The sequence below is a fragment of the Populus alba genome, chromosome 11, assembly GCF_005239225.2.
Source record: "Populus alba chromosome 11, ASM523922v2, whole genome shotgun sequence".
Taxonomy (NCBI): domain Eukaryota; kingdom Viridiplantae; phylum Streptophyta; class Magnoliopsida; order Malpighiales; family Salicaceae; genus Populus; species Populus alba.
This window is the reverse complement of record NC_133294.1, coordinates 9,187,305-9,259,154: the sequence shown is the minus strand read 5'-3', so window position 1 is coordinate 9,259,154 and position 71,850 is coordinate 9,187,305. Positions and strand designations below refer to the sequence as shown.

The 71,850-nt window shown below is 31.6% G+C and overlaps 6 protein-coding genes across 17 annotated transcripts in view; 3 read left to right on the top strand and 3 right to left on the bottom strand.

Moving 5' to 3' along the window:
- Positions 1-2,712: 2,712 nt before the first annotated feature.
- On the top strand, positions 2,713-5,630 carry LOC118054806 (uncharacterized). The gene has a single exon (XM_035066523.2). It carries the CDS (start codon positions 3,069-3,071, stop codon positions 5,505-5,507), a length of 2,439 nt encoding a protein of 812 aa, XP_034922414.1. The 5' UTR covers positions 2,713-3,068; the 3' UTR covers positions 5,508-5,630.
- Positions 5,631-14,037: 8,407 nt separating this feature from the next.
- LOC118054804 (putative ALA-interacting subunit 2) lies at positions 14,038-17,985 on the top strand. 8 transcript variants are annotated; one of them, XM_035066516.2, is made up of 9 exons: positions 14,040-14,402; positions 14,489-14,556; positions 14,654-14,728; positions 14,815-14,931; positions 15,448-15,518; positions 15,892-16,189; positions 16,826-17,115; positions 17,762-17,820; positions 17,915-17,985. In XM_035066516.2, the coding sequence occupies exons 1-8, from the start codon at positions 14,327-14,329 to the stop codon at positions 17,814-17,816; spliced, it is 1,050 nt and encodes a 349-aa protein (XP_034922407.1). In that variant the 5' UTR covers positions 14,040-14,326; the 3' UTR covers positions 17,817-17,820; positions 17,915-17,985. The 8 variants fall into 8 exon arrangements, 7 of the variants coding, with proteins under 7 accessions (XP_034922412.1, XP_034922408.1, XP_034922411.1 ...); XR_004688557.2 differs by having other exon boundaries at positions 14,042-14,402; positions 17,720-17,820; XM_035066521.2 differs by having other exon boundaries at positions 14,038-14,399; positions 14,654-14,674; positions 17,762-17,985.
- An 8,502-nt stretch (positions 17,986-26,487) lies between these two features.
- On the bottom strand, positions 26,488-31,991 carry LOC118054803 (protein HOMOLOG OF MAMMALIAN LYST-INTERACTING PROTEIN 5). 3 transcript variants are annotated; one of them, XM_073412739.1, is made up of 7 exons: positions 31,833-31,991; positions 31,632-31,732; positions 29,817-29,926; positions 28,751-28,826; positions 28,485-28,625; positions 27,246-28,003; positions 26,488-26,539 (listed from the first exon to the last, which is right to left on the bottom strand). In XM_073412739.1, exons 1-7 carry the CDS (start codon positions 31,924-31,926, stop codon positions 26,503-26,505), a joined length of 1,317 nt encoding a protein of 438 aa, XP_073268840.1. In that variant the 5' UTR covers positions 31,927-31,991; the 3' UTR covers positions 26,488-26,502. The 3 variants fall into 3 exon arrangements, with proteins under 3 accessions (XP_073268840.1, XP_073268841.1, XP_034922405.2); XM_073412740.1 differs by lacking the exon at positions 26,488-26,539 and adding an exon at positions 26,633-26,755; XM_035066514.2 differs by lacking the exon at positions 26,488-26,539 and adding an exon at positions 26,672-26,780.
- A 4,554-nt stretch (positions 31,992-36,545) lies between these two features.
- On the bottom strand, positions 36,546-40,603 carry LOC118054802 (uncharacterized). 2 transcript variants are annotated; one of them, XM_035066511.2, is made up of 4 exons: positions 40,082-40,603; positions 39,474-39,889; positions 38,965-39,030; positions 36,546-37,072 (listed from the first exon to the last, which is right to left on the bottom strand). In XM_035066511.2, the coding sequence occupies exons 2-4, from the start codon at positions 39,645-39,647 to the stop codon at positions 36,641-36,643; spliced, it is 672 nt and encodes a 223-aa protein (XP_034922402.1). In that variant the 5' UTR covers positions 39,648-39,889; positions 40,082-40,603; the 3' UTR covers positions 36,546-36,640. The 2 variants fall into 2 exon arrangements, with proteins under 2 accessions (XP_034922402.1, XP_034922404.1); XM_035066513.2 differs by having other exon boundaries at positions 39,474-39,705.
- Positions 40,604-59,722: 19,119 nt separating this feature from the next.
- The window catches only part of LOC118054801 (putative hydrolase C777.06c), a 12,450-nt gene continuing 322 nt past the window's right edge, over positions 59,723-71,850 (bottom strand). The window contains exons 1-9 of one of the 2 annotated variants that reach the window (XR_004688556.2): positions 71,073-71,850; positions 70,824-70,962; positions 70,610-70,737; positions 70,011-70,158; positions 69,802-69,907; positions 69,516-69,580; positions 60,192-60,271; positions 60,001-60,110; positions 59,723-59,904 (exon numbers count right to left, since the gene is read on the bottom strand). The exon at positions 71,073-71,850 is cut by the window's right edge and continues 322 nt beyond it. Coding sequence is in view for 1 of the 2 variants with exons in the window: in XM_035066510.2 (XP_034922401.1) it covers positions 59,844-59,904; positions 60,001-60,110; positions 60,192-60,227; positions 69,516-69,580; positions 69,802-69,907; positions 70,011-70,158; positions 70,610-70,737; positions 70,824-70,962; positions 71,073-71,269 (990 nt within the window). In the remaining variant the exon portion in view is untranslated. The remainder of the gene's footprint in view (positions 59,905-60,000; positions 60,111-60,191; positions 60,272-69,515; positions 69,581-69,801; positions 69,908-70,010; positions 70,159-70,609; positions 70,738-70,823; positions 70,963-71,072) is intronic. The other variant, XM_035066510.2, reaches the window with a different exon arrangement.
- Positions 61,915-63,068, top strand: LOC140956143 (uncharacterized). The gene is made up of 2 exons (XM_073412612.1): positions 61,915-62,058; positions 62,209-63,068. Exons 1-2 carry the CDS (start codon positions 61,920-61,922, stop codon positions 63,066-63,068), a joined length of 999 nt encoding a protein of 332 aa, XP_073268713.1. The 5' UTR covers positions 61,915-61,919.

Genomic DNA, 71,850 nt, shown 5'->3' with positions numbered 1-71,850 from the left:
TCTTTATTTCTTCCTTCCAGTTAAAAGAAACTACAATTAAAAACTTAATCTAGAGTGGAGGCAAGTAGTAGCCTCACAAATCAAATAGAGTGTAAGTGTCCAATATTTCATTACCTAAGACTTTATCGTTTTAATTGTTTTCTAAGTAAATAAGTAATTCTTGTGAATACATATGATCCGTATACTTTTTTTAGAAGGGAAACACACCAATGAATTCTTGGTGCAGTGGTTTTGTGAGTAAAATATATGCTCATGTAGGTGTGTTATATGCAAGAAACAACTACAAAAATAAAGGCATATCATAAACACAAAAAAACACATAATCTTATTAATAAAGGGCTCATTTGACAAAGAAAGTCTTATGGCATTATGAGCTAAGTTGCCAACAAAACTAAAATAGGTTGAAATATAAAAACAACTTTGTGGTCATGATGAGACAAAGATTGTTATTTTTTTTTGACACAATGAGAACATGCTCCATTTTTCAACTCTAGTACATTTCCCCTTCAGCAACCTCCCTATAAAAGCTCTTGTAGGAATTTCATTAACGGTGTGGACAGAAAACTACAGTAAAAATTTGTCTTTTAAGGATACCCCTTTAAATCCAAGTCCGTTAAGAATTCACGATGCCTTCTTCGCACCCTGCTCTTACCATCAATGCTTTTAAATTTTCTGGGCATTCTGTGTTAAGTGCATTTGCTGATTACTTCTTGAAGTATGATTGAGTAGAGGGTTCATACTTGCATTTCGAGTTTCTTCAAATGTTATCCACCCAACTTCAATCAACCGCATAAGTCTTTTCTTGAAGGTATTGTAAATATGAATGTTATATCCTACATCATCAGCATGGTATTCGTAGGTGTGGTCGAGTTTGCACCAATTAAGGTAAGGTGACTGTAGAGGCACGGTGGGGTTCAGAAGCTACATGTTCAATGCCCGGTAGCTTTTAGTACGTCTTTTGTAGAGGTAGTGGTAATGGAACTGGTTGTTTCTAGATCATTTGAAAATTCTTAGTTTGGTTTTTTATTTGAGGCTCAAGTTTTCTAGCATGAATTAAAGCGTTGAAATTTATGTTATCAATTTAGGGTGAAATGTGCTAGTTTTGAAATTGGTTTTCCCTACCCCTATAGCCACTTTCAACATGGTCGACTTCCTTTTTTTTTTTTTTTTTTTCTCTTTGAAGCCTTTTTTCTCGGTGGACATGGAAACTTTACCACTCCTAACTCTTTATTTTATGCGCTCAACTGCTACTACAACGTTAGTGAATTGCTAGGTTGAACTACCCATTATATGCTCGTAGTATGATGTTTTGAGTGTGTTGGAAAATAGAGTGACCATTTCTTTGTCCATAAATGAGAAATGCACCTATGCAGCTAGATCTCTCCATCTTTGAGTGTACTCTCTTATGCTTTCTTTATCCTTTTTTTTCCAAATTGGATAAGCTAGTTTTATCAGGAGCGATATCCATGGTGTACTTGTATTGCTTGACAAAAGTATCCACCAGATCTTTCCATTTTTGGATCTTGGTGTTGTTCAACCTCATACACCAATTCAACGTTGTCCCACTTAAACTATCCTGAAAAAATATATAAGTAGTTTTTCATCATTTACTACTTTTTTTTATTTTATTACAATAGGATTTAAAATGAGTCATGTGGCATTGTATTATAGTGTATTAGATGAATTCAGGAACATAAAATTTCTTCGGCACCACCATATTTGAAACCAGACACATCTCTACAACTTGTACTAGGTCATACAAGTTTACCTCTTTAATAGCCCTAATTTTAGCTTTCAGCTCTACCATTTTATCTTGATTAATGTCATCTGATGACTTTGTTTTATGGAACTCATTAGCAAATGCCTCTAAACTATATGGGTTGGTGCTGGTGTCGTTCACTATATAAATACTAGATTTTATTGAGGCTCCTAACAATGTTCACCCAGGTTATATGCATGTCATGCTAACTTGAGTTGATTTAAACTATACCTATTTTCATTATTTCATAATTAGTTTGTTAAAAATTAAACTGCATTGTTTTTTCCCTTTTAAACAAATAGTTTTTTTTTTCAAGTTATTATGATTATTTTTTAAATTTTTTTTGATTGATTTACAATTATTATTGATTTTTTTTCATCTAACTAAAATAAAATCAATTTATCTGACTTAGTAGGAACTATAACTTGAATTGTAGATTTTTTTTTATACTTTAAAATGTGCTTCCGATGCATAAACATTATTGTTTATGAAAAAAAAAAAATACAGCTACAAGACATAGCATAAGCGTATGTCTAGTTAAAATTATTATCTCATTGAATTAGCTTTCGATCAAGTTTTAATCTAATAAAAATATTTAAATGATTTATAACACATGGATGTAAGAAATTGCCTGCTAACAAAACACCCAAATCATCTTATAAAAGGAAACAATACAAAAAAATTATCAACTAAAATAAAAAACACAACTATTATAATTCATAGTATAAATGAAATGAATATTCATTGTAACTATGAATTCAATTGTACTTATAATTGTAAAAATAATAAGTAAACTATTTCCAAATTATTTTTTTATGAGAGGATTATAATTTTTTTTTATTAATTATTAAATTATTAAAATAGATATTTATGTAAAGTAAATTTCTTATTTTATGTTAAGGATATTTATATCATTTAACAATTTTAAATCCTTAAAAAATCCCAATTTGAAGTTTGATGAATTTTCAAGTACTTGAGAGGTTTGAGATCGAGGGTTTTTTAACCATACTTTCTTTCTCTTCCACCCTCTCAAAACCTCCTTTAAACAAACATGGTGTTAGAAGTCCCTCCTCAGTCCTCTCTAACTGATTAACGCTGTCCCTTTCAATGTCCGAAGCGAAGCCACAAAGCAATCTCCAGTTTTAGTGTTATGTTTTTGGATTAGATTAGGTCAGATATTGAAGGAAGCTTTTCATTGGATGGATCCTCAGGGGCAGATGCAGAGGCAGAGAAGCTGATTACTCTTTCACTCCTTGTGTTAATCTTATCCTTTTACTTTTATTCATTGAAACTCAAAAAAAAAAAAAAAATGCTATATAATTTCATTCCTTACTCCAAATTCCCAAAACTTGTAGCCAATATTCCTTTCTTTCACTTTGTTCATACTGCCAAAAAGCATTACCGCACCACCCCATTTCCCTATATTCATATGTTTCTTTCACTTTTTTCTTCAACAAATCATGGTCCTCGTTCTTATCTTGATTCTGATTCTTCAACTACCAATTCCACTTCCCATCTTGTTGAAACTGAGAATTCTTATGATGCAAATGATGGGTTTGGCAAAATGGGTTTTAATTTTAGCAATGCTCACTGTCAAGTTTATTCTGATGGTTTTAGTGACGAGGTTGAAGAATCTGATGAAGAACGCGGCCAAGGCAACAGTTCATTTACTGACAGGAATCAAGGCACCAAAATGGATGAGGATTGGAGGAGAATTGAGATACACGAAGATGAATTTCGACATCCTTTGGTCAGAGAAATTTGTAGGTTGATTGAATGCAGGTCGGCTTGGAACCATAAGCATGAAGGGAAAATGAGGCACTTGCTAAGAGGCCTCAAGCCTCGACTTGTTTGTGCTGTTTTGCTGTCTCAATCTGATGAAAGGGTTGCTTTGGATTTCTTCTATTGGTCCGACAGGCAATGGCGGTATCGGCATTACCCAATTGTGTACTGTGTGATGCTTGATGTTCTTAGCAAAACTAAACTGTGTCAAGGTGCTAGGAGGGTTCTCCGGCTCATGGCACGTAGGGGAATTCAGCGTGGGCCTCAAGATTTTTGTTGTGTGATGGTGTCTTATAGTCGGGCTGGTAAGTTGAGGAATGCGATGCAGGTCTTGACCATGATGCAGAAAGCAGGTATTGAACCTAATTTGTTGGTTTGTAACACTGCTATTCATGTTTTGGTGATGGCAAATAGGTTGGAAAAGGCTTTGAGATTTCTAGAGAGAATGCAACTTCTTGGAATCATGCCAAATGTTGTCACTTATAACTGTTTGATCAAGGGATATTGTGATCTTCATAGGGTTGAAGATGCCATGGAGCTAATTTCTGAAATGCCATTGAAAGGATGCTCCCCAGATAAAGTTAGTTACTATACTGTAATGGGCTTCCTTTGCAAAAACAGAAGGATCAGAGAAGTGAGGGACGTAATAGAGAAAATGGAGGATACTAAGTTGTTAGCGGATCAGGTTACTTATAATACATTAATACATATGCTTTCTAAGCATCAGCATGCAGATGAGGCACTTCAGTTTTTAAGAGAAGCACAAAAAAGGGGTTTTCAGGTTGATAAGGTTGGGTATAGTGCGATAGTTGATTCATATTGTAAGGAGGGAAGGATGGACCAGGCGAAAGAAATTGTGAATGAAATGTTCACAAGGGGCTGCATCCCTGATGTTGTGACTTACACAGCCATTATTAATGGATTTTCTCAGGCTGGGGAGGTTGGTCAAGCTAGGAAGATGCTTCAGCAAATGTACAAGCATGGCTGCAAACCAAACACTGTATCATATACAGCCTTCTTAAAAGGGCTTTGTCAAAAGGGGAACTCGTCAGAGGCAAGGGAGATGATGAAGGCGAGTGAGGAACAGTGGTGGACCCCGAATGCTATTACCTATAGTGTTGTGATGCATGGGTTTCGGAGGGAAGGAAAGCTGTCTGATGCTTGTGATGTGGTGAGGGAGATGATTGGCAAGGGCTTTTTCCCAACTCCAGTTGAAATTAACTTACTAATTCAGTCTCTCTGCCGGATCGGCAGAGTGGATGAGGCAAAAAAGTTTATGGAGGAGTGTCTTAACATGGGGTGTGCTGTCAATGCTGTAAACTTTACTACTGTAATTCACAGATTTTGTCAGCAGGATGACATAGAAGCAGCTTTATCTTTGCTTGATGACATGTATCTAAGCAACAAACACCCTGATGCAGTCACTTATACGACGATAATTGATGCATTAGGAAAGAAAGGTAGAATAGAAGAGGCCACTGAGCTTACGTTGAAGATGCTGAAGAAGGGTATAGATCCTACACCAGTAACATATAGAACAGTGATTCATCGATATGGTCAAATAGGTAGGGTGGAAGATTTATTAAATTTATTAGATAAAATGCTTACAAGGCAAGAGTGTAGAACTGCATTTAATCAAGTTATCGAGAAGCTATGTACTTTTGGAAACCCAGAGGCGGCTGATAAACTCTTAGGTAAGGTTTTGAGAACAGCCTCGAGAATTGATGCTAACACTTGCCATGTGCTAATGGAGAGTTATTTGAGAAAAGGGATCCCTCTGTCAGCATATAAAGTGGCTTGTCGTATGTTTAGTCGAGGTCTGATTCCTGATTTGAAGTTGTGTGAGAAGGTGTGCAAGAAACTAATGCAGGAAGGAAAGTCTGAGGAGGCAGACAATCTGTTATTACGGTTTGTTGAGCGTGGGAATATTTCATCGCACTGTCTACAGCATTCTCAAACCGAGTGAGCATCAGTTTTCGCTTGAGATTAATTTTGTCCTGTTACTGTGGCAATTGGAAGTCTGGTTTCTAAAATGTTAAATACCTTTTCCATTCTTTTCTTATTTGTTAAGTATTCTCATCTTCCTCTCCATGAGATTTTGACAAGCATTTGTTAGAATGTTTCTTTTCCAAGTTTTCTAGAATCGTATCTTTAAATTCTGCTTGGTTTCTTGCTCTGTTGTTGATTTGGTTCCTCTTGGTATCGAACAAATTTTGTGGGGCCAAGGTTGATAGCAAATTTTTATTTTTAAGTTTTTAGGGGTGTTTGACATTGTAGTGGAAAAGTGCTTTTTAAAAAATTCAATTTTTTTTTTTTTTTGCTTTAAGTTAATATGTTTTTGATGTTTTCAAATTATTTTGATGTGCTGATCTCAAAAATAATTTTTAAAAAATAAAAAAAAAATATATTATTGACATGCTTTTCTAAGTGAAAAGCACTTTAAAAAGCAACATCAACCACACTTCCAAACACGTACTTAAGTCTTTGTTTATTTGCTGGAAAATGGTTTTTTTGGAAAATAAATTTTTAAAAAGTGAATTATTTTATGATATTTTGTAGTGTTATAAAAAATAATTGAAAAACACTTTCTAGTGTTTGGTTAAGTTATGGAAAATGAACTGGAAAATAATTTATTAATGAATTTTTTTTTCAAGTTTATCTAAATATATATAAAATATTTAATATAAATATTTAATCACTTACAATAAAAAAATGAAATCTAAAAAGTATAATAATGAATTTTTTTTATTATATTCTATATTCATATATATCTTATTTTATAAAATATAACTATATATTATTTTTTTAAAAAAATTATTTTCATTTTATATTTTATATTCTCGTTTTCCTCATAGTCATTTATTCTCCGTGTGAATAAAATTTTCACTATTCTATTTGTTATTACCAAAGCACTAGGAAATAACAAAGCACTAGGAAATAAAAATAATGAAAATGAAATACCAATAAAAAAAGGTTGTAAGACTTCAAGAGATAGAGTGTGTGAATGAGGTGCATGTGATACTATGATTGGTGACAAAATCCTTGTTTTGCTTGTCACAAGAGAAGGAGACAACATGTTTTTTTTATTTATATATATATATATATATATATATATATATATATATAAAGGAAAGTGTTTTCCTTATGATAAGAAAATGAAAACACTTTCTTGTGACACAACATTATTCTTTTCTTTGATTGGAATTTAGTTTTTCTAAACCAACTTTCCTTAAGTTTATCAAATATAAAAAAGTGAGGAAAATGGTTTCCAAGAAAATAAATTCTTGGAAACAAACAAGGCCTAAGTCATTGTTTTTTCTTATGACTGATTTTGTTTTCCCTCTAAACTCTCTTTCTATAGACCTTATTTTTTATATAAAAAAAGTTCTTAATTGGGTTATGATGTGATCATGATGTTGATATATAAGTAACATATTAAAATTTATAATATCTTATATTTTAACTATAATAATTAAATAAAAAATAAAGTAATAATATGCTTGAATGAAATTAAATTTAAATAGATTTTGTATGAAAATCATATCAATAAGTATATGAAATTGAATGAAAAAATTTATCAATAAGTCCAAAATACAAACTAGGTGAAGACTTAGCTATTAAGAATTTATTTTAGAGCTTATTGATTCATTTTAGAGTTTATTTTTAAATCTTTATATTTTACTCGATAGCAAATTAAAATGAATTCACACACTTTATATTGCATGCATAAATATGATTGATATACATTTAATTGATTCAAGTTTCACTAGGTTTGAAACTACAAAAACTGATTTTTAAGCTTAATTAGTCGAGTGCTTAGGCATATCAAGTAATCCGGTTAACCACTGTTTATTCATGATAAACACTTAAGAATTTTGCAGGAACTGGTCGATTGAATTATATGGTCATTTGAATCGGTTGATCGTTTTAGGCGTCAGAGGCATTGTCACGGGGTAATTTTTCGCTCTCAAATAAACCTGTGCGGCAGCCTAGTGCCTCATTAAACTCAGCCTTCCCTTGCCAGTCTCACTTGTGTTTGCCTAGTAACTAAGTAAGCGGAATACACAAGTAGAATAAGATAATCAAAGTACACAACAAGCTTTACAGGAACTCTTTCCCAACCTTTATTAATCGCGTACACAAAGGAAACTATACACAAATCCGTATGTGTGCTATGCACAAAGATTGCATGTTATACCAAGCTATCTCTAACTCGTACCATTATAAAAAACTAGTTTATATATATATATATATATATATATATATAAAGGTCTCTTTTATGCAAAATTAAGTATATATTTTGAACATACATGATATAGAAGTTATTCTAAAAGAAAAAATCAACTAAAAATCATCAATACTAACACTTTAAGTTGCTCTAAAGTAAATCTTTATATTCTAGCATAAGACTATAAAATCTCACACTCATTACATTTACACACCTTTGATCACCCTAAATGCTATTGAATGAATTATAGATATTAAAGTTTTCAATTGAATAATCTACTCTTTGAGAGAGTGAATCTTATTGTAAACAAATCATAATTGTAAACAATTGAGAGTTTGAATAAACTTTTGATATTGATGAGGTATTGCTACCAAGAAAAAAAATCTTGAAGATGAGATATCTTTAAGTGGTGTAATTGCTTGATGTGGATACTCTTAGTAGGACTTATACTAATACTGATATTATGAGCAAAACTCTTATTTCTTTGCTAAAGTCTCAAGAAGCAAAGCTGACGACAATCCAAGAAGGTAAGGATCTCACCAAACTTCCATTAAAAGAGCTCATCGATTCACTAATGACTCATGAATCACAATGAAAAAACAAGAATTAGATAAGAAGCCAAATAAGAATTTGACATTCAAAACCATACATCATGTTGATAGTGATGATGATGATGAAATGGAGGAAGACATTGCACCGATAACAAGTCAATCATGGAATTTCTTAAGAAATAAGCAAGGGAATAAAAAGTTCTTAAACTTTAAGATGGATGAAAAGAAGGAAGAATCTAACAAGGTGGCACTTAGAAGCTACAAGTGCAACAAGACGGGACATATTATGGTTGATTGCCTTCTCTTTTAAAATAAAAAGAACCATCATCATAAACAAGCAATAAAAGCAACATGGAGTGATGACTCAGACTCTAGCTCAAGTGACAATGAACAACATGTTGCAAACATATGTTTCATGGCAATTGAAAGCGATAATAATGTACTTTTTTGGATGATGAGAGTCTGACCTTTCTTATGATGAACTATATGATGCCTTTGAATCATTATATGATGAATTTAAAAAGCTAAGTCATAAATATAGTTTATTGAAAAAAAAGTCGCACATGTTTACTTGTTGAAAAATATGCATTAGAAAAGAAAGCATGTATTGTTATTAATAGTGACAAGTTTAACTAACTTGAAGAGAAAAATAAGGCTTTAAAAGGAAAAATGGACAAATTGAATACCACACTAGAAAAGTTCACTCAAGGTTCTAAGATTTTAGATATCATGCTTGCTAGTAAAAAAATATCTTCAACAAAAGAGGTATAGGGTATCAACCTAAAAAAACAAAATATTTGAAGAACTACTTTGTTAAAGCCAAACAATCATATGATCAAAACTAAACATGTCATTATTGTAGAAGTATCGGTCATTTGATTTATGCATGTCTTATGAAGAAGGACAAAGTTGGTAACATGACTTAGGTTACAAAAGGACCCAAGAAGGTATGAGTATTAAAAATCTCATCTTGATTTTGTGTGTGTAGAAATCAAGAGCATATAAGGAATAATTCTTTGATAATGCTTGCTCAAGACACATGACCGGAGATGATTCATTGTTCTCAAGTATAACCAAGATCAATGCTGGAAAAGTCAAATTTAAAGACAACTGACACGACTAAAAGATTGATGTCTTCTCCCAAGTGCAAAAGTGTCGAAGTAATAAATAACTTGACAAGACTGGGGTCGAACTACAAGGAGGTGAACTATATATATATATATATATATATAATTTAACAAAGATTTAAAGAGATATTTGAGATGTGAGGATTAAACAATGATAAAAACAGTTGTCAAGGTTAGATGATACACTAATGGTATTTGAAGTAAATATAATATAAACTTTTTTTATTACAATAGAGGTTCCAATCGGATGATTTATCCTTAATAGTTCATTATAAAATTTTAACATGATCATATTAATTATCTTATTTTAGTAACATCATACTTTTAAATATTGACAGGAATTCATGATGCTAACTTATGTTAATAACAAATCAAGCTCCTCTCATAACAACGATATCGGCCGAAGACTATGAAGGATCAAACATTTATTGTACCAAGTGTTATACAACACAAATCTAGATTAATCATTTAACAAGCAAGGTATTAAAAATTAGTAAGATAAAAAGATAAGACATGTTAATAGCAATCTTGATGTAGAGATTTGTTTAAATAAGTGTTAGGTTGTTGAATGAAAAGCCAACCCTATGAGTAGGGCTTAGTTAATTAAAATTGAATTTTTAGAAATAAATGCATATTGTTTTTGTGCAAAAAAGACAACCATATATATAGGGGCTAAGGTCAAAGCCTCTTCGAGGACAAGATGGATGCATTCTTATGCGTGGAAGTTGGTTACAAAAGTGGAGACTCAAAGTTGTTATCATCAAGTCAGTTAAGAGAAAATGAAGACTTGATCATAAAATTAATGTATTGACTACAAGTGTGGGGATAATATGGAATTTATGGTTAGTCACATCTGCAAAGATTAAGAAGGTGTTGGACATACGTTTCAGGAATAAAAGCTAATTGAAAGAAAGTAACGATCATTGATTATATCAAACATTATTTAGCTATAGGACTTTATTAGTTTCCAATTAGTTGTAGGATTTTTATATTTTATGTTAAGCATAATACTTCTTAGAAAATTATAATAAACTTATTTGTTGAATTATAGGGATTGTTAAGTTATTATAGTAAAGATTTATTAATGTCAATGCATTTCATCCTTTTATTTCAATTATAAGATTATGATATTTTACTGAAAATTTTATGTGCTTGGTTATAGATAGTACAGGTGGAAAAGAGTACACTCGAGATCTTAATATATATATGATTTTTATATGACATATTATTGGTTATTTTATGTACCCACATATTAAGTGGGTGTTTGGTTTTGTGGTTGCGGGTGAGGTTCACCCGCAACCACATATTTTAATGTTTGGTAATCGGAAAAGAAGTGATTTTCACTGGTGGGCTCCATAAATTTTAACGGCTGCGCCACAGGTTCGGAGAAGCAGCATTTTGCTGCTTCTCATGCTGAGAATAACGTAACAGTATGGCTCCACTGTGAACAGTGGAGCCATGCTCCACTGCGCACTGTTCACTAAGTGAACAGTGCGAGTGAATTTTAATTCACTCGCACTGTTCGCTAAGGGAACAGTTTTAAGTTTTTTTTTTTTTTTTAAAAAAAAAAACCATGAAAATGAGTTTTAATTTTTTTTTGTTTTTTAAAAAATTATAATAAATGATCACAATTTCAATTATGTTATTGCCGGGTCCAACCCAGTTAAAAAAAATTCAGTTTTTATTTTTATGTTAATTGTGTTCTATTTAAAAAATTAAAAGGAGATCGTTTGATGACGTAACAAAAGATTCAGTTTTTGTTGTTGCGCGCTTAAGAAACCATGAAAAATATAGTCCTTGTTTGATAGATTTCACATGTGATGACATTGCACATAGTGTAATGGAATAATAAAAAATATTTGATATCAATATTATTTATTTCATGATGTAATAACAGTAATTAAATTTACAATATTTAAATTAAAAATCATTAATATAAATATATATATATATATATATATATATATTTTAATTATTTTATAACCTCAATTTGAAAAGCATTTTTATTAACCAAACACATTAAACTACTTTTTTTTCCACCTCAATTTCAACCACAGTTTTAACCAAACACCTATTTTTTCAAACCAACCTCAATTAAAAGTACTTTTTATAAAACAACTTTTTTTAAACCACAACCACAAAAGCTACCGCAATACCAAACACACCCTAAGTATGTGGGTGGTGTTATAATAACCCTAACTCAAATTCATAAAATCAAGCATCAATGCCATTAGTTTTCACTTAAACTTGTATAATCAAGTTTAGAACTCCTTTCCTGATAATAAAATGAGCTTCAAATTGTAATTAGTCAAAAAAATTTCCACCCCTCTCTTTCCTTCCACTTTGTCCAAGAATTTCCCCCTCTTCTTCTCATCTCTTTCACTAGATTTCTCTCTAGATTTTGTGTTATATCATGTTAATCTATCATTCCCTTACCTTTCATGTCAATCTCATACTCTTTCTCAAGGATTCTAGTGTTTAACATAGTTTTTCTCTCTTCTTTTTTCTTCATTTTCCCCTTTTCCATTAGCCCATGCTAGAATATAAAAAGGAAATGGGGTTGTATCTTTTTCTAAAGTCTATTTTACCTCTTTAATTTGTCTATGTTATATTTTCCTTTTATTTCAGTCCAACTTTCAATATTTTCATAAGGCCTTCTTAAACTCTTATTTATTTGAAGTTTTAACCTGAGATATAAAAACATATTACGAGGATCCCTATAAAATCTAAGTCTGTTACAACGATAAGATAATATTTATGTTTGATATCATAAAACTGGATAATACTAGAATTACAACTCGAATTTGATTCCAAGCCCAACTTTTAACATGACATTCTATACATATGTCTACTTTTTAATCAAACTAGAATCGAAACAAAACTCCTTTGATGCTTGAGTTATCGGCCGAACAGAAGCTAAAGGTCCAGTGTGACAGATTTAACCCTTTTTAACTCAAACCTCTGAACTTAGCCCATTAATTTCATCTTTGATCCTCTTCAATTTTGACCTTATATTAGGCCCAATTGGTGGCATAGATGGGATCAATTCATTTTTTTTTTCATCATTTATTTCATCTATGAACTAATTATTGTTTTATAGTAACATTATCGATTTTTACTCGGGGTTTGTACCAACATTTTTTCATGTAGTTCTTATCTTAACATTTATTCATCATTTTCCTTATCATTTCTTGAAATTATTTTCTCATTCTCTAAACATATTTATTTTCATTTCTCTAATCTATCATCATCCCTTTTAGGCTAAATATTCATTTCACTTGGTAAAATTCCACCTCATTAATGTTGTAAATTTTCCTGAGGGGTTTACAAAGCTTTATTGACTAAAGTATTTTAAGTGATTTTTATAATAATTTCTCTAAAATATATTTAATTAAAATAAATTGGAGATAAATTGTAATAAAAAAAACAAAAGACTAAAGATCAATTATAAACACTTGAAGTCCTAACAAGTAAAAGTTAAAATTCAAATCAAAATCCTTTCTTTGTAAAATAAAATCAAGTTAAATAGGCTAAGCAAGTTAAAACTTTCAAGCTTATATGAAAATTTCTATATCCAAAGCAATACCAAAGATTAAGCATATAGAATTCAAGATTTGGATCTAATTATTAATAAGAGAATTGGATTCATACATAAATATATGAAGATGATTTCTATCTAGTTTGTATCCATATTTATTGTTATAATTTTGTTCACCATTTCTAATATATTTTTAATAGAATTCTGTTTTTGTACATGGGACATGTTAGAAGATTTAAATTTTTAAAAAAATGTACCTTCTTTTTCTGTGTTCTACAAAAACTCTAGTTATAATTTAGTCCTTGTAGTAAACAAAATAAATAAATAAATTCTTGTAGTATAAAAAACAATCAAATAGTTCTTTAATTATTGTTTATCATGTTTAATTTAATTGTATTTTGTTCCAAAAAATTGCTTTCTTTTTTCCTTAAATTTTCTATCCTATTTACTTTTTTTTTTATCTTTTCTATTTTTTATTAAAATAAAAAATGAAATGAAAAAAAGTATGAAATGGATGAAAATGATCAAGTTATAAATAAATACAAAAGAATAGGGATTAAGTAATAATTTCTTAAACCACGAGGATTATTGATTATTTTTTGCTAAAGAACTACATATATATAGTAAGTTTAAAATTTTGAGGTCAAAATTTCCAAAAGGTTCTGCTGCTATTCTAGGCAATTCTTTATTATTATTATTTTTTTGATATAATCTTATTTAGTTACTAATTTTGAGTAAAGATTTTAGATAAAATTAAAAATAAATTTGATGTAATAAATGGATTGGAGTGCATTCTCTGTTTAAGAGTATTATTATGATTGTTTTTTAAAGTATTTTTTATTTAGAAATATATTAAAATAATATATTTTTTTATTTTTTTAAAAATATTTTTAACATTAATACATCAAAATAATTTTTAAAAATTAAAAAATATTAATTTAAAATAAAAATAAAAATAAATTTTTTAAATTTGTTTTAATATATTTTTAAAATGTAAAAAGAGACGTGCTTATGCATGTTTTATTTATTGTATGGAATATGAAATTTCAGAAAATGGAAATGCTGTCAAGCGTCAACCAACCAAATAAGTGAGAAAGACTCAAGACAACAAGAAGAGAGAGAAAAAAAAAAAATCGATGATTCCAAATTCGTGAAGGGAAGCAATCCCTCCCTCACACGCACATGCATGTCCTTCTCTTTTCCCTTTTAACCAGAAATAATTCATTCCAACTCCCACTTCCCTCCTCTTCGATTTCCTCCTCTGCGATTCATTTGGTTGCTTTGCACGGTGCTTGATCCAACTTCTCACTATTTTATTTTGATTTTCACCGGAAACAAATTATGGCAGGATCATCGATGGAGTTGGGCAGAGCAAGGTCCCTAGTAGTTCGAACAAATCCAACAGACTCACCAAGTTGTAATGTTTATTTTCTTAAGAAATTGAATAGATTGGAAATAAGCGAATTATTTTGTTCATAAAACTATCTGTGTATTTGCTGACAGCTACTGCTTTGAATAAGTTTAAACAGCAGAATCTCCCAGCATGTAAGCCAGTCCTCAAGCCATCCTGTGTGAGTCTCAGTTATTTACAACCACCAGATATGTGTGTGAATCTTTCTTTTTCTTTTTCGAGTGTTGATAACTTGATATTGTTTTTTGTTTTTGTAGGTTATTACTTCTTTTTTGGTGGTCGGTTTTATTTTCCTTCCTATTGGACTTACCACTCTTTGTGCTTCTCGTACTGTAACTACTCTCGCTACCTATCATTTCATCCCTTTGCTTTGTTTAGGATTTTTATTTTCCTTCTTTTGATTGGTGTGTTCTTATAGGTTGTTGAAATTGTTGATCGCTATGATTCGGGATGTGTTCCTGGGGCATTTAGAAGCAACAAAGTGTCCTTTATCAAAGATACCTCTCTTCCCAAAAACTGCTCTCGGATCCTCAAGGTCAGACTCTCTTTCCACATTAAATTTATCTTCAATATTGTTGATTTTGCAGTTGTTGCTCTTAAAATTTGCAAAGCTTTGTACGGTGCTTCCCCACAAACATGTAGTTGTCACTTGTTCTGATATTTCCTTTTCTTTTCTTCTATTTATTGTTTATTTTCATGAATGAGGCATTGCATGATATGGGTTTCACTTGTTCCATTTTGTGATTGAGTTTATTTGCCACTTACACTGCATGAAGCATGTTTGACTGTCATCAGTCTTCTAACATGTTTTTGTAAATGGAAGTTGTGGTGGTTTCTAATTTTATGAATCTCAGGAAACATGATTTTGTGCTATGCAGTGATTCTTTAACAAACCAGGTTTTTATATATATATCCACGCTTGAAAAGACTGTGTCTGCAAGTGACTTCAGTCTGAAAAATCTATTTTATTTATGTAACCATGGATTCCATTGAAATCTCATATCTCCTCTATTGTTGTTCGCATTTGTTCATTTTGTACCTTGTTATGTAGGTGCGCAAGCATATGAAAGCTCCAATTTATATCTATTATCAGCTTGACAATTACTATCAAAATCACCGAAGGTGAGATTTCTTTCCTTCACTTCCAATGTAGTGCTATTTCTGAATTTTTGGTTTAGTTAATGATTTTTCTTCTTCTTTCTTTGTTATTGTTACTTTTCTTGTATACCCATCCTTCTGTTCAATGTGTACTGTTAGTAGCTCTGCCTTTGCAGTTAATCTCTTTAGTAAGCTAGTTGTGCATCTATTTTGTTTTAGGGAGCTTTTGAAGAAATCCCTTCACTAGTCTGTTTCTAAGTCTGGCGTTATTATTTTATATAATTGCCTTATAGCATTGCTTCTCATGGTGGCTCGCTTGAAAACTCTGCTGCTTGCTTTTCTCCATTGTTATCCTGACGTCATTAATTTGCATCATTAACTCCTGGATACATTCCAGGTATGTGAAAAGTAGAAGTGATCAGCAACTCTTACATGGACTTAAGTCCAACAAAACAAGTTCCTGTGATCCTGAAGAGTTCAATAATGGTCTTCCTGTTGTCCCTTGTGGGCTCATAGCATGGAGTTTGTTCAACGACACATACACATTTATTCGTGGAACAAAAGAATTGAGGATCAATAGGACGAATATTGCATGGGAGAGTGATCGTGATAGCAAATTTGGGAAGCATGTATATCCCCATAATTTCCAGAATGGAACCTTGATCGGTGGTGGGAAACTAGATCCCCATATCCCTGTATGTATTGAAAGTTTATTACTTTTTATTAGTTTGCTCTTTCCATAATGTATTATCTGAACATATTACCACCACGCAACACCTTCCATGCAACATTCTCTTTTGCTTTGCTATACCACTTTTTTATTCATAGCCTTCATTGCTTGTATTCTAGAGCAAGTGGATCATCTTTCTTTTAACTGATCTCTTATCCACATTACATGGCTTAATGTTTTGATAAAAGTAGCAGCTATGCAAAATTGCACGATGCTTTTTAAAAATTGTGCTGAATATCTATGATAGAAATTGTCAATGCAAGAAAGTGAATGTTAAATCATTTCTTGATTGAATTGATTTTTCATGTCTTTTTATGGGGAATGAAATGCACCTGTCTCCAGATTGTACCCTACATCTAGATCTCAATATCCCTTATTCAGTATTACCCTAGGTGCAACAATTGTCTCACATGGATATGATATGAAGAAAATTTCTAGGTTGTCTGATTCATCTTTCACAGAATTTCTCACATAAATATAGTCTACTGGTTCTAAATCATTCTCTGAATATACTGTTACAGATGAAATAAGTCTTGTCTTTTCGTTTTCTTTCCTTTCTCTTGCTTGGCATTTGTTGATGGGGTTGTTGCTACATTAATAGCTAAGTGATCAAGAGGATCTCATTGTATGGATGCGCACTGCTGCTCTTCCTAGCTTCCGCAAGTTGTATGGTAGAATTGAAGAGGACTTGGAGGCAGATGATGTTATAGTGGTTCATCTAATGAACAATTATAACACGTACAGCTTTGGAGGAAAAAAGAAGCTTGTTCTTTCAACATCAAGTTGGTTGGGTGGAAGGAATGACTTCCTTGGAGTTGCCTACATCTTTGTTGGCGGTTCTTCTATAATCCTCTCAATTGTCTTCTTGTTGCTTCATATGAAAAATTCAAGGTAGTAATCTTATTCCCAGACCAATTTCCTTTAAATTTTTGTATATTCATTTTCACATCAAAACACGAAAACTAAGCAATCATTGACTCGAATTCGACACTTGTGAAGAATGTTTATGACATACTCTCAATTTCTGTTATGCTCGATGCCTGTTTTTTGGTGCAAAAATTAATATGGGGATCTAATTTGATCATCTCACCTTTATATATGATACTTACTAGAAATTCATCCAATATACATGTTAGTTGTAATGGTTCTTATAAATATTGTGCAAAAATAATTGAAAACATTTGCCAAGTGTTCAGCATTTCTTATGGTATTATTACAACTTAGAATTTTGTATGGATACTTGTGGCGAGCTATGCTGTATTGTTATGAAATGTTATATTTAAACAATATGCTACTGTAGTTTTCTTATGCAGCATAGCCTTGTTTATGTCTGCTACCTATACATTTGACTCAAGATGTGTTCTCTGCCAAGATTTTCCATTAATGTGATAGCAGCTAGTTTGCTGGAGCTTGCATGCATTAACAAGTTACATATACATTAGTCCAGTTTGATGATTTAATAACCAGACACTAATCTCATAGATTCTCGATGCAGGTACTAAAAAGTCCTTAGCGGTTCTTTTTTGGTTTTTGACAGGCCTTGTGTGGACGAAACTTTATCATCCTGGAGTGGAAAAGACCTTTCTAGTTGAAGAGGTGACGAAGCTTTCCAATTTAAGATTATTAAATGATAATTGTAGTCGTCGTGTATTTTGTGTTGAAATTGCTGAACAACTTGAAAATGTGTTAGGACTGACACAAGGAGCTTGAGGGTGATTCAAAAGAAAAGAGTGATATCTCATGCTCATTACATTTTATACACATGTCTGCCTACATCTACCATAAACATTTTAGTGACGGGTCGCTCCACTGCGGACCAATTAAAAGTTGATTTTAACATACAGAAACAAAAAGATTATGCAGGCGTTGATAAGGTTTTTTTTGTTTTTTTTTTTTTCAAACTAAGAAAAATTTCAAATATGAATAGAAAATTGTGTACATTTAATAAAATCAATTGATAATTATTTGTGTAAATAAATAATAAATACTAAAAAAATGTGGTTAATGATAACAAAAACCGAATTTTGAAGCTACGTAATAGATGTAAATAAAAAAACATGTTTTTATTGTGTTATGTTATTTGAATTTTTTTTTTAATTATATGTAAAAAAAATTTTAAAAGTAAAAAAATTAAAATTCAATTGAAAAGTGTAGTTTATTTACATCAATAAATAATAAAAAAGTGGTTACAGATAACCAAAGATTAAACTAACGAGTTAATAGATGCAAATAAAGATACATGTTCTTGTTGTGTTATGCTATTTAAACTTTTTAATTTAATTATATGTCTAATATTTATGAGAAAGTAAAAAAATTAAAATTCAATAGAAATAAAATAATTTGTTAGCATAGTTTTCTTCATCCTATCAATTTAGCTTGGTTTTATGATGTGATCATTGTATGACTTGAGCTTTAAATTAAATTATGTTAAAATTGATCTAATGTGATCTGCTCGATTTAATGAGTCAAATTATGACCAACAAATTTGACTCAAACAAGGTTTTTTAAATTCAATCTTCTTTTATTTTTTTTTATAAATTTTAAAATGATTTTTTTTTTATCGACTTGGATTAACTTGCTAGATTTATTACTAAGGTTATGAACTTAGTTGAGTTTTTTTTTTTAAATTATTTTTTTATTTAATTATACGATAATAAAAAAATAAATATGCAGAGAAAATGATTGAATAAAATTTAAGAAAAAAACCAAAAAATATTATGAAGGGCTTTACAAAAAGAGAGCTAATTTTACTAAAAAGCAAATTGAAAATTGAAAACAATATACATAATATAAGTTTTATTAATTTATTTAAATGAATTTCAATTAAAGACCTTTTTTTAAAAGTATTTTAAGATGATGTCGTTTTACTTTATACAAAGTAAAAATTGAACTATATATAATTAAATAATATTACAATTATATTTTTAATTAATCCATTTTAAAGGAATGTTAATTTAAATAGAAAAGAAAAATTAAAGGGACGAAAAAAAGACTAAGCGTCTGGCTACTGGCTAGGATGGGTAGCACTTGGCTAATTTAAAAGATAAGTTATCCTAGCAAACATGCTAGTGCACTCGGCTCATTTTAAAAGAAAGGTTATGCTAGCAGACATGCAAGGCAGGCCTAATTGCTCGGCCTTAATATTATTTTTTTTCCTGGCTCAAGGGTCGGACGACCCCTTTTCTAGGCGGCGCATGTTTAATTGCTTCGTTTCCGACCTAAAAAATTTAGGCTAGTTTTTTTAAGACCTACAAAATATTTTTTCAATTTAGTTTTACTATAAGTAACTAATAAAATGCCTTTATACCCTCCTATTAAATCAATCTATCAACTTAAAATATCTTTTAATTACTCACAAAACAATAAATTTTCATTCTCAATTTACTTTTCAAGCAAGATAAAATCTAGAAAACCTTTATTAAAATTCCTTTGGTGAAATGAAACTCGTTAATACAAAGATTTTTTTTTTATTGTTAAATTATGCTTAATTAATAACTTTCTTTCTTTCATTTTTTTTTAAATTCTTCTTTCTCAAATTCAAGAACTAAAATGTAAATAAAATGAAATTTTGAATCAAGACATGTGTGTGTGTATATAAAGGCATTTTTTCCCTAAAAATAGGCATTGAATAAACAGTAAAAAAGAGAGTAAAACCCCTCATTTTTTGCCTCACTATTAAATTTGGTCTCTTCATTTTTAATTTGACGCAAATAACAAAACCAATTTTTTTTTTTTTTTTGCAAAATCCAGCATCAACATAATGTTGGGATGTTTTTGATATCATGATATCTCTAGAGAAAATAAATTATCAAACTTAATTCTTAATACACAAAATGTGGAGGGAAGAAACTAAACAAATACAAGGATATATATAAAAAATTAATAAAAGGCTAAAAGAAAAAGGGAATTGTTCAAGTGACGAGTGTTTCATTAAGGGATCCATAGTGATTTCTATATGCCTTTTAGTTTTTTTTTTTTAATTTGATCACACCTTATAAATAATTAATTTATTCTTGTTGATATTTTGATGAGATTTTGCATGGTATTTAAGAAAATAGAAATTGGTGCATATGATGATTTTATATTCTTTTGTCAACCTTAGAGCCTCAGCTTTATCAGCGATAAAAATGTCTCTCTTCACCCAAATATCACTTAAAAGTATTAGCTTGACTTGCCTTTTCAATCCTGAGTGGACTTGACTTAGTCATTCTAGCCAATTCCCTGGCTCAAGCCAAACCTGTGATGTCCTCGAGGTTACGGGCTTATTAAAATAAATAATGTGAAAGGGAAAAATCAACCCCTAAAATGGTTACTAATTCCTACATAACATATAATGTTTTCTATGAATAGTTGTGTCAAAGCAATAACAATAGAAATACATTCTGACAAAGGAACAAACACCGTTTATCAAATGTGAATCAAGGAATTAAAATTCCATTTAAAACTATTAGATCTGCCCCAAAATTCACTAGATCTTGACTTAAAAAACAATCTATATAAAAAAAAAATGAAGGTTATTATTTTCCTTTTGTTATCAGGTTGTAAGATCATGGTGGTTGATGGCATGGTGTTAAAGTGGGTTATGGATGATGTTGGACGAATGAAGCTGATATGATATAAGAAAAAGTTAATTAAGAAAATTTAGATTCAAAGCAATTGTATTTACTATCTAGTTTTATACTATTACGCATAACTCTTGATTAAATCATTGGATCAGGTTAAGAGTTTACTTGAAGATTTTAAAGGGCTTATTTTATATTGATTTAAAATGTCAAGTCAATCAGGCATTAGGAAAACCTTGCGATAAGGTCCAGAAGTTATTGTGAGAGATTTGTATCAATTTTTTAATTAATTTATAATTCTTTTCTATTTTATTTAGAACTTTTTTATTATTTTTCCAACATTATTTAGGATTTTTTTACCTATCATTTATAGGATTGTTTAGAATGTATTTAGTTTTTTTTTTTTTAAATTAAGATATGGATTGATTTATTCAAAAGTAAAACTTTCGTTTGAGAGTTTGCTTTTACTCTTAGTTATTCACATAATTTTTTTTTTAGAACTTATCAAATATCAATTGTCTTTACGAAGCTCATCCTAAATCACTGAAAAATTAACCAAGCTTTCATGGTGTTTTTTACACTTCTCATTTGCATCTCGACTACTTATATTGATGTCTTAGTACAAGCATAATGTCAAGCTCAATTACAAACCTAATCTTAGCTATCTTGGGTTGTTTATCTATTTTATTATAGGTTTTTAGATCTTTATTTTTATGGGGTTCGTCTCAGTTGGTATTCAAAGGAAGGCTCTAAAATCAGTTTATGTCTATTTATCTTTTAGTTTCTGTGTTATTTCATTGTTTTTTATAGTAATTTGAATAATTACTTTATGAATACTCATATACGAACATAATAAGCAGATTTGTTTTAATAAAATATCTATTTTATTAAATTTATTATTACTTTTTTGTTTTTCTATATAGGTTTTGGCATGTTTGGTTTTGTTTATTATTGAATTAAAAAATAAGTGATACTAACAAGATTAATTACTTAAAAATAGCTGTTTCCTTTCAATATATCACAACACTAAATATATAATCAAATTAAAAGGCACATCATGATTCTATAAAAACCTTGATGTTTGATAGAAAATCATAATTGAAAAAAGGGGATGAAGCCAAGTGGATAGCCATTCACACGGAAGGATGTTAGAAACTTAATTCACCATCAATGTTATAAAGGACAAGAAGATGATCGATGCCATGAAAGCTAATGAAATTGCAAGGCAAGGCACGCATAAAATACATCAAGTATCATAACAAAGATACAAAAATCATTACATGTGCCCATAAATTACATGTTCACCTGAAATAACGACTCTGCATCAAGAAATATGAGATTAAAGAAGCAACAATAGGAAGAAGAAACAACACTCTCTTGGGCATGGCTACAACTCCATTGTTTCCAGATCCCTCTTCGATAATGGTATCCAGTCTTGGAGAAGAAGAGCGTGATCTTTGTCGAGATATTAAGAGTGCTGGTGCAACATCCCCCCATTTTTGCATGCCTTTCATCTTCCTCATCATCTTCTCTAGCGTGTAAATTATGAAAACAGAAACAAGATCAGTCTGCCTGCTTATAATCGAAACCTGTTTTTATACTATCAAAAGTATGAATTCTGGCAACAATTAATGTATGAATGCATGATTATATATGCTTAGAGATTGTAAGGAATTAGTTGGAGAGAAAGATCAGGGCTTATACCCTAAAATATAATGGCTATTAGTTAGCGTTGTTGAGTTAGATTGATGGCAAATACGAGTCTACATGTGCTGGCACAGCACTAAATATGTCTTGTGGGGAAGCTTTGGGAGGTTTCACGTGACTTTCTCACATCATTTACTAATTATATGGATGAAGGACTGTATAATATGGATGAAGGACTATATAATAGTCCTAGGATATATATATAGGAAATTATCCAAGTCTGGTGAACTTCATTTTAAGTAACAAGGCATGCATCTCTTTTTATAGTCTCGAATACAAATTTCGCAAATTACAATTTCCTCGCAGTCCACTCTTTATTTGGACTCCTTCCTCTCTTTCAAAAACCACTTTATAATAGTATGTCAAATGAAAATTATATTAATAATTCAAATAATACGTAATCAAGTACAAACAATTGATTATTATTCCTTTTTTTCTTTTCATATCGAATGTTAAAAAATTCCCTAAAACTCAGTATGCGTGTTTGTGTGTGTGTGTGTATCTATCATTTTTCACTAACATAATTATTGAAAATTAAGGTGCAAATCCAGTATAGACGTTACACGATTCATTTTCTCCTTTTCCTCAAAAGTTTTAGGGAAATTTTTAAGACTCAAGTTCTTGCTTTTTGAGACAGGATTGTCTATGGTTTTGCGATTTTGTATAAGAAATCATTGTAGCACTTTTTTCATGGATGTCTATTGGGTCAAATTTAAAAGCCTTTTAAATCGGTCCCTACTAATTTTGATGCCAATAACATAGTTTGCTTCACCCACATTCTTCATTTCAAAGTTCAAGTACAACCACAACTTTTTTATGGCAATCATGTCCTTGTCATTTCTAGCAATTAATATGTCATCTATATATAATAACACAATGAATAATCCTTTATTGTATCGTTTAACATACATACAATAATCATTTTTAATTATTATAAATCTATAAGTGATGATGGCTTAATAAAATCAAAGATATTATTGTCTGGATGATTTTTTCAGTCCATAAATAGATATATGGAGTCTATAAACTTTGAGCTCCTTACCCACTACAATGAAACTACTTGTTGATCCATATATATCTCTTCATCTAATTCTCCATTGAAAAATGCAGTTTTAACATTTATCTGATGGAGTTTCAAATCTAAGATTGTTAGAATTAGATGAATTGAGACAAACCTAACAATTAGGAGAAAAGTTTCTTAATAGTTTATACCTTCTTGTTGGGTATAGCTTCCCCCCGCCCCCGGCTAAGCAAGCCTTATATCTTTCTATGGAACCATTTGCTTAACATTTCACATTGAGAACCCTCTTTTAACATTGTATTGTTGTTTCTAATGAAAGGAAACCATTATGTTGTCATTTCCATTTGAATGGAAAACATTATGGTTGCCTTCATTCCATATAGAGACCATTGTGTGCTATCAAAATAAAAAAAAGGAAACTATTGTAATCATATTCACCATGAGATGAAAATTGATGTAAATTGGGGATTTCTAAAGCAAATTGAAGTCCTTAGAGTCACATCCAATACAAATGAAGATCCTTTTTAGAGGATAAAATCTAGAGTTAAAAGTTAGTAAAAAATAAATGAATAGATAAGTTGATAAGAATTCAAAAAGAATGGAATCAAGTTTAAATATCACAAATGTTATAATGGTACGTGCTTAAAGAAGGATTTTTATATGGGATGTTGTGCCTTGTCCATTATAGAGTCATAGAAGGAATTATCTTTGTTAGTTGTAAAGTGAATATTAAATTTGTGATATCATAATTTACTTTTAATGAAGGAAAAATGTCATTAAGTTAATAATTATAAATATTGTGTAGGTCCATCTCATGCTATCAGACCAAGTTGAATCAAAGTTTATGCACTTTAGATGTAGGAGTATTTCAAATATGGAACTCATTTTGTACTAAAATGTTAGTAAATTAAACCTATCCTATATTTTGAAAAAAAAAATCCTTTTTAAAGCAACAAACTAGGATAGCTAAGAAGTGGATGTTAATCGAACTTAATTTTATTATGATGTTTTAAGTCTTAGCTTATATTCTAGACTAAAATTTTCTTTTAAGCAAGTAAAATGGAAGTTATGTCTTATTATTTACTTGAAATACTTTCCATGCATATTGATCTTCAACACACACACACATATAAGAAATTTTTAATATCCCGATTATATTGTGTAGTGGAATGAAAAAGAAATAGTACAAATGGATGGTCTTTGATGATAATTTGAAGTATGTGTGATTGGTTTCGTTGCTGAAACTAGGCATTGTTAAAGTCATAAGGGAGACTTTACCAGATTGTTGGTAGATTTCTAATTTTATAGAATGGTAAATATTACATGAAAAAAAATGCCAAACATTTAAACTTGTAAATTATTGAACTATTAGAACAAATGGTGTAGAGTGTTACATTTGTTGACTTGTATTGCAAAAATTTTTTGAACTCCGATTGAACTGAAGTTCTAACCCAATGTAGAAAAATATATTTGAAAACTTGTAAAATTTTAGTCCGGTCCAACAATCAAATTGAGAGTTATTTTTTATAGCATAAAATTAGACAGTAAACATAATTATACTAGAGTCTATATCCTTAAGAAGTTGAAAAAAATGAAACACGAGAGGAGTGATATCTATTTGAATGTAAGCATATGAGGGAGTAAGTTAGGAAGTATTTTTCTTTCTACTAACATGATTTTCAAATTTCGATGATGTCTTTCAAAGAGGAGGCATCGCTTGAGAAGGGGCAAGAGAACACTTTTTTTTGGTTGTTACGAGCTATGCAACAACATTTTGAAAGGATGAATGCAATGTTTGGTGTAGTGATAGATATGATAAGAAGTGTCTATTACATGTGCCAATTAGACCTATTATAAAGTTAAGATATAAAAAGATTAAAAAGACATTCAATGGGTTAATTCAAGATATTTGAGTTTTATTTTTTACAAGACTGGTGGGTTCAACTTATTTTTCTACTTGCATACGGATTATGCTTATTTATTCTATTGTATTGTTTCACACTAAAAAGCAAATTGTTATTCTGACCATTGGATTGGACTAGAGTTTTACCAAAGGTTTTTAAAGATCTTGTTTTATATTGGGTTCAAATTTCGGGTTAATCAAACAATCAAAAGGCCTTACGATAATTTCGGGTTAATTGATAAGGTATATAAATTATTATGCAAGAATTGTATTAGTTTTATAGTTGATTTAAGGTTTTTTTTTTCTATTTTATTATTTTTTCAATATTATTTAGGAATTTTATTTATGATAAATATGGTTATTTAACTTATATTTAGGATTTTTTGGGGACAAACTTTGATTTTAGAAGACTGTTTATGTGTGTAAGAGAGGAAAACTCAAACTTTTTTATTCTTAAAAGCACTAAAATTGACTTATCAAAGAACAATTATTTTTATGACATCTTCCTTATACTTCTCGTTCACGATTCACTATTCGTTGAATGGGGGTTTGAATTTCAAAAGTATTGGTGTCTCGGTTCAAGGTAATCATTGTGTCATATTTTCTATCTCAAATCTAATTTTTAGCTTTCCGAGATTGTATTTGAACTTCTTTGTGGGTTTCTAGATTTTTATATCTATTAGATTTGCATCAGTTGGTATAGAACATGACTCTAAAATTAGGTTTTATCCATATATCTTTTAGTTTTTATGTTATGTCATCATCTAGAATATAGTTGCGGCAAAACTTAAAAACAATTAAGAAGAGATAAATTAATTATTCAAAAATAAAACTGGTGTATGAGAATTTACTCGTGCTCTTAGTTCCTTATAAAACTACTCTAACTTATCAAAGAATTAACCAAGCTTCACGATGTTTTCTATACTTCTCGTTCGTGTCTCATTTACAGGTGTTGGTTACTTATAGTCTTGGTGTCTTGATATAAATTATTATTGTGTTAATTCAATTTCAAATATGATCTTAGCTTTCTTAGGAATGATTAATTTCAAATACAAATTATACAAATGGTGTTCACAGTGGAAGCATCAATCGTCTAACAACTTCCATTCCTTGGAAAGCGAACTGAAAAATAAAAATTCCAGTTACGAGTCATGCGAAAGCTTAGGGCAGGGCTTGACACCCTGCTAATCATTATTTAAGTCATACACAAATTTAATGCTTTCAAGTAAAAGCAAAGAAAGCCCCATGTTGACGATCATCTCGAAGAGTTCATGGCACCCAGTGACTCATGCCTCTAGGTGAGAATTCAAGTCGCATTACCATATCCATCACTGCTTTCTGCATTCCAACAAACCAAGACAGGCTGCACATGTTTAGGTCACTACAGGGTTGTTTCTGGATCATCACTCATTTTCTTGAATGCAGAAAGTTGGTATTTATTATTTTGGTTCCAAACTAAGATCACATTGGCCCTGGTATTCAAATGACATATATTCCAGCAATACATGCTTTTTTAAGAATGCTAGGAGAAACAACGGCAAAAATTTGCATCGTAGAAATTTTCAAAATGATGGGAAAAGGTTTCACTCTAAACCAAGCAAAGTCAACTATCAGTAATTTAGATGTTTCAAAGAAGAGAGAATAGCCATTCAAAGAAGAGAGAATAGCCATTAACATTCATTCACATCAATGGGCCAAGATGATCAACATCAAAGCTTTTGGTGCAAATATCCGACCACTTTACATATGAAGTTCACGCCATACAAAAGCCAAAACCAAATGATAGCACAGAATCCAACCCACAAAAAAATAAGAGAAAGAAACTCACTGCCCAACTGATGGATTTGTCAGCAATTCAAGTGATTTCCTTAAGTAGTCCACAGCAACTGACACGTCATCAAATGCCAAGGCTCCAACTGCAAATCTTGCAGCTTTGTGTGCCTCAACAATTTTCTCAGGAGGTGGGTGGTAATTGTTGTCATATTGGTATGTCTTAGCAGAAGTTGATGCAGGATCCGAGCTGGTCCTCATTATGCTGCTTGAAGGGTACTGTGGAGTTGATGAATAGCTGCTTGTGGGAGGGGCCGGCTGGGGGCTGTGGGTAGAATCAGAACCCTGATAGTATGATGGGTGATGCGATGGTACTGATGGGAGACTACTCTCTGAGAAACTTGGATAAGACTGGAAGTTGGGATAAGAGTATGAGGAAGTTTCATGAGATTGGTAATTTTGTGGCAAATGTGGCTGAGGTTCTTGCGAGTTGGATTGATGGTGGTATGGTTGAGCATATGCAGAATTCTCTGATCTACTTGCTGGAGGAGGTGGATGAAAATCATGTGAAGGATAGCCAGCAGCAGGGTAAAAAGAAGGTGGAGGGGTGTTTGTCGAATGTTGGTTGCTAGCTGAGTCATAGAACAGGGATGGTGGTGGAACGTGTGCAGAATGGTGGTTGTTTACCTTATCTTGGAACAGAGGGGATGGTGGAATGTTTGTATAGGGCTCATCATTAACTTGATCGTGGAACTGTGGTGATGGATCAGATTCTGGACGAGCATTGCTAGCTGCAGATTCACTTGGTCCAAGATCCTGCAAGGACAATTACAGTATGAGCACTGAAGATGGTCAGGTTTGCATTGACTGATTGCTAAATCGAGAGTGCTAATATGAGGGTAATTAATACTGCTCCATTGTTAAATTAATTGACCATATATTCGTCCAATGTCAGCCAATTTACCAGGAACTTTTACATTATGACAAATCATAGTACTAAATAAACAATAGCATTTCATAGAAGATTCTATCAGAATGTCTAGCTTGCTAATAAACCAAATGCAATAACTATAAAGCTAAAATCAATGGAGAAAAAAAAAACCCTAAGGGATCTGCTCATAAGGGGACTCCATAAGCAATAATAATATTCATGACAATGGGCAGAAGAATGTAGAATCACTAAATGCCCACGCCCATTTTGTTTAGAACTTTCAGGTTTCGAATAAATTCAGGGGAAAAAAATGATGTTACATTCCAGCAAACAAGATTAAGACTATGGTACTGTTGAGAAACGTACATATCCACCACTAGGTGTGCTTGATGGAATTGATAGATTTTCATCATCAGCAGGTGGGCCGGGGTTGGGCTTCCTTCCTTCTTTCAGAGCTTTCCTTATGTCTGCAGCTTTCCAAACTGCATACTTCTGTTTCTGCTCAAGCTGGAAAAAGAGTGAAAAGTGTTAACATTCAACCAACCAACCATATTTGCATTCAAGCAGTAAATGTGAACAATTTAAAGAGCTAATATCGATTTCAAGTGGAAATATGATAAACAGGAACTCACATCAGGCTGAAGCGCACCAAACTGAGTTATGATCTCAAAGAATATGCTTGCAGCATAAAATGTTTTTGCAGTATTCCTGTAACAAGATAAAAGTTTAATTTGAAAATCCAAATTTAGCAATTTTGTGAAAAATGTTAGATGAGCATAGACATATCCAACCATTAAAAAATTCAATCATCTAATTAAAGCAGCCATAGTCTTTATGATTATGCATTGATTTTCAAAGATTCATGTAATTAGTGCATAGTCACAGAACCCAGAGGAACAATAAATACAACGATGAATAAATTAAGGCACAACTAAGGGAAAATATTACCAATTGAGTGCAATACAAGGTATTTAGGCTCCCTGTCAATGAATCATACCAGATAGTATCAGACTTACCACAACCAAGTGAAGCCACCAAAAAAGACCTGGCTTGGGCTTGCATAATGATGCTATGCACCTATACGAGTTACTCTCGTCAAAATTATTACAAGAACAGCTTTAATATCCTTCTGGAAAGCTGTCACTTGCATAGTCTTAAAAATGAATTAGTTGATAACATTCCCCAATTCTCTTATCCTCTTGGCAAGGGGTGCAAGCTTTGAAGCATATATTTTGAGTGAAGCCTCATACAAACATGCAAGTGCACAAGCAACACATGACAAAAACTTAAATGGCAAATTATAATTATAAGATGCCAATTTGCATTTGTGTAAGACATTTTATATGAATGCCCCAAATAAAAGGCCCTCAGCTCTCCCAAGACAAACTACACAAGTGGATGAAGCTAATTTTTTCATTTGAATTCTGTTGTGACTAAAACTAGTTCAGTCAGGAATGAGGACAGCCACTGAGGGAATCTCAAGGAACAAGTTCCATCAGTTCCTCACTAGTAACAAGTAGATGAGCAATGATTAAGGTATTTCTGCTAATAGATATCAGCTATAGGTACACCTGGATGCATCAGAAACACAAACCATGTTGATAACATAATCACATAGGAGAGAAAAAAAATAGATGCATCAATGCACCCTGTTGATAATAAAATCAAATAAAAGAGAAAAAAATAGATGCATCATACAAATCAGCTCGTCCAGCACGATCTTGTTTGTCTGCCTTCCCAAACACATTCAAGGCAAATCCTTCAAGATACAGATTGTCTTCAGGTCCCAAATTCAATGATTTCTTATCCTGTAAACAGCAAACCCACACTGTGATGAGTGAAGTTGTGATCAAAGACATTTTAAATATAAAGCACATGATTAACCATTGCTCATATACAAGTATGCAAGGAACAATATAAAGGGATAGCATAAGTTTCCTTTCCCCCATTAAATCCTCAACAAAGACTGGTTAGATCTATCAATCCAATAAACGACATGAAACATCTGGAAGCATCCGCTTGTATAATAATTTTGTATCTTTATATAATAGTATAAATGAAAATTGTAATTTTCAGAGCATTGTTTTAAATCACAATTCCAGAAGTAAGAACATTCATTATTGAAATACGAAAAATCCCAATGTTAGTTTGAAGCTGCTACAAATTTAGGAATTATTTGAATATAAAGGCAAAGTAAATACTTTCTGAGATAATAAATTAAAACGCTTCATGAATATGGAATACTGTTTTCTATATTTTTTTTTTCTTTCAAGAAACAACATTTACTCTATCAAATTCTCAAACTCCTCAGACCAGAATAACAACCAACCAAAGAAAAATAATCAGTTGGCAACACTATAGCCTGAAAAATAGTAACCAAACATGTTGAATTGCTTAGCACAAGCACAAAAGGTATTTTCACAATTAAAAAGAGAAAATTTTCTGAACGAGGAAAGCTTTGAAGAGTGTGAGGGCATTACAGGTAGCAAGAACACAAGCACTGATTTAAGCTACAAAGCAGATTCCAACCATTGATTTTAAACATTCAGATTAAGCAACCTGGTCCATTAAGAGGTGACAGTGACGCTCAGTGACATAGAAGTGTCTAATGGTGCTATTGATGTTGGGTTACTTGAGTTTAGGTTGGCAATGCCAATTAATGAAGTTCTTGATGTTGTTTATTGTCAGTGTGGGCCAACTTTGAACTCAAATTTGCAAATCTTCATTGCATGGGAAAAGAAGTTTATCCTATGTGATTTTAAAGTTTAGAACATGATCTTTTCATATTAACGTGATCTTTTCATATTATCCAACAATGCATACATTGGAGTTATGTACAGGAAGTTATGGTTGTTTTGGTTTTTAAGCTTTCTATGTGCCTATTTGTGTTTCCAATAAATCAAAACCTGTGTTATTTATTATTTGCCTAGTTTTCTATTTAAGTCATTTATTTTAATCTCAATCTGTCATTTTGGTTTATTCATAGACTTGGCGGGTTTTTCCAAGTGTACAATGATCATCCAAACCATGTATTAATGATCTTTGGTTAAAAAATTGAATTAAAAAAACTATGACTTGACCTCATGGCACCTTATTCAGTTTTGTATCTCCTCGTGAGAGGTGAACTTTTATTCTTAACCTTGTATCTCTAAAGTGGTGAGTAAATCTGTATATTTAGATCTCTTTGGTTTTTATTGGTTTTGTACCTTAGAGTGGCGAGCATAAAGTATCCTTAGTGTGTGTGAACTATTTCTACCCTAAAATCACAAAAGCATGCTTAACATTTGTTAACATTAAAACAACAAAAGTATCATACTACTTCCCCTTTATTTTGTTCAACTTACTCGGAAATTATAAGAACCCGGTTGAATAAAGCTTCACCACCCAGAATTTATTAATCGAAAAGAAAAGAAACCCGGATTTTAAAACTTGAAAATTCAAAAAAAAAAAAGAGAAGAAAAATACTTTAAAAAATAATGAAAATAACAAAGAAAAATAATTATGAGAGAGAACCTTTTCGAGCTGATTCATGAGAGAAATAAGGAGAGAATTAGTGGTCTTAGTCCGTTCATTTTGTGGAATCCTCAATCCTTTCTCCATCGCATATAATCGACCTGATTAGATTGACAGAACAAAGATGAGAAAACAAGTTTTCTCAATTCAAAGAGAAATTGAGAGAGAAAATCTTAGGGTTTAAGAAATTGAAAAACTCACAGTAATAAGCGACGAGAGCTTCATGTTTCTGTAGCTCATCGGCTCTTTGCAGGTACGGTAACAGTAGTTTCGCTGGCTCGTTCTCGCTCCCCATTGCCTTCTTACGTTTTAACTTCCTTGTTTATTTTCTCTTTTTTCTTTTATTGCCTTGCAAGACAATTGCAGTGTTGACGCCCCTAGGCCTAAGCCTAACTTAAAATATTAATTAAAAATTAATATATATATTTAAAAAAAAAAAAAAAAACTCTGAACATGTTTGACAACTTGGAGTCTTAAATTTAATTAAAAAAAAAATTATATTTTTAGATTTTTAGATTATTTTAATATGCTGAAAAAATTATTTTATATATAGTTTTAAATTATTTTGATATGCTGATATAAAAAAAAAAAAAATTTAAATAAAAAACTATTATTTTAATGCATTCATAAATAAAAGACATTTTGAATCGCAACCACTACCATTATCACAATTCCAGACAGGCTCTAAATGGAACAAATCAAGGTGAATTACCTCAATGATTTGTTTTTTTAGTTTTTTTTTATTATATTTTATAGATCTAAATTAATGAAAAATTAAAATATATTTATTTTAAAAAAATTGTTTTCCTAAACTTAGAAGCTAAGCATATATTTTGGTCTTTTAACTTTTCAAAATTTTAAACTTCCTAAAAATTTACAAAATTTAATTTTAGTTTCAAACTTTATTTTCTTTATTTTTTGGTATTTGGTTTGAGAAAAGAGAGAAAGTGGCTGAATCCTGGTAATTAAGAGATAAATTTTTGATTGAGATCGATTTCAGCCATGAAAACAAGTGGTTTTAATGTCAATAGATTCCTTATGATGGGTAATTTTATACAAAGTGTTTTTTCCTTTAAACTTGTCTAAAATGATAGATCTACACTCGAAAAAAACATTATTTTGGGTTGATTGTGAGTTTCAAAGCCATTTTTTTTGGTTGTTAGATGCTATGAATATGTTTTCAAAAAAAATGTTTTTGTGAAACACGATTAATAGTCTGTTAAAAACATAATAGACTAGAAAACTTGAAGATAATATTTATCAAATGTTCTTATCCTTATCACATCAATATGTATATAACAAAGTGTAAGACCGCAAAAGCAACACATGTGAGAGAAGCACTTGTAGTAGAGCAAGAGTGCCCAATCAGTTAAGGAGTTACACAAAGTTTCATAACATGTACTTTTGACACACGAGTGGAGTGTGAAGAAAATTATCAAGAAGAATTGTTTGTTGAAGAGTTGGAGAGCCTACAAACTTTTAAGAAGATTTCATATGTTAAAGGGGATCTGATTAAACAATCAAAACAAGAGTTTTTTAGCTAATTTAAAACATCAAAAGGTGAATATAACTAGCCTAGGCCTTCTAGGATGCTAAATTCAATCATAAGGGAGTCTAGGAAAGAAAGACAATTGTTTTGGGATATTTAAGCTTGTTTCATGAAGAACTATATTTATTATTTGGGTTTATGTTATTTTCATTATTTTGGACTTGTTTTAGTTTTAGTTTTGACTTTTACTTTAATTTTGGTTTATGACAGCCCATTAGTCATTGTTTCAGGTTTATTAAGTGTTTTGCGCTTTAGTTTTTGTTGGGCGTTGTTTTGGTTCTTGGGTCTAAGATCTTACAAGAATATATTGATGGAATCTTCTTCATCCTTTGTTAGGATTTATTTTTTCAATGGGGGCCAAATTACACGATAAGAGTAGCTATCCCACATCTCCAAGTAAGAATATCCTATCATTTCAAAGGCTTGAACATAAAAGCTTTGCATGGAAATATAAGGTTATAACCACTTGGAGCCAAACCAATCAATAATCAGGGTTTCTATGCATCAATTTCTTTGAATAGATAGTTTCTTTAAAAAACAAAAACGAAGAAGAAGAGTTTTAGATGTGTTGATGAGATTCAAATGAGAGGAGAGCAATAACGATCATATTGCATGTTGAGATTGTTAGTTTAATATGCTTTATAGCCAATCGATTGGTTACACGTGACATTATTATATTCATGTAACTATATATTTATTAATAATAAAAGCTTAATTTATCTTTAATTTTCATAAAAATATTAGATTAATGAATCTAATATTTGATTTATGAATCTAGAACAAAAATAAAGTTCATGGGATAAAAATATTTTGCAAAAACAATAATGCATATAGACTAGATTCTAAAATAACTTAGCATGGAAGAATCTATTTTGTATTCTTATCTATTTTGTATGAAACACCTCCCTCTAAAGACATGTGTTCTAAGACACAAATTGAGAGAGATATGATGTAAATGGTATCCTATACTTGGCTATATGATACATTAATGTTGAATATAAACTATAAGTTCAAAATTATTTGAATTTTGATTTTTTTCATTAAAATATTGAAAAAATAGTAAATACCATTCAATATATGTTTTACTCTAAAATGGTAGTGTTCTGAGTTAGAAAAGTTCCAAATAAAAGAGCACAACTGACTCTAGAATTGAATAAGACTACACCTTCACATTTGAGGAAACAAAGAAGTTGTTTGGATTAAAATTTTTATCAATGAACTAGGTTGGTTCCTAACATTGTTGATTCAGTTGCCTTGTATTGTGATAACAATGGAGCCATTGTATAAGTATAGGAACCAAGGCCTCTTTAATGATCTAAAAAAGTACTTAAGCAATTCTATTTGATTTTATAAAATCAATAAAATGAAAGATATAAAGATAGAGCAAGTATCCACCAAAGAGAATTTAGAAGATCCTCTTACTAAGTCACTATCCAATGCAGAAACATTAATGCTATATGGAGAAATATGGTATTAAATACATGATTGATTGACTTTCGTGTAAGTGGGAGATTGTTAGTTTAATACCCTATAGCCAATCGGTTGGTTACACATGACATTATTATATTCATGTAACTATATATTTATTAATAATAAAAGCTTAATTTATCTTTAATATTCATATAATATTAGATTAATGAATCTAATATATGATTTACAAATTTAGTGTAAAGATAAAGTTCATGAAAAAAAAAAGATTTGTAAAGGAAATTATCAAGTTGTTATAATTATGGGATTTATATTGTATCAAAATATTGTTTCTAAAATGTTTCTGGTCGATGCTCTCTTAAATATTATATATTTATTAGAGTCGTTGAGACTAATATATATTATGTTCTTTTCTTTATGAAAAAAAACAATTGTTCTCATAAGTTCAAGTATAAGATATACTTAAAACTAATATGTAGGTTCTTGTTATAAGACATGTATACTGAACTAAACCATATGAGAATTCCATATGGAAATATCACATGTGTCTATAGAAATGCTAATGTGACGGTTGTGTAAAAGGTCCTTAGACTTGAAATGGGTAGACAATAGATATAATATAAACTATATGATAAAAAGAGGATTCATCACCCTAAGTGAATTAAGAAAAATATTCTATATGTTCTCAAATAGTATTTATTGTTAGATCCTTGTGCAAGGTGGAGTGAGATTTGAAAAGAGTTTAAGATCTTATTTAAAAGATCAAAGACTATAATGTTGTAAACAAATATGATTTGACATGGCATGTACACTCCATGCTAAAATATTTAAATCAAAATATTATTGATGAAGAGATAATAATTACACTGAAAAATTGATTACTAAAAGGTTAAGTTAAACCATTTATGACTCTCCTAATATTTGGAGGGGTCATGACACGTTGTTAGATGATGTACTTAATCTTCAAATATAAATTAATCAATTATTGAATTGATAATAAATTAAATTTTTTGATTTATTTAATTCTATTTTTTAAAAATTATAATTTATATTTGGGCCAACATATTAAGAACCTAATGGGTCACACACATTATGAGCCATTAATCATAAATTAAACTGAGATAATTAATCAAGTGTGACTTGATTGAAAATAATTTAGAAATTAAGCACTAGAATGTATTTAATTTAGGGACTATAATTCCAGTCATAAAATAATTAAGTGGGGACTTGATTGATTAAATTTCTAAAACTATCCTTAAATAATATATGGATATTATTTAAGGGACAAATAAATTTTTTTCCATGTATAGGGTTTTTAGGATTCATTATAAATATAAAACTATGCATTTTATTTTTGAGAGGTTGTCTATTACAGAAAAACTACACAAGTCACATAATAAAGAATTAGCATTTTAAGCATAACAATCTCTCTTTTCTAAATAAAAATTTAAGATATTTCTCATTAGTGGTTCGTATGGATTATCATTAGAGACCAGATAATTGGACGACTTGTGATTTGCAACAATCCAGTAGTTAAAGAATTATTCAAAGTTGGAGAAGATCAGATTTTCAAGTAATAAATCCCTAAAATATTCTAGATTTATCTAATAAGATTATAGAAACTTCCAAATATTATTTTAAATTTATTATTTTCACTGCGCCTATATGAATTACTGTAGCCCAACAAATCTAAATACTACCGCGTACAAATGTTATCGGAAAGGATGATATTGAATTTACAGATTAAAGCTTCATAAAACGAAACTGCCAGGTTGTTTTGTTTCTTTATTTTGTTTATCTCCTGTAATCATGCACATAAACATTGCTTTGTTAGCTGGGCGAGCTCCTGCTAATTAAGTTTTTGCTTAATGCGATAAGTGAAATTCTTTCATTCATAAGAAATATAAAAAAGGAAATGAATTTACATTACTAAGATAGATAGAATTGATCTTTCTCAATCTTGCATAACAAGCTGCTCTTCTTCTTTGCTTCCTCCTCATTCTTTAGCATGATCTGGTAAGAAAGATGATAACTAAAGTACATTGTCGCTACTGACAAAGATTACCCGAAACATGTCATACTTGACAACAAAAGAAAAGCGTTCAAGATAAGGTAGCATGGTCCTCCTGTAATCCAAATTTAGAATCCATGAATAGCAAAAACTCAGGGATTTCCATACATGAAGACATGCCACTCTAGGCTGCTGGACACTTTTGCAAGTCAAGCACACTCCAGAATTAGCACCTTCCATCTTGAGGAACTGAGACTTGAACAAAGCTAAGTTGGCATAGGAGAGGTCGTTGATATCGTCAGCTTCCGGCGATACTATCATGCTCATAGAAATCGTGTCTTCTGTGCAGAGTCTTGCAGCAGAGGAATCATCTCTTGACTCTCCAGCATACGCATCAAAAAAGCCATGTTCAATCAAGATAGCCATGCTTGATATGTTTGATAACATAGATACCTTGTGAAATGTTGCAGGAAATGACTAGAACATAGACAAATGAGGTGATGCCATCATCCTAAATGATAGCCAGCTGTGACTCAAGGCATGTACCCTTGAACACGATTGAAATTTCTACTAGAAAGAAGGGAAATGATACAATCACAATCACTGATGTTACTTGTACACAAGTGAACAACTATTTTAGTCTTAAAATGTTATAATTGGGCTAACATGTCCATAAATAGACAGAAAGTCCTATTATCCTCTTATTATTATTATGTTCTTTGACGAGGTTAGGCCATGGATAAATTCTGATTGTGCAGTTGATAGACTAGCATGGGTGCCTCTAAAGAATTTTGCCAGTTGTTGGCTGGAATGTTGGTTGCCTTTCAAAAACCTTACAAGGTCTTGGGAGGATTATTGGTTATGACAAAATGAGCTTAAGGTTTTCTTCTCTATATGCTTTGCGCCTTCTTATTGGCACCATGTCTGTGGAGGAACTACATACAGTAGTTAATTTATGATTGAATGGAGATGGGTCAATATTATGGAAATAGACTCGCTTCATTATCCAGATGTTGAGTCTATATCCTATACCATCGATACCTTCATAATACAACTCAATCAGGAAGACGATGACGAGTTAGAGTCTGCACGAGTTGATGTGGAGAGGAATAATCTAACTACTGTTGTTGATATGGAAAACTTTGAGTTGCTTCATAACTCTACACTGCATAAGCATAGGAATAATCTTTCGAATATGAGAGAATAAATTATGGGATATTCTATTGCTACCGTAACCAAGAACAACACAAACTCTTCTGAGTTCTGACTCTGTGGACTCAAAAGTGGATGCTTTTTAGGGATTGGGCCTTGGTCCTATGGACTCTCATAACCAAACGGCAGACTCCATGGGCAAGTGTTGCTAAACAAAGGAAAATATGCAAGGTGCAATGGAAGGAATTGTCTGAGAAAAGGCTAGAAGGGGTTTGGGAACAGGCTCGCTTTTGGAAACAAATAAAGCTATGTTATTCAAGTGGTGGTTATAGAGGATAAGCTCCTCACCTAAAGCTTGATTTTTACAGACCTATCTTTGAAAATGGTCTTCCTCTTATTAGCAAGTGATTAGCATGTGTTTGGCAACATACAAATCATTTCTTTCATACACCTGGTGCAGGTACTTTTGAAGCTCTGCGAGGTTCGTCAAGCTATATGGTGAGAAATGGACTGAATATTTCTTTTTGGAGTGATAGATGGTTAGGTAAGACTCCCTTGTAATTCATGTTTCCAAGATTACAAAAGGTTTCAAGTGCGCCAAAAACAACAATCTCAGAAATGGGATCATGGTTAAATGGCAATGGGGTGTGGAACTTACACTAGAGAAGGACTTTAAGAGTTTTTGAAATTGAGCAGGGAATGTCTTTAAATATGTTTCTTCAGAAGATGAAGCTAGATCAAACAAAATCATATTTGAAGGCAGGAATGAGAAGTTTACTATGAAATCTTGTAGCACTTTAATTGATAGAATAGAGTGTAGGCCTTTTCTTTAAATCTCCATCAGTTGTCTGCTTGGTTATAGAATTGTGAAGAACATTTCTCTTGCACAGGTAACATTATTTGAAGTTGGACAAATGCCAAAAGACAACTTTGACTGTTTGTTTGGTGTTTTGGTATCGCGTTGTAGGCCTTTTCTTTAATTTGTTATCTATCTCTCTTTTTTTCTCTATCTTTTTTATGTAAAAACTATATCTTTGCATGATAACTAACTATCCTCTGAATGACTAGCATGATTTTAATAATACCTTCAATTATTATATATATATATATATATATATATATATATATATATATATATATAAAATAATCCAACGTAAAAGAAAAGGAAAAGACAAAACAAAAATTCAACTTACTAGCTCTCCGGTTAACAACTCTTTGTTTTCGCAAGATTTCTTCATCCATGCTCCATACCATATGATCTGAAGTGCAAAATAAGGTATTTTTACACATTAAAGCGCGTGCAAACTTTCTAATTAAAATTCAGAAAGGAAAATTCACCACTTTTTTTTTCTATTGTGTGAATAAAAGCAATAACACTTGTGAAAATGTTAAAAGACAAAATTAGATTGACACAAGAAATTTATGCAAGATCATTTTAACTTTCCAAATGATGGCATTTAACCAGACTGATTATGTATCTCACCCAAGTGCTACCATGGAGAATATATCAATAAGAAAAAGCAACAACAAAGAAACAGCTGAAGTTATAACTTGTAACATTATTTCCAACTGGGAAAAGGCTATTGCATAACACCAGGGAGCAGCATTCAAAAGATCACCTAATTGATTAGTCCTTTCTTTCTTTCTTTTTTCATATGGAGATGTACTTTAATTGGTCAAGCAACACTTCGTAGTTTCTTACCATATTTCCATGGATGCTTTTGAATATGGAACTTTGAACACAACCAAGACTTTCAGTGCAAGCAGAGAAATGTTTTAGCGTCTCAACAAGCTCATCAACCACCGCAACTATTGGCCTGAAGATAAAAAAACTTATCTCCAAATTTCTGTTGTTGAAAGGCACAAAACATGCCATCCCTTTCCTTCTACAGTGTTTCTTTCTTTCTTTCTTTCTTTCTTTATTGTTCCTGTGTCTGGAATGAATCAAAAGGCGACAGTGTATATAAGCACTTGATTTCTTAAAAGAGGGCAGTATTAGCTGAAGGGCGCTTGGATAAGAAAGCGAGCCATGTTCTGTGTGGATCAGAAGACAGACGATGCTGATTTTGGTTTAAAAGAAACCTCAAATGGTCATGGCAATTGCCCTGGTCTTCGTTACTATAGAGAAAATTTACATGGGAGAAGAAAACTAATAAGAAATTGAGGGACTTTGGAAATAGACATCCCATCAGTCTTGCCTTTTGACCGTTTCCAGATCTTAAAAGATCAAATAAGACAGAAGAAATTTCAAACTTGTTAATGTGGTAAGAAATTGGACAAGGCTCCATGAACTTCTGAGAAATATCATACCATTTTTATTGTCGAGCTGCGAACCGATCGCATTCACTATCTGTGAGTCTTCTCTTCTAGTGGTAAACAACAAAATTTTGACCCGGAAACCTCGAAGAAACTGCGAAGCAAATGGTCAAGCACTCAAGGTAGAACTGGACTTCCATTCGAGGATTTGAATATTTAACTTGAATCCTAGGACAGGTGCAGTGAATCAAGACCATTGGAGATGACAGCACCAAAATCATGAAATCAAGGAATTGAAATTCCAGAATTTCTGATGAGGCTATCAAGCAAAAGCTCCATAAAAGACGCTAGTGGTATGGCGATCAATATATCAAAATAAGGTGTTCACATCTGACATCGGAAGTGAATTTCACATTAATAAGATGTGTATATTCAGTAATGGAGTATTACTCCTACTTTTCAAGAAAAACAAAAAAATGAACATGAAAATTAAAGTTGTGTAAGTTTGTGGACGAAGTCTTGGTTTGTTGGACATATATGGTAATACTTGCAAGGCAGAAAAGGCAGCACTTAATGGAAACGAAGCAAGTTTTATTGATGTAACACGAAGTAATGTTAATCTGAAGGCTTTTTTACCCTGCTCCGGAATTAAATTTAGTTTTCTTTTTACTTGTTCTAATTTTTTGTGCATACATTTTACTCATTTCAATGCAATTACACTCTTATTATTCTATCTTTTATTATTATTATTAATCTTTTATATATGTTTTATGTTTTACAATAATTTTGTGGGCAGCAAAACTATACAGGTACAAATTAGCAAAATAAAACTTTTTAAACGTAGCTTCAAGCAAAGGACTGAAAAAAACATATTAGAAGTAGTCATTAGAGCTAAGAAATGCAAATTCTAACTACATTAGGAATCCAACTTGAATAAAGATTCCTAATAGGATTTGAATTGGTCAAAGCAAATCTACTAGATTGGATCTCCATATACTCATTGGATCATATCTGGAGCTACAATAGAATTTTTCTATAATTTAAGTTAGGATGAAAACTATGCATCTCAAGTTTTTCATCTATATATAGTAGGCCTAGTAACTACATCTAAAAAAGAGAGAATGACATGTTTGAAGTTGGGTCTGAAATCTATTAGCAAACAAGCACGAGTTCAACCAATCTTTCCATGTTGGGATGATGACATGGCAGACCATTAATGATGTGGAAAGGGTCCAACGGGACCAAGAAACCTCTCTAGAAGGTCAAATCCAATGCACAAGTTATTATAGTGACACGACCAAAAGATTGATGTCTTCTCCCAAGTGCAGGAGTGTCGAAGTAATAAATAACCCGGCAAGACCGGGGTCGAACCACAGAGAGGTTAATTGTACAAATTATAAATAACAATACTACAACAACAACAACAACAACAACAATAATAATAATACAAAATAAAATAAACAAGAGGCGGTAATACCGGCCAAGTACTTCAGACAATAATAACAAGAATTTACAATAATAATAACAATAATAATAATAATACAAAATAAAATAAACAAGAGGCGGTAATACCGGCCAAGTACTTCAGACAATAAATAATCAGTACGTGGCGTTGTTATACCTGAGAATGATCTAAAGATCGGGTCACAGGTTTCCAGCCTATATACTGAATTTATGAAAAGATAAAAAAGATATATTATACAACAACAACAACAACAACAACAACAACAACAACAACAACAATAATAATAATAATAATAACAGTGATAATAATAATAATAATAATAATAATAATAATAAATAAAAAGAGGAGGAAGAAATTAATGAGAACTTTGAGATGGAAGATTAATGTAAGGATTAAACAATAATAAAAACAAATGTCAAGGTTAGAGGATCCACCAATGGTATTTCAAACAAGTATAATATAAACTCTTATTACTCAATTTGGAAACCACACACGAGGGAGGTTCCAATCAGATGATTTGTCATTAATAGCTCATTATAAATTATTAACATGATCATATTAATTATCTCATTTACATAACACCAAACTTTTAAATATTATCAGGAATTCATGATATTAACTTATGTTAACAACAAATCAAGTTCCTTTCATAACCCAGGTGTAGGTAATACCATACGGTTGGGCTATGATGTGCCAAGCATTTGTTGTACCAAGTGTTATACAACACAAATCTAGATTAACCATTTAACAAGCAAGGTATTAAGAATTAGTAAGATAAAAAGATAAGACATGTTAATATTAAACATTAAGGTTCATGTTGAGTTTATACCATACTTGTTCTTACACCATTAGTGTAACCTTTTCACCTTGACATAATAAACTTAGCCAAACATAATGAAGAAGAGAAACATTAATAAATAAAACAAGAACATAAATAAGATACAAGTTAATTAAGGAAAGGAAAGGAAATGAAAAGCATAAACAAGATATTAATGAAAGCAAAACTTAAGAATTACAAGAAAAAAATATAAAGAGAGAAATAAAGAGCATGAACTTGATCTGAACAACCAAGCCCCTAAATACATGGCAAATGCCTCCTTTTATAGGCCAAAATTCGGAATTATTGATTTGATGACTAATTGTTGAGTGGGTGGCCAACTTTTGACTTGGTGAAAATCCTTATCTTCTTGTCTTAATAAAACAAAAATGCTAGAATCAGAACTGGGTCCAGATGTCCAAATGAAAGTTCTAGGAAATTTCCTTAGCTTTCCAGGAAAAAAAAGATGAGGTCATTTGGACTTCTAGAACTCAAGATATGGGTTGAACACTGAACAGTGTCTGGGCTGCAGGACAGATTCGGACCTCTCCGTTGTTGCTATAATTTGGACTTGAAAATGGCCTTCTTAGATCTTGATGTCCAAATGAAAGTTGTAGGCCTATATCTTATCAAATCTCTGTAACAATTTCAGATCATTTGGATATCTAGAACTCGAGATATGATCCAATTACCGAACAGTGTTCCAGTTTGGATTGCACCAACGTCTCTTTTCTAAGCTTCACCCTTCTTTATCTTTAAAATTTTAGTAGTTTAATTCATCAATCAATCCTTTGATTTATGTGATATACCTGCATTTAAGATGAACATTTACCATATATTAGGGCATTTTATAGTATTAGACTTGTTATTATAAAACATGCTTTAGTTAAGGAGTTATTGATACTTTAAGTGCAAAATGATGATATAAACCCGTGATAAACATGCACTTTTAAGTACTAATCATATAGTCAAATTAATCTAATTAAAAATTAGTTATTAACTAAGAAACTTCTCTACTTCCTCAACTCTGTATATAACAAATCCTAACCTCTAAAAAAGAGAGATCAAATTTAGAACATAGAAGAAGGGAATGAGAGAATTTATTATTTTCATAATTATTATCTTTTTATCTTTTTCCTTTTCTAAATTTTTGATAAGCTTAGTTTTCAATTTTATAAGCTTAATACTCTTGAATTTAAATTATCATGAGGATTTGTACATGAATATCTTATATTTTTCTATGATTATACTTGATTTAAACTTAAATATCTTATCTTGATTGAGTAATTATGTTCAAATACTTATATCTATGTAGGATGATATCTTTACTTTCTATAATGTAAATAATTAATTTAAAGAGTTTAAATTTGCACCACTTGTCAACTCGTTAAATTTTTGGCACCATTGTTGGGGATGTTAATCCTTGTTTACTTGAATCAAGCTTGTATTTGTGTTTAGTTTAACTTACTTGGTACTTTAGCATATAGAAGAATGTTATTTTATTCCATGCAATGCATCTTCTACTTTTCAAACATGTATAATGAGTATATATTCATATTATGTATAAAGAACCATAGAGATTTATATGAATGATTTTACTGTTTATGGTATTTTTTATGCATATCTTGAAAACTTAAATCTTATTTTGAAAAGATGCATGGAAACTAACTTTGTTTTGAATTATAAAAACTGTCATTTTATGGTTGAACAATAGATAGTTTTAGGGCATGTAGTTTTTACTAGAGGTTTGGAAGTTGGTAAAGTTAAGATAGATACTATCTTGTCCTTGCTTTACCCCGCAAGTGTGCAGAAAGGTTGTTCTTTTCTTGGACATGCAAGTTTTTATCCGAGATTTATCAAAAAAATTTAAAAAATAGCATTGCATCTTTGCAAATTTGTGGCAAAGGATGCAAATTTCATGTCTGGTCAAAAAAATCTTTTTTTTTTCATTCACATTTGGAGCTCTTTCCTAGTAAGTTATGCTCTTGTTGGATTGGATCTTTTGTTGTTAATAATATCTTTAATTATGGTGCAATAGAAATTTAAAGTTAATAAACAAATAAAGTGATCAAAGTGAATAAGCAATGTTAAAGACCTTTTATATGAATGTTTTAAGGAAGGTACTGTGGCAGAGATTAATTTGACCAAACCTTAGACATGGACATAGAGTCTAGCAAAAGACAATAAACAAAGACACTTATTGGGAGGTAGCCCATTATACAAAAACAACAACAAAAATTCAGATTTGCTTCACTTTGCTTTTCTCTTTTATTTTTGTCTTCTTTTTATTTTTGGTGTTTATGCATGTTTTACCTAGTTTAGTTGAATTTTTCCATGTTTAGGTGTTTTTCCTTGGCATGTAAGATTTACTTTACTTTGGTGTGAGTGCTTCTTTTCTTTCCCTCAGGACGTCCTTTGCATGTGAGATTTATTTTATTTTGGTATGAGTGCTTCTTTTCTTTCCCCCAAGACGAGGCCTCAAATAGGGGGAAAATATCTTTATATATATGTCTAAAAATTATGTTGGATTTTCATTTCAAACACTAAATGTTAAATTTTATATTTTAATCTCCCAATGGTTGATAGGAATATATGTATTATAGGTTTGAACTAGTCGAGTTTAATGAAGGTATAAATTGAATAAATGAGTTTACTTGTAATATTTGAAGCTTAATTTGTTTAGTGATTGACTTTGAAAGTATGTCATGCTGACTTAGTATATGATTTTATTTTTTGTGAGCTTTTGAGCCTTCAACATGATTATTTGATAAGTGTTATTCATTCTCATGTATTTACAGAACTTACTTAATATCATGTAGAGACTATAGTTATATTACATGTGTATATGAATATGATAAGGGCATGTAAGAATTTAACCATTTGAACCTAAAAGGCCAACTTGAAGAAAAAGAGCCTTTGTTTATTGAGAGGTTTATGGTTAGGAGAAAGGTAGTTATGTGATGGAGTTTTGTTTTTAATTTGAGTGTGATCAGTTTTGGGTGAGTCAAGTATCAAGAAAAAAAGAAGTCAAAACATGATGATGATAGAATAAATAAAAGAAAATATTACCTTTGTGGGTTTAATGAAAATATACTATGGGAATTTGAAATAAAAATAAGCTAAGTATTTATGCTTTCATGATGATGAATTTAAGGGTTTTGATGATTATATGTTGTTGAGTTTGTCATTAATATACTCTATTAGATTCTTTGGTTAATAGTATTTTATTTACCTTTATCTTATCTCACCTTAACAACAGCCCCATTACAATCTTGAATAAAGATCTTTTGATTCATGTGTTGCATGCAATACCTAGTAGTGGAGATAATATTGAAGAGCAAATATAAGAAAGATCTTAATATTGAATGAATTTGAGTGAGAACACATATGCCATAAACATTTGAGTGTTAGAGTGTAAGCTAATGAGAGGACTTACTATTTTGGTATGACATGTATTTATTTAAGTCCTAAAGGCTAAGGAAGGTTTTAAATTTGCATTGTGAATAAAATCATGAATTTTTAGGTTTTAAATTCTTTTAACTCGTTTATTACCTATAATGCTTGTACCTTTTCATATTGTTAGGAGATTGGAAGTAAAATTGAATTCTTAGGTGGTTTTGACCCCTTTTTTTTAATTTGCTAGCTTTTATTTTGAATTATTAGTTTTTCTTTGTTTTTGAGTTTTGAGTCTTATTTTCAAAATCTATTGTCTTTGACTCTTTTTTCCTTGGTCGAGGACATGCAAGATCGAAGCAAGAGAGAATTTCATACACTCATATTATTCTATTTTTTAAGTACCTTATTTTTAGTTTTTATACATGTTTTATGTTTTACAATAGTTTACTTACCTTGTTTTGTGTTTAACGATGCTATTGAAACATAAAATGTAAAAATGAGCAAAATAAAATATTTTTAGCATAATTTCAAGTAAAGGATTAGAAAGAGCATATTGGGAGAAGTCATTAGAGCTAAGAAGTGCAAAGCCTAACTACATTATGAATCTAAATGGAGCAAGGAATCCTAGTGGGATTATGATTTGTCAAAACAAATCTATTAAATTAGGCCTCCATGTATTTTTTGGATCATATCTCAAGCTATTTATGGAAGTTTGTTACAATTCAAGCTGGGATGAAAAGTAGACACCTCAAGCTTTCCAACCATATATGTTAGCCCAGTAACTCGTCTAGAAAGAGAGAATGACATGTTTGAAATCAAGTCTGAAACCTACTAGCAAACTAGCATGAGTCCCATCAATAATTCTATGTTGGGATGATAACATGGTAACTCATTAATAACATGGAAATGGTGTTAAAAAAGAAAAAAGTAAAAAAAGAAGGGGATCGAGTTCATAACATAGAAGAAAGGGAATGAGAGATTTTATTATTTTTGTAATCATTTTCCTTTTCTAAATTTGCAACAAGCTTAGTTTTCAATTTTAATAGGTTAGTACTTTTAGATTTTAAATTATCATAAGGATTTAGGCTTAAAATTATTCTATATCTGATTGTGATACATGCATATGTTATATTTTTTATAATTATACTTGATGATTAATGACTAAAATTCTATATAATGTAGAACATATGTTTTTTTTTTTTTAATCTATTGCTAGTGATTAGTTTATGAGATAGTCTTAACTAATTAATTTAAGTAGTAGAAGTATCTAATTTTCAAAGCTATGTCTTTTTATTTGTTACTTGTAAAACTTAAGTCTTGATTAAATTAACTCCCCATGCATTTTTAATTATCATGAATCAATTGCACCAATCTTGATCTCAATGTTATCATATAATTAAATAATGCATACTTAATGAAGGTTGTTATGTGATAGGGTTAATTGATGCACTTATGTTAGATTAACTAAAAAGTAAGGATAGGTAGAAAAATTGTTGTTTTCATGGATAATTTATTTATGATCACAAATTAGATTAAAAAACATATATATTATTTCAGTTTTTCTCTTATTATTTAGAATTTATTTCTTTTGTTTAATTAGATTTCTAAGTTTTTTTAGTTAGTTTAAATTGTAGACAAAACTCTAATTTTAATTACTTTTATAATTGATGTATGTTTGAAATTAAAATCTATATTTGTACTTGATATGTTTTAATTTAAACTTAAATAACTTGTTTTGATTAAGTAATTAAGTTCTATTATTTGCATATTTATGAGAAGATATATTTACTTTGTATACTATAAATTATTAATTTTAAAGTTTTAAATTTATACGACTTTCAGTACTCGTCTGTTTCTTTAGTGATAGCCCAATGGTTTGGATTAATGGAACAATGGAACGTTAGATTTTTAAATAGAGGCGTATAGATTAGGCTTTTTACCATGTGCAACAATATGATAGAAGAGTGATAAGATACATATGCAATCTTCTATTAATCCAAAGACAATAAAATTAGGGTTTTTTTTTTTTTTTTTTTTTATAGACCTCCATATAGATTAGTTTGTTTATATGTTAGGCCACTCTCATTCCTGTAAATATTAATATGAAATTAGTTTATTTATAGACCCGTAATTAGCAAATAAGACAAATGATCCAATTCTTGTACTAGAGTTCACAATTTATGTCTTAGTAAAGCCTAGATGATGAATGATGGAGACTGTCAAATTGCTTGATTGCTAGCATACGTGGTAACTTGGGCCTTTTGTTTTTCTTAGAATAGTCTCGTCCCGTCATTTGCTATGATTTTTTTCAAGTTATTAGTAATTTTAGATGTTGTCTTTTAAGATCTATTTTATTATTCTTGAATTTCATTCCATGCAATTAAATTGAAAATTTTCCTCAAAATAATGATAAAGAAAATAACTAAAAAATACTATTAAGATGAGAAAAACATTTGTCTTTATCAAAATAGAAAGAATATTATGGAAAGTTTAATTTCATTGAACACGATTTCCAATCATTTTTCTCCAAACATAAATAATATAACATGAACACATTTCTATAGCATTCTAAGTAAAAAAAAAATATTCTAAGACTTTAAAAAATGAACAAGTTCCGTGATTTGTGATTTTTCGTTGGAAAAAAAAATAAAAAACTAAAGAAAATAAAAAAAATAAAAATAAAAATTATTGTTTTTTGTTATTGAATAACCTCTAAAGTAAATTTTGGTTATTACAGAAAGACAAAATAGACAAAAACAAACAAGAAGACGAAGATGTAATTGTATTTGGTAAAGGTGTAAAAGACAAAGTGACTATCTATGTGTCATGTTTGGTTGATGGTGGACAAGATAAGATAAAATATGAATAAATCTATTTTATTCTTAATATGTATTATCATAAAACTTACATATTTTTTTAAATAGATATTATTATTATTATTATTATTATTATTATTATGTTGATTTTTCACATCAGAAATAGTATTATAACCTTAGTTAAAAAATCTTTACTGACCCGGGACTTGAACCGATTCTTATTTAAAAAAAAACCAGAAAAAGGATCGACCTGACCTAACCTAGTCAATAGCCTAAGTTGATTTGGAGTAAAACCCAACTAAAAAATCTATTGATTTTTTTTTTTGTCAAAATGAAATCATTTTTATCTATTTTTTTAAGAAGAGATTATTAGATGTTAATCTCAGTTGACCCTCCCAACCTATAACTTGAGCCTTACCCAAGTTAACTCCCCAGTAAGGTTATAAAACAATGGTAATAATAACTTATATCATTTGATACGAATGAATGAGCACCACCAAATGATCCATTAGATATACTATTTGGACCTATTACAAGGTTTGAAACTAAGGGCATCCAAGAGGAATTGATTAGGTTGATTCTAGATATTTAGGTTAACAACTTGTAAATTTTTCAAACTAGACTTTTGTGTACTATTTAGGATGTATCTAAAGCTATAAGAGGAATTTTGCTAAGATTCTAGTTAAGCAAAAAAACATCTCAAGCCTTTTATCTATATATATTAGATCTAGTAATTCATCAAAAAGAGAGAACAACATGTTTACAAAAAAGCAATAAGTTGTTATACTTGTTTGCTATTTGTTTCATTATGATTTGTTAACTTCTTATTTAGCAATGATTTCTTTTCTATAAAGAAAGCATAGTTTGTAGCATATGAGATTATTTTGGCAAGGTTTTTCATATCATCAACTTGTGTTTATTTTTGTTTATGGATTTTCTCATTAGCAAGGTTTTCTTATCATTCAAAGACATTGAAGAAGGTTTTGAGCTTATTTTTCCTAACATAATGCTATATCAAAATGAAAGTTTACCAGAAATACCTAAAGGTCTTGTTTTATATATGATTAAAATTTTAGGTCAATCGAACATCAAGAAAGCCTTGCAATAAGATCTAAAAGCTAGTGTGAGATAATTGTATTAGTTTCTTAGTTGATTTAGATTTTTATTTTATTTATAACTCTTATTATTTTTGTAGCATTTTTTAGGACCATTTTTTTACCTTTTATAAATATGTTTATTTAGCTTGTATTTAGGTTTTTAAAAATATTAATAAAAAATGGATTGATTATTTGAAAATAAAACTTTTGTATAAGAATTCGCTCTTACTCTTAGTTCCTTATGGAACTATTTTAAATTATCAAAGAATTAACAAAATTTCATGACATATTCTATATTTCTTGTTTGTGTATTAATTATAAGTGTTGGGTGGTATAAACCCCTGCGTAAAAGTATGATCACGGGTAGTAAGGTTCATGTGAGTAATGGAAGTTTAGGATGAAATGAAATGGATAAATGATAAAGATAATAATAATTTTGATATTTAATAGGGAGAATGACTTCCATAAATAAATTTAAAGGTATTATTGAAATTGAAATGAGAATTACAAATTTTAGGTTAAAATTTGTAACAACAGTGAAACCAGTAATGTGTTTCGATGGATAAAATAATAACAAGATTAAGAAAACAATCTCAAGGAAATAGTATGGTCATAAAGAATAAACTATAAGAAAGTGATACATAAAGGAAAATTAATGTTGTGAGCACCGGTCAAAAATTAGTAACATTAATGCAAACCAGTAAAAGGTTTATAAATAAAATAAATAGTGAAAAGGCTAAATAAATATATTTTGTAATAAAGAAATGTTCTTAGGGATTTATTAGAATAATTGGTATGATTTATACAAGGATCAAACAAGAAAATTCAGATTTTTAGCATAAAATAACCTACCAACTAGTTTTACACAATCGCATATAACTTTTAATCAAATTGATGAATCGAGCTATAATTTTACATGAAGTCTATTAACATGTTTTCCAATCTTATGTTAAAATTTCAAGTCAATAAAAGTTTTTTAAGGGCTCCTAATTGAAGCAGAAAACTAGGTAGTCTATGTGAGAAATTTAAAAATGCATAAATGAGTAACAAAGTTGTAAATAAATTGAATAGTGCCACCCATTTCCTCACTAAGAGTTTTCTCTTGTAAAATTAAGTGATTTTCTCATAGGTTTTGTGAGATTAATGTGTGTTTATGATGATTATAAAGAGACACTTTTAGAATGAATTTGAAGATGAAATCAAAACAAGAAAGTGTGGTAGAGAGATAAAGCTTGGAACTATGTAGGATAAAGCTAAAATGAAAGAGATGGCCAAGAAAAACACATGAAACTTGTTACAAATACCTTGGGTAAGTGGAATTTGACAATTGATTCTTTTTGTGTTGATGGATATATAGTGTCATAACCTCTTTTTTGGTTATTCTTCAAATTCACCTTTTTCTTTCCAAATAAAAATCAAAAAATAAAATAAAAACTAACATTTTAACAAAAGAAAGCTGAGAGGATTTTACATGAAGAAAAAAAATCAAGCTACAATTTTGGATGAAATTAGAAGCCTAATTGTACCCCTATTTGACCCAAAACTAGAGAGACAATGCAAATTCAAGGTCAAGTTACATGATTATTGGACGAATCTGCATAAAAATTAAATCCAAGAATATAAATAGATTTTTAATAAACCAATTTAATTTAATTAGGGGCCAAATTAAAGTTTCATTATGTTTAAAAATTAATTTTGGTCTAATTAAAGGATTTAATTAGGTGTAATGACTTAATTATAGTTTAAATCGGTCAAATTAATTTTATTAGGGTAATTGGTGAAAAATTAAGTTTAATGGCCTAATTTAGGCTTAATTAAGAAGATTGAATTTTAGAAAACTAAATTTAATTTTTACCAAGTCAATTGATTCGAATTTGGGGTAAAATTACAAGAAAATCAAAGTTTTGGAGTCAATTAAAGGCTAAATTGAAGAAATTCGCAGCCAACGACCATTTTAAAAAGGCGTCAAACTCTAAGGACCTAATTGGCTGAAATCATGGGTGAAATCGAATAGATTTAAAAGTTTAATGGTCAATTAGTTGTTAAATTGAAGAAATCTGAAACTAATGACCAAAATGAAAAAGACACTAAAATTGCACAAAATTGATAGTTTGAAACCAATCAATGGTGTAATTGAGAGATTTCACAAATCAAAGGACTAAGATTAACTTTACTAAAATAGCATCGTTTTGGGTTATTGTTCATCTTCTTCAGATTTTCACTGAAAAGCTGCTCAAGTGGCCTCCTTCCCAAGGCATTTAATGTTTCATTTTTCCACAAAAGTTGGCAAAACTTGCACGCAAACGACGACTTAACATCTGACTATACCCTAGTGCAGTCCTTTTTGGTCGTTTGACGCCACAACGACTATGACACAACCCCAAAGTGGCCAATCGGACCAACCTTTTCTTGCAACAAATCTGACAACCCATGATAGCCGCATTCAACCAATGTTTGTGATCCTTTCGAGTCAATCAGGGGCCAAGATTTGGTACCATTAAAGACAAAATATCCCTCTTCCACCCCTTATAAATAGGGGTGGATTTCATGGCTTGTGGGAGAATAAAATCAAGTTCATAGTCGATAAAAAATCAGCCTCCCCCCTCGTTTTGCTTCCACTATGATCTTCTCTCTTTTCCCCCTCTCTCCATCGTGATCTTCAACCACCAACACTCTCACAACGGTTTGTCCACCACCATCTCCACCACAAGCGACCAGTTGACCACCTCACGTTAGGAGTGGCCACCTCAAAGTTCTTTCTCCTCTGCAAACTTCTTCTTCCTTATCTAACAACCAACCGCAACATCAATTCTCTATCAGCACTGTCACCAACCTCACGTCAACCAACCAGACCACCAGCAATGCTCCCTAGCCCAAGTATAGTTAGGAGCCCTAATACAATCCAACATCTATATGGTCAGAAGCACCGGTACCAACCCCTGCAATTGTAGAGGCATTTATCAATGAGTCCTACAAGACCCAAGTCATCTAAAGACATTGATCAAGATAGCATGTCAGCGCTGGAAGCTATAATCAGGGTTATTGAAGGGATAGACTTGTATGACCCAATATAAGCTGCAGAGATGTGTTTGGTTCCAAATATGGTGGTGTCAAAGAAATTTCATGTTCCTAAATGTATTAAATACACTAGAATACAATGTCTCGTGACTGATCTAAAGTTCTATTATAATAAAATGACAGAAGTAGTACACGATGAAAAACTAGTGATGCATTTTTTTCAAGATAGTTTGAGTGGAGTAACATTGAACTGGTACGTGAGATTAAACAACACCAAGATCCAGAGATGTAAAGATCAAGTGAATGCTTTTGTCAAGCAGTACAAGTACAACATGAATATCACTCCCAATAGAAACAACTTGTCCAACCTAAAAAAAAAAAAAAGAAGGATAAAAAAAGCATAAGGTAATATGCCTAGAGATTGAGAGATCTAGTTGCACAAGTGCATCCCTCACAGTTTGTTAGAGAAATAGTCACTCTATTTGCCAAAACGTTCAAGGCACCGTACTACGAGAATATGATGTGTAGTTTAACCCAGTAATTCAATGACGTTGTGGCAGTAGCTGAATGCATCGAACAATGAGTCTTGACTATTGGCCTAACAAACTAGATTAGGCTTTGCTTGAGCCTTAGGCCGAATAGACCCGACCCATGTAGTTGGGCCAAGCCCAACCCAAACATTAAGGCGTGTTTGGCTCATGCTAAATTTGTTAAAGAAATAAAGCTTTGTTTGGGTCTTTAAGGCGTGTTTGCCAAACATTGCCTTAAAGCATTTTTAATGCCTCTAATTTTAGGCTAAGGTCACGTTTGACAAACACACCCTAAGCCTTTTCCTTTAATTTTAATTTATTCTTATTTTAAAGTCTCACTAATCAAGCCTTCAAAAATTTCAAAACATTCTAAAAAAATTCAAGGAACATCTTAAAAATATTTGTGGGTCTCTCGCGTATTTTTTTAACAAATTTGTTTAATATTGAGTTATAGATTTACACTGTAAAGTACAAATTCAATATTAATAATACTTGTTTTTCCTAAAAAAAAATGAAAAAAATCCTAAATATTTTTTTAAAAATTTCTAATTCCAAAAATCTCGAAAATAAGTTTTTTTCATCATAATTTTATTTAATATTAGGTTGTAGACTTACATAAAAAATACAAACCCAATATTAAAATACCTTATTCTTCTCTAAATTTTAAAATTTCAAAAGATTGAAAAACACAGAAAATGTGTTTTGTTTTCATGTATACAACCGAATTCTAGAGGTTTTCATGCATATTTTCTAGAAAAATATATATCGTAACTAGTTTATGATTGTCGCTTTAACCAAAATACCAAAAATCCTTCAACAATTATTATTTTTAATTAACATAAAATGTTAGGAATTAGTTGTTAAAATTACATTATACAATACCTTAGGTGTTAAAAATACAAAATAAAAAATAAATATTATGCTAAAATTAAAGCCTTATAATGATTAAAATTTAACTCGATAAGGTATACACTTCCTCACGAATGGAGATCTGCCTCAAATCATAGACGAGACCAAAAAAAAGAACAGGATTTAAAATAAAAATCAATCAACAATGCAACTTACCTTAGATAGAGTGAACCATAGGTGATGCATCGTCCTCTTGCAAAACTAGTCCTCATGCCTAAGCTCTCGCAAACCATAGACTTTTTAGTGACCATGATAACTAAGTAGTGACTCTCTCTAATCATAACTTTATGATTGAACCCCAAACACCCTTCATTCAAAGAGATAGTTTTACCATTCGTTGTCGTGCACATCACGACATCTATAATCAAGATACTCTTTGAAATAAATAAATCCTCTTAGTCAATGAAATTGTCAGGTTGCATTTTCCCCTCAAATTCAAGAATATCAACTCTCACATTAGAATCTTGTAAAGGTATTATATTCTTTCTTCTTTGATGCTAAAAAGAAAAATTACCAGTAGCATCATGGTGTGATCTATGATAGAAAGAATTATCTTTCTCATTATTGCAAGAGGAACCAATTTCAGTGCTATTCTCATTATTATCATAATCTCAATTGTCATATCATTCAAGATAATCTTGGAGTTGTTGGATTTGTCTTCTCATTTCATCAATTTAAAAAGCATAAATGTCCCTCTTGAATTCTCACACGTGATGTCCATGAACAACCATGATTGTAAATCCTAAGTTCTCATACCAATTTGATATCGAAATGGTATGGATATGAAAAGGTAACATTTCATACACATAATTGATAATGTTTCACTCACGACTCTAAAATATAAAACCTAAGAGATATAGAAATGAATAAACCATCACTCTAAAAATACAAATCACTCACTAGTTTAGATATACAAAGTTAAGGTAGAAGTCCACCACTCACAAAGGATATCCATAACTTGATAGATTGCCAAAAGAACATGTTAAAGACTCAATTTAAATTTTACCAAAAGATCTAAATACATAATTTGATTGAAGAACACTCTTCAAGTCTAGGAAAACACCAAAATAACATAATTGAGACCTAAAAAAATGATTGTCAGAAAACTAGACATTATAATTATCATGTTTTTAACTCATAAGAAACACAAACAAACACTTGGAATGCTTAAAAAATAAAATAGACATAACTTCTTGTAGAAAACTTCAATGCATATATGGTTGTATAATCTAAAAAGACCACATTCTGAACTAGAAAGCTACACTGGATAAGATTATTTTACCAAGCAATAAAGACAAACAAATTCAAGCTCAAATTTGGTTCATGGGTTAACTATAAACAGTAGCAAAAATTTCACTCATTTGAATTGTCAACCCAAACTCAAGTAGCCAAACATCAATAGAACCATTAGGGGATGCTCCTACATCACCAAGTGTCAATAGGATTCTCATGGTTTCTCCTCCTATTTAAAACAAGTTTATCACGCCAAATTATCGTATAATCAATAAATTCAATGACAACAAGCTTTAAATTTTTCTCCTTCGAATATTGGTGGCAATCGAAGATCAACTCAACCTTTTTCTCTCACCTAAATAGGCATCACGATCATTCCTCCTTTGAAATGCTAGAATTTTTAACTTAGTACTTCCAAAAATTCTCTCTAAGCCATCACGATACTCAATCTCTTACCACTCTTTTATGGCTGAAATTCTCATCATGTTGAAATCCCTCATCACGATCAATCAAAGATTTTAGGACTCAAAACAATCATGAAAAACAAAAAAGACAACAATACAAATTTACGACAACGAAAATGATAGCAAAAATAAAAACAATGAATATGTCAACAAACACAAAAACCAAAACGAAAACGAAAACATATGCAAGAAAGAATAATAACTCAAAACCACAATAAATTATACTAACCTGAAACTAACAACAACAACAAATAAACATAATTAATTGACAATGCAAACTAATTTCAGTAAACAATGATTTGTAATTTTCACAAATACCCCTGCCCCATGTATACTTAACTAATCCTAAAATCAATGACAAATAACAAATTCAAGCTGGTATGTAAGCAAACTAATTTTGGTAGAAGGCTAACTTGCCAATTTATTAAGAATCGTAACTTTTAATTTTTATGACAAAATTAACAACATGAGTTCAACTTTTTTTTGCACTATATTGATTCCTATTCGACAATAGCCTTTTTGAACAAAAACCTTTTTTTTCATTTTTTTTATACTTTTGCCACAGATTGAAACAAATAACACGGATAATTTAAAGATAGATAGAACTTGATTTTAAAGCCCTATGCTTATATACCAACTAATGCGAGCAAGAACCTTTGAACCCACAAACAAGATATAAATAATTTAAGAAAGCTAAAATCAGATTCATAAAAACCTAATCAAACGATTACTTGAACCAAGAAATCAAAGATATTTGGCGAAAAAGAACTCCAACCCTATGATTATAATGAATCACAAACTGGAAGTATAAGAAGAGCATCACAAAGACAGATGATCTTTTATAAGTCCAAGAAATGTTCGATGAAGAACCTACAATATGAGCAACTCATAAACTCTCTAAAAAAATCTTAAATACAAGCTAAATAACCTTGTTTATAATAGGTAAAAAAAATCCTATATAAAGATTGAAAATTAATAAAAGAGTATTAATTCAAATAGGAACAAGAATCATAAACCAACTAGAAAAATAATGTAAATCCTGCACAATAGCTTTTGAACCTTATCACAAGGCCTTCACAATGTTTGATTGCTATAAAATTTTAACCCTATAGAAAACAAGCCTTTAGAATATTCTGGAAAGCTTCCATCATGATCCAAAGGCTTGATAAAAAAATTATTCTTGTTAGCGTAAAACTATGCATTAGAAAAAATAAAGCCCAAAACCAACTTAAACTTGTCCAACTCTTGAAGGAACCTGTATAACATGAGAAAACCAAGCCCAAACCACCTTTCCTTATCATTATTGCTTCACCAACTCCTTTTCTTGTTTGGATTTACATTAATTAGAGTATGATCACCCCTTGTTAAAGTCTAAAAGCTTGAGTTGGCCCAAATATCCTAAATAAGCCTATTGGATGTCTTTTTAATTTTCTTGGTCATTGACCTTGTAATAGGCCTAATTGGCACCTTTATTAGATCATGTATTGCTGCTTGATGATTCTTATTACTATATTAATTTCTTTTTTAATTGGGAGGTATAGTGATGAAGTATTTTTTCATGTTGTTCCCATGCATACATGTCACATACTATTAGGAAGATTGTGGTAGTTTGATAGAAAGCTTATTTATGATGAGTTCTAGAATAGGTACTCTTTGGTAAATGATAATAAAATAATTACCCTTATATCTTTAACCCCAAAACAAGTATATGAAGATCAATTGAAATTAAAAGAAGAGACTGAGGCCAAGAGGAGTGAAAAGAAAGAGGTGACTGAGAGGAGAGAAAAGAGATAAGCCACATGAGAAGAAAGAAAAAGAGGTTGTTGAGAGAAAAATATAGAAGCAAGTGAGTTTTTATGCAAAAGAGTGCTTTTTATACTAATTAGCCTATGTTTGTACTTTTCTACCAAAAGACATGTTTTAATACTAAAAATCTTGATCAATCTCTCCTAGTATTGCTATTTCTTTGTTATGTGTATACCAGGATATATTTCATGATGATGTTCCTAATGGTTTAATCCATTTACGAAAATAAAACATCAAATTAATCTCGTGTCTAGAGCTGCAATTTCTAATCGACCAACCTATAGAAGTAGTTTGGAGAATACAAATGAGCTTCAAATACAAGTTAAGGACCTGATGGCTAAGGGGTACATAAGGAAGAGCATGAATCCATGTGCGGTAACAGTTTTTCTTATGCCGAAAAAAGATGGGTCTTGGATGATGTATGGATTGCTGGGCTATAACCAACATTACAAAAAAGTATTAACATCTACTTCTTAGGTTGGATGACATGTTATATGAATTATATGGTTCATGTATCTTTCTGAAAATTAATTTAAAAAGTGGTAATCATCATCAAATTAGAATGAAAGAATGAGATAAATGAAAAATTGCCTTTAAAACTAAATATGAGTTATATAAGTGGTTGATTATGTCATTACTAATGCACCAAACACATTTATAAGATTGATAAATCATGCAACAAGCACATTTATAGGAAGATTTATTGCAATCTATTTTGATGATACCTTGGTATACATTGAAAGCTTAGAGGAACATATTAACCATTTGTGTTGTGTGCTTGATGTTTTGAGGAATGAAAAATTGTAAGCAAACTTAAAAAAATATACTTTTTCCATGGATAAAGTTGTTTTTCTTGGCTACATTGTTAGTGCAAAAGGTATAAAGATAGTGAAGAAACTCCATAAAAGTGTTCAACATCAAATACAAAAGAAGAACGAATAATATGCATTTAGAGCAAACAAGGATTGTAGGCGTGTTATCTTTGAATCTAGTGATGGAGTTTGGGTGTGCATATAAGAAAGAAAAGATTTTCAACCCATAGGCAATCTAAATTGCAGCTTAGAAAGAATAGTCCATTCCAAGTCCTTGAACAAATTAACAACAAAGTATATAAATTGGCACTTCCAAGCGAGTATAATGTTAATGCTACATTTAATATTTATGATCTCTCTTTTTGATGTATATGATGATTCAAAGTCAAATCATTATGACAAGGGAAATGATAAGAATCAATAAGCAACACCACAAAATCCATTACATGTGTTGATTTGACCAATTACATGTATAAGAGCCAAGAGGATCAAAAGGTTTTCAATGTGTTGATTTATGACATTCAGGTCAAGCAAGCTTCGAGAATTCCTTCTAAAGTGGCGTAAGCATAAAGTTAAGTTTAAAGAAGAATCAAGCCTTGATCAATGTGATCCAAGTAAGAGATGAGAATGATTAGCATGACCAGAGCTTGGCTACACTACTTTATGTTAACAGTCATGACTTATAATCCAACCGTTAAAACTGAAATTTTGCTAGATTTTAAAGGTTCTTTTTCTTATAGGGTTAAAATTTCATAGCAATTAATCATTAATAAAACCCTCCAATAAAGCCCAGAAGTTACTACATAGATTAAGATTTTATTTATACAACACTTGGACTTTATATTTTATTTTACCCAAACTTTTAAGTTAGCATTTGTGTTTAACTTTCAATCAATAGTTGTTTAGGGTTTATTTTTTTATTAAGTCAAATTTTAGAATGTGAAGACAAATTGGTTTTTGAATAAAAAATTTATAAGCACTCTTACTTTTGGTTCTTCATTGAACTTTTTTTTAAAATTTATCATGGAGATCATCTGTGTGGCGTTTTAGCCATATTCTTTCATTTCTTGATTCAAAACAATCAACGAGTCACATTTTAACTTTTTTGGGTAAGTATCTCAATTCTTAATTATGGGTTCTAAGGATTTTGCCCTCGAGGTTGGCACAAGTTTCTATCCCTCTTATCTTCTATCCCGAGACCGATAACCCAACACTACCGCATAACAAAGGTCAAAACATTAAATTTAGTGTTTTACTGTGCATGAGTAATTATAGTTTTAAGATATTAAAAATATTCATGGCTAAATGGACCCCCCCCTGTACAGTGATACATCAATAACAAGTAGACCACCTTTATTGAGGAAAGAGAGAGATTGAAGATGTGCTTAAAATCATGTTAAAAAAATATGCCTAAAATAGTGAATATAATGTAAAGCTCATATTGATCCAGAACTTAAGATAGTTCTACAGGAATTCTCAGACCATCGCGCGCCAGCTGCACTGGTATTCCTTCCCTGTATGGAAACAATTATAAGAAGTTCAAATTCTTTAATTTATTGTAAACACAAGAATAGAGGTAATTGTCTGATCACGTGAAGCAAAATTTATACCTTTGAGACCATTCCGTTAGAAAGTCATTGACCTTGTAATGATCAAATTCATGGGTCATTCCAATTAAAAGAGCTTGCTTTGGGCATAATCTCTTCACTGTCTCAAGAGTCTGCATATTTACAATAACACGTGAGAATAGAAGAATGAAAATGTTTCAAGATAATTAAATGATGAGAAATAAAAGACAAACCTGAGGGAGGCAAAAGTGTGTATTATGAGACCCATTCTGTACAAGAGGTAGAAAGAATGGTGATTATATGACATAAATTCCTGGAAGATACCAATGAGTTATAATGCAAAATGGCAACATGAAATCCACTATGTTGTCCAGCGATATTGATGTGAATCCGCCTATAATATTAAAGGATGCATTAAAAGTGCTAGTTGGACCAATTACAAGATCAAGAGTCAAGAAACTTGAGGAAACATTCAATGGGCTTATTTAGAATATTTGAGCTAAGACAAGCTACAAGTGATTATCACACCTTAATTTGATCAAGGAAGGGGCTGATCCATGGGCATAAAGTTTTCGGCAAATTGGGCAGCATAGGGAGAGGCAGCTACAAGTTTTTTCCTTATTCTACAAGGACCAGTGGCAGCTTAGGAGTTCCATGTTTACAAAGAATCCTAATTATTTAAGGATTCTTAGCTGGCAGCAACTTTACTTATCTTCCTAGGTAATAAAGCTGACAACTTGTCTTTGATTTGCAAGACAAAGTAGACTAGTTTTCCTTAATTATCAAGGACTACAAACTTGGTTTTTCAAGGATATACAAAAGTCATTAACTCATTTTTCGGATACCATACGACAACCTTGTTTTTTATTCAGACTTGGGTTTTTTTGTTTAGTTTTCATACATTGGGTTATTTTTAAATTAGGTTTAACGTCAGCCCATTAGTCCATTAAGATTAAGTCTATTTTGACACTATAAATACTCTTTTGTAAAGATTACTATTCAAATGAGATTATTATTGATTTTGCTGTAACTTTTGTGTGCTTGTGCAAGGATTATTCATACCTATTGGCACTTCATTGACGAGTCTCGAATTTTTCAAAAAGATCAACTGTCTTTGTGGCATTCATCCTTATACTTACAATTCACAATTCCTTAAAATCATCGGGTTAGAGTCTTCATTCTGATAACTTCAATGTCTTGGTTCAGGCAATCATTGTGTTGAGTTTTTGGTATCCTTAAATATGATTTTTAGCTTTCTTGAGTTGTTTCTTCCATGCATGTGGATTCAAGGGTTCTTACCCTCCGGGTTCGCATAAATTAATATCAGAGCAAGGCTCGAAAATCAAAGTATATCTTTCTGTTGAAGATTCTGAAGCAATCAAGGCAGATTTGAATCTGATCTGAACCTGATTTATGGGAAATGAATATAGAAAGCCAGATTTTCTTTCCCATAAATCAGGTCCAAATAATAACACCTATTTATGTGTAGTTAATAGCCTTCCTAATATAGATTTGTAGATGGTGTATATAATCAGGAATATATTCTGAAATAAGATTGAGAAGTAAGAATTCAAGAATTCTCCACATGGTATCAGAGCTCTAAACCGAGCCAATTTTTTTTCTTTTCTAAACCTATCTCTCTCTGGATCTGGAATTTCTTCTCTTATCTTCCAATCTGTTTTTGACAATCCTAGTAGCAGACCTGTCCAGATCTGAAAAAACATGTCTGAAAACACTACAAAAGAAACCCAAATATCAAGTGAATTCCAGAATTTACAGTCATCCTACCGACTGAATGGAAGAAACTATCTGAAGTGGTCACAGATAGTAAAAACCTTTCTCAAAGGAAAGGGAAAGATTAGTCATTTGATGGACAATCCTCCTAGTCCAGAAGACCCAAAGTTTACACTCTGGGATGAAGAAGACTCCATGATTATGCCAGAAGTCTGTGGAACTCTATTATGCCAGAAGTCTGTGGGCCTTATATGTTTTTGGTGACAGCAAAAGACATATGGGATGCAGTGAGACAGACTTACTCTAAAGTGAAGGATGCTGCGTTAATCTATGAGATTAAGACGAAGCTTTCAATGACCAAGCAAGGTAATATGATGGTTATTGAATATTACAATACTATGAAAAGTTTTTGGTTGGAGTTGGACTATTATCAAGATTTTAAGATGCAGTGTAGTGATGATGCTGTGATTTTAAAGAAATATGTAGAAAGAGAAAGGATCTTTGAATTTCTCGCAGGACTCAACATAGAATTTGATCAAATGCGAGTCCAAATACTTGGAAAGGAATCTCTACCCTCACTCAATGAGGTATTCTCAGTAATAAGGGCTGAAGAAGGAAGGAGAGCTGTGATGCTGGATGCACCAAATACTGAAGGATCTGCTATGTTGATAACTAATAGCAGAAACATGGGTGATGCCATGAATGGTGCAGAAGTTGGGAAGATTGAAGGAAAAAAATTCCCTAAAGATGATTTGTTTTGTAACTATTGCAAGAAGGCAGGTCATACAAAGGAGACTTGCTGGAAACTCCATGGAAAACCACCAAGGATGGGGCGTAATGGAGGATACAAATGGAATCAGTCAAGAGGACATGCACACTTAACAAATTCAGAAGAGACAACCCGTGAGTCCAGCATCCCAGAAGTGGGGGGATTCAACCAAGAAGAGATTGAACGCCTAAGGATCCTACTCAACACCATGGAGAAATCATCTGGGTCATGCTCTCTTGCTAAAAATGGTAAAATTCTAATTTCTCATGCATTTAGTGCCTCAAATAAGGACCATTCCAGCATCTGGGTCATAGACTCAGGTGCAACAGACCATGTGACTCATTCTGCAGGTTCATTCAAATCATATCAGCCTTGTCCTAGCAGTCAGAAAATCACAGTTGCTGATGGATCTCTAATCACAATAGCAGGACAGGGAACAATCCCTCTTAATCACTCATTGAACCTTAAACAAGTGCTCCATGTCCCTAACCTTACTGCAAATCTGTTATCCATTCAAAAACTAATCAAAGACATAAATTGTAGTGTAACTTTCTTCCTTGATCACTGCATATTTCAAGACCTAGCTACGGGGAAGATGATTGGGTAGGCTAGAGTAAAGGATGGGCTGTACATGCTTGGACTGCAAGGCAGCAGTAGTAACTCTCACCCTCTATCATTTATTTCAGTCAATTCTAATAAAGATGATGTTTGGAACCATCATCGTCGTTTAGGACATCTTTCATTTAAGACTCTTAGTCACATGTTTCCATCCTTATTTAAAAATCTTAATGTGGAACAATTTCATTGTGAAATTTGTGAGTTTGCAAAGCATCATAGAGTGTCTTTTCCTATAAGTGATTCAAGATCTATGTCTCCATTCCATATAATTCATTCTGACATATGGGGTCCATATAATGTTCCCAATATTTCAAGAGCAAAGGGATTTGTAACATTTATTGATGATTGTACCCGAATGACTTGGGTTTATCTTCTTAAAAGAAAAGCTGATGTAAGTCACATCTTTCCAAACTTTACAAAAATGATAAAGAATCAATTTGGGGTTAGCATTAAAGGGATTAGAACTGATAATGCTAGGGACTACTTTAATAAGATCCTATCACCATACTTTGAAAAGGAAGGGATTATTCATCAATCATCTTGTGTTAATACTCAACAAAATGGGTTAGCCGAGAGAAAAAACAGACATCTTCTCGAAACTACTCGAGCTTTACTTTTTCAACATCAAGTTCCAAAACACTATTGGGGAGAAGCTGTTTTAACATCTACTTATTTGATAAATAGAATACCTTCAAGAGTTATTGGTTTCATAAGTCCTTTAAACTATTTATCAGAATTCTTTCCAAAGAATAATTTTTATTCTAAAATTCCCCCAAGAATTTTTGGGTGTGTCACCTATGTTCATATTCATAAACATCACCGAGACAAACTTGATGCTAGAGCTCTAAAGTGTGTTTTCATAGGGTATTCTGTCACACAAAAGGGTTACAAATGTTATCATCCACCTTCAAAACGATTTCTTGTGTCAAAAGATGTCACTTTTAATGAAAACCAACCTTTCTTCAACAAAACTTATCTTCAGGAGGACAACACAGACATGGAAGATAAGAATACAAATGTTTTTGACATTTTTTCCTTCCAAATCCCATCTCGGCAGCAATCATCTTTGAATTCACCACCCACTAAATCTCCAAACCTTACAAGAGAAACTCTGCAGGGTGAAACTACTACTACTGACCGACCTCTTCAGATATATAGAAGAAGGGTACAGCCTGTTCAAACTCTCATGCAAGCCCAAGAATCTGAACCAGAGCAAGGTAATGAAACTTCTCATCCATCCTTATCTATTCTTAATACTAATGATCTTGATCAGCCAATTGCAATCAGAAAAGGGATAAGAGAATGCACTAAGAATCCCTTATATCCTATAGCTAACTTTATGTCATTTGAAAAGTTTTCACCATCACACAGAACCTTTCTCTCAAAAATAAACACCATACCTATCCCAAAAACCTTGCATGAGGCTCTAAGTAATGAGAAATGGAAAATTGCCATGAGAGGAGATGAATGCTCTAGAGAGGAATCAAACATGGGAAATAGTTGAGTTACCAAAAGACAAGAAACCAGTAGGGTGTAAGTGGGTCTATACTCTGAAATATAAAGCTGATGGCAGCCTTGAAAGGTATAAAGCCAGGCTAGTTGCAAAAGGGTATACACAAACTTTTGGGATAGACTATCAAGAAACATTTGCTCCAGTTGCTAAGATGAACACCATTCGAATTTTGTTTTCTCTATCTGCTAATCTTGGATGGTGTATGCAGCAATATGATGTAAAGAATGCTTTCTTACATGGGGAGTTGGAAGAAGAGTTGTTTATGGATCCACCACCAGGGTTCAGTCACTCTCTACTTCCCAACCAGGTCTGCAGACTAAAGAAGGCACTCTATGGACTAAAACAATCACCTAGAGCCTGGTTCGAAAGGTTCACACAAGCCATGGTGTCAATGGGATATCGACAAAGTCAAGGAGATCATACTTTGTTCATAAAACACTCCATTTCAGGGGGAGTTGCTATTCTAATTGTTTATGTTGATGATATTATAATAACAGGTGATGATCTTGTCGAAAGGGATATATTGAAAAGAAGACTTTCTGCAGAATTTGAAATCAAAGAGCTAGGAAAGCTGAAATATTTTCTTGGCATAGAAGTAGCACATTCAACAAAAGGGATTTTTATCTCTCAACAGAAGTATATTCTGGACCTTCTAAAGGAGACAAAAATGGTAGACTGTAAACCATGTGAGACACCTATTGACCTAAAGCACAGACTTGACAATGATGAGGAAGGAGTCACAACTGACAAGGGACAATACCAAAGGCTAGTTGGTAAGCTGATCGACTTAGCCCACACTCGACCAGACATTGCCTATGCAGTGAGTGTGGTGAGCCAATTCATGCATAACCCGAAAGATTCACACCTACAAGTAGTTTATAGACTTCTAAGATACTTAAAGTCTACCCCTGGAAAAGGAATCTTGTATAAAAAGCATGAGAATCTGAAACTTGAATGCTACATAGATGCTGATTATGCTGGTGACTTAACAGATAGAAGGTCAACATCAGGTTATTGTACTCTGCTGGGAGGAAATCTTGTGGCATGGAGAAGCAAAAAACAGAATGTTGTTTCAAGATCAAGTGCAGAAGCAGAATTCAGATCAATGGCACTTGGAATTTGTGAGTTGCTATGGATAAAGATTATCCTAGAAGATTTAAGAATCAAATGGGAAGAACCAATGAGATTATACTGTGACAATAAGTCTGCCATTGGAATAGCACACAATCCAGTGCAACATGATAGAACTAAACATGTGGAAGTGGACAGACACTTCATCAAAGAAAAAATTGAGAGTGGACTGATTTGCATACCTTATGTGCCTACTGGGGAACAACTTGCTGATATACTTACTAAAGGTGTGCAGAATCCTTCATTTAAAGGTATCTTAGACAAGCTGGGAATGAAGAATCTCTTCCATCCAGCTTGAGGGGGAGTGTTGAAGATTCTGAAGCAATCAAGGCAGATTTGAATCTGATCTGAACCTGATTTATGGGAAATGAATATAGAAAGCCAGATTTTCTTTCCCATAAATCAGGTCCAAATAATAACACCTATTTATGTGTAGTTAATAGCCTTCCTAATATAGATTTGTAGATGGTGTATATAATCAGGAATATATTCTGAAATAAGATTGAGAAGTAAGAATTCAAGAATTCTCCACACTTTCTTTAAGTTTTTGCATTTAAATCATATTAATATTGATTTTGCCGCAACTTTTGTGTGCTTATGTGAGGATTATTCATACCTATTGGCTCTTCATTGAAGAGTCTTGAATATATCAAAAAGATCAACTATCTTTATGGCGTTCATCCTTATACTTACAATTCACGATTCCTTAAAATCATTAGGTTAGAGTCTTCATTCTGATAACTTCGATGTCTTAGTTCAAGTAATCATTGTTTTGAGTTTTTGCTATCCTTAGATATAATTTTTAGCTTTTTCCATGTATGTGGGTTCAAGAGTTCTTACCCTCCGAGTTCGCATAAGCTGGTATTAGAGCAAGGCTCTAAAATCATATTATACCTTTCTTTAAGTTTTCGCTTTAGTTTTCATTGTTTTCTTTACATTTGATTGTTGCAGCATAGTATAAAAAAGGGTTGAAAATCGCATATTGTGAAATCACCGCAAAGTAAAAGTTACAAAAGTTTGAATTCAGGATTTGAAAGATAACAACACAATCTTATATTTCTTGGAGTATTGGATATCTAAGTTTTGATAATTGATTTCAGGGTTATTTGAACACACGTAGGTTCAAGTAATTTTGAATTGCAAAATTGGTTTCTTTTACATTGACCAAAAAACTTCTTTGTTTTGCTATTGTTAGTTTCAGTCAAATTAGTAGTCTATTGATAGTTTCAGTCAAAAAAAGAAGTGGCTATTGATTCTAAAGGTAAATCTTATACTCAATCTACTGTTAACCATGAAGTTAAGTGTTTTAAATGTTTGGGAGTTGGACATATAGCTTCTTATTGTCCAAACAAGAGAGTTATGATTTTACAAGATTACAACGAGATTGAGACCAAGAGTGACAACACTAATGATAAGATGTCACCACTTGAGGATGCTAGCGATGAGAATGTAATTTATCCAATTAAGGAAGAATCATTGGTTATTCGGCGTGCACTAAATGTTCAGATCAAGAAAGATAATTTGGACCAGTAAGGGAGAATATCTTCCATACACGTCATATCAATAACAAAGTATGTAGTATGATTATTAATGGTGGAGTTGTTCTAATGTTGCTAGTCTTATATTTGTTAGAAAAGTGAATATGATCACTATTAAACATCATAGACCATATAGGCTTTAATGGTTGAATGAATGTGGAAAAGTTAAGGTTAATAAACAGGTCTTGGTGTCTTTAGGATTGGAAAATATAATGATGAGGTTTGATGGCTTCTATGCATGCAAGTCACTGGTCATTGGGGTGTTTGTGGCTATTTGATAGGAGAGCGGTGTATGATAGGTTTAGAAATAGATATTCTTTTGTAAAAGATGGAAAATCCATCACATTTGTACTATTGTCACTAAAACAAGTTTACGAAGACCAATTGAAACTCAATAGAGAAAGGGAAGCCAAAGGGAGTGAGAATCATGGAGAGGCAGTGAGCTTTGAGGAGAGAAAAAAGCAAAATTTGGTCAAGAGAGAATAATAGCGAGCTAGTTGACAATGGAGGGGAAAAAAAGAAAAGATAGTGTTAAGAGAAAAACAAAGAAGCATGAGAGTTCTTATGCAAGAAAGAGTTTTGTTAAAAATATTCTTTATACTAACAATCCTGTGCAAAATTGTGGTGTTGTTTCTTTGTTGCAGAATTATGATGTCTTGCCCACAGATAGTATACCTAGTGGTTATTAGGCTTGGGTGCAAATGTACAAAGAGAGATTTCCAGCCCATTGGAGATCTAAGTTAAATCAAAAGGGAGATGATCTATTCCAAATTCTAGAAAGGATCAACAACAATACATACAAAGTGGATCTTCCAGGTGAGTGTCAGTGTTATTTTCAATGTTTTTTATCTTTCTCCGTTTAATATAGGTGACAATTTAAGGTCAAATCTTTTTTAGGAGAAAAGGAATGATGCAAATCAGCCTACAACATCAAAGGTTCAAATTGGATTATAATTGATTTTGCCACAACTTTTATTTGCTTTTATGTGCTTGTGTGAGGGTTGCTCATACCTATTGGTTCTTCATTGAACTTAAACTATCTTGAACTTATCAAAGATCAATTATTATTTTTTGTGTTCTTCCTTGTGCTTCCAATTCACAATTACTTATAATCGTTGGGTTGGAGTGTTCAATCCAATAATTTTCTGTCTTGATTCAAGTAATTATTGTGTCAAGTTTTTTTATCCTTAAATATTATTTTTAGCTTTCTTGTTTTGTTTCCTTTTTGTGTATAGGTTCAATGGTTCTTACCCTTGGGTTCACATTAGATATGAATGAAATATATTGGCATTACCAAATTTGTAAAAAACAAATTGCATATCAACCACATTTATTGATGAAAGTCAAATAGCATGAACTATATTCCAATCTCAATCCATAATTTGATTATGAATCTTTTTCCTTTTCTTTTTTTTCCACGACCATTTAGACTCGAACTATACTACAAGAAGCGACATTTCCCTTCCCTAAATCCTTTCCTTATAAGAAGAGCAATGCATATTATAAATATTGACTACTGAAGCCATTTCGATCAAGTTTCAAAATCATATGGTTTCCTTTTTCTGGTTCATTGGAAGGATATTGGGCTTTGAGCTATGCAGCAAGGAGGGACCATTCCCTTCCCTACTATCTCACATATGAGCAGGATTTGATCCCAAGTCACTTGAAACAGCACCATGCCACTTTGAATAGTAGAAACAAATGCAACAAAATGTGCGCAGTGTAATTGCATATTTCACTCAAAATCCTAATTTGCCAAAATGGTCAGCCTTCCAACTTGGCAATTGATGGAGGTACAGTTCAGCCTCCATTGAATATCCCATACAAAGTTAAGCAATTAGATGGCAAGGCAACAATGATGACGTCTGTAAATTGAATGACAAATTGAGACGGGCACATTATTGGAATTCAGAGAAAACTAAGAGGACCATTTTGCAAATCACGCTCATTACTTTCTGTGCTTTTACTTGACTTACTTTGTCGGCGAACACGCCAAAAAAGAAAACTATAGCAAATGACTTACTTTGTAAGACAACCAAAAGAGGAACACACTACAATATTTGTACAAGCCCATGCACACAAAATGCTTGTCAAAATCACCAAAGGGTTCATTTTGCCCACATGATATGCAAATTCTACCAAAATTTGATGAAAGAATGTGGATGTTTGTACCTCACTCTGATACTATCCAATATTCATTGGATTCAAAGAGGGAATATAAGAAAATATAATATAACGAATTTTTGCAGCTAACCTTGTATAAAGTGTCCGTGTCCAGGATCAGAATATCCAATTGCCCTGCACTAGCTTTTGAAATTACTGCAAAAACCAGGATGTCAATATATCAAAAACATGACAGCAAAGATCCCCAGAAAACCATCCTCTTTTTACACATTCCACAGCCATTGAAAATCTCTCCACATGACAATGACTCATCTCCATTCGTGCACAGAATTAAGGGACTCTTAACATGTCTACACAGTGCAAATATATGCTTCCAAATAAATTATTTCAAGAAAAGTGAACAAAACAAAACTAACCATGCTCTGTGCTAGATGGAATGCGTGAAACATCAGATATATAAGCTACTCTACATTTTTCACCAAAGAGAAACCCCAGAGAAATATAATCTTCTCCATGCATCACCTACATTACAGAACAAAGATGACACAAGAATAAGAAACAGGGCAGAGAGATAGAGTATTAGTAGTTGACACATATATTTTAACAAAGGTTCAGATATGGTAACTGGCAAAGGAACAAATTGTATGCCTGATGCAACAAATGGTCTTTGATGGTCTTCCTCAATTATATGCCAGTCCAGCTGTGCTACTCGTCTTATTTGCTGGCCTGGCTTCAATTGTTTCTGTACCAAGTAAGGGAATTTCTCTGCAATGCTGCTCAAAGACAAAACATGCAGTGACATCAAGTAATGTTAAAAGTCGGATTGAAGTAAAGTGCAAAGTACAATAATAAATCAAACGAATGGCACACCACATAAATAAGTTCTATGATCAGGAAGTCTGCATAAGACCTTGGTTTGTTGTAGAGTATTCACTTCTACAGTTACATTGCATCAGTATGACTCGACTGGCGGGAAAATAGTTATCTTTCCTCTTTTAAACCTTCAAATCTTATCAACTATAGAAGTCTTAATAGATGTTCAAGTTACATTCATCAAATAGACTTTCAATACTAGTGTTGATTATCTCAAAACTCACAACGAAGGAACGATGAGCAGACAAAAGCATCAAATGATCATTAATTATCAAACATGCCCTGCCAATGGGGAGAAAGTAGTAAAGGTGATGGTGATAAAAGCAAACCCAGAAAGAAGAGATTAGTTACCTATCCATTGCATGGTGACTTAGGTAGATGGGAGTGGGATCAATGTCATTTATCGGGCTATATGGTTGCACAGCACGTATATCATCAAGACCAAGAACTGCATCAGCATGTTCATGAGTCAAAATGATCTGCAGTTGATAAAAACAAATCAGTCCAAGTGGCCTCAAAATGAGAAATAATATGATATATAGGAAATCATGATCATAAGCCTTACAGAATCAATACGAGGAATGTTGTGGAGAGTAAACCACCTCAGGACTTGCTCCCTGAATGTCTTGCCCACATCTATCAATATATAGCTGTGTGCATTATCACTCTCACTGTAGTGATCTATAACGAGTGATGTATTGCATCTGTAACCCACACCCAACAAAACACCAAACTCACCTTTATTTTTAATTAATAAACTAAATCCATCAATATTACATTAATTCCACAACGGACCAAATATGATAAATCGAACCTGTAGTTAGGGTTTTGGTTGGGAGGGACGGAGAGAGCCTGAGAGCAAACGGAGCAAGGAGGATCTGAGGGCTGGAGGAGGCACCTGACGTTGGGGACGGCGCTCGAGCATCCTGTCCCAAGGAAGATTAGAGCCGATCCATGATCTCTTGGGGTTGTAGCAACTTGTTGAGCTCTTTTGACCATCCTTCGATCCATGATCACTTGGGGTTGTAGCAAAGATTTTTTTAGGCTGTTAGGTAAGCTTTTATGCACCACCTAATTTCCCACGCTCCTTTTCAATAGGATACATGAAAAACCGAATGGATGATGCACAAGAATGGAAGGTCTAGCTTGTATACGACTTCTATTATCCTCTTAATCACGATGAATTGACCATAGTATTTAGTTGCTAGCTTGTGGTAGTGTTCAAGCATTGATCTCTACTTATAAGGCTATAACTCTAGGTAAACCGAATTGCCCTCCTTCAGGACCCTATCGCTTCTCTTTTTGTTAGCCAATTGCCTCATTTTGTTCTGGGATTTGACTAAGTTTTGCCGGACCGTCTGCAGCATTTGCTCCCTTGTATTGAGGTAATGATCGACTATCTCAATTGGTGAATCTTTGGGAAAATATGGAATGTGATTGGGAGGTGAAAAACTATAAAGTATTTCATAGGAAGTAGATTTGGTAGTAGTGTGAAAGTTCGTATTGTACCATCATCCACTCAAAGCCAGTCAATTACACCATTGTGAAGGAGCGTCCCTTGTTACGCACCTTAGATAGCGTTTTATACACTT

What these genes read in the sequence shown, in the direction of transcription:
- LOC118054802 (XM_035066511.2), bottom strand. Translation starts at nt 39,647, where the DNA reads ATGGCATGTTTTGTGCCTTTCAACAACAGAAATTTGGAGATAAGTTTT. An exon ending in AAAGCATCCATGGAAATATG is followed by an intron (nt 39,031 to 39,473) that starts GTAAGAAACTAC and finishes TTTGCACTTCAG; the next exon opens with ATCATATGGTATGGAGCATG. An exon ending in AGTTGTTAACCGGAGAGCTA is followed by an intron (nt 37,073 to 38,964) that starts GTAAGTTGAATT and finishes ACATTTCACAAG; the next exon opens with GTATCTATGTTATCAAACAT.
- LOC118054803 (XM_035066514.2), bottom strand. Translation starts at nt 31,926, where the DNA reads ATGGGGAGCGAGAACGAGCCAGCGAAACTACTGTTACCGTACCTGCAA. An exon ending in AGCTCTCGTCGCTTATTACT is followed by an intron (nt 31,733 to 31,832) that starts GTGAGTTTTTCA and finishes CAATCTAATCAG; the next exon opens with GTCGATTATATGCGATGGAG. An exon ending in ACAAATCCATCAGTTGGGCA is followed by an intron (nt 26,781 to 27,245) that starts GTGAGTTTCTTT and finishes AAACATGTGCAG; the next exon opens with CCTGTCTTGGTTTGTTGGAA.
- LOC140956143 (XM_073412612.1), top strand. Translation starts at nt 61,920, where the DNA reads ATGCCAGAAGTCTGTGGGCCTTATATGTTTTTGGTGACAGCAAAAGAC. An exon ending in GCTTTCAATGACCAAGCAAG is followed by an intron (nt 62,059 to 62,208) that starts GTAATATGATGG and finishes AATTTCTCGCAG; the next exon opens with GACTCAACATAGAATTTGAT.
- LOC118054806 (XM_035066523.2), top strand. Translation starts at nt 3,069, where the DNA reads ATGCTATATAATTTCATTCCTTACTCCAAATTCCCAAAACTTGTAGCC.
- LOC118054804 (XM_035066516.2), top strand. Translation starts at nt 14,327, where the DNA reads ATGGCAGGATCATCGATGGAGTTGGGCAGAGCAAGGTCCCTAGTAGTT. An exon ending in TACTATCAAAATCACCGAAG is followed by an intron (nt 15,519 to 15,891) that starts GTGAGATTTCTT and finishes GATACATTCCAG; the next exon opens with GTATGTGAAAAGTAGAAGTG. An exon ending in AACTAGATCCCCATATCCCT is followed by an intron (nt 16,190 to 16,825) that starts GTATGTATTGAA and finishes CTACATTAATAG; the next exon opens with CTAAGTGATCAAGAGGATCT.